Raw genomic sequence first — 72,089 nt, 5'->3', positions numbered from 1 at the left:
CCGTGCAGCTGCTGAAGATCCCGCCTCCGGATCTCTCTCAGAACTTTGTCTCTCGGAGCTGCGGCCGCCGTCGCTGCCGCAGGTCCGGGCTGGGCACCGTGTCTGCAGCGCAATGGACCTTTTGCGAGAGGTTTGCAGGTCCCTCTGTGGGTGGGGGGACCCGCGTGGCCGCTGGATCTCTTTCCCACGGTGTCGCTGCCGCGGCAGGGCTGCTCTCCTCTTCCCGCCCCGGCGCCCAGTCCCCGGCGCGAAGGTCCCCCCGCGAGAGGTTTGCAGGTCTCTCCGGAACTGAAATCTCCCTCGCTCCAATATTCCGTGGTCTCTGGGTGCAGAATTCGCCCTGGCTTAGTCCCCTCTGCCGTTCTGTGGTTTGTGGGTTCGGAGCTATGTGTATGTGCGTCTTTCTATTTCGCCATCTTGGCTCCGCCCTACAACTGAGATTTTCGAACAAAGTGAGAACATCATACTTGATACACCAGTGACACTTTTCATACCACATGCAGTTGAGGCTCTCCTAAATTAATGCTTTCATTTTCTTTGATGACAATTAGTTAGAATGTTTTTAAATAGTGAATGAAGAAATTGTCATTCTCAATTCATCAGCACCATTCTTGCCATGTTTTTCTTTGAATTGTTCTGGTCGTGAATTTATTTGCCTTTTATAAATTCACAGTTTATCAGGCTAACATTTTTGATTGTCATCTCTAATAGTCTTTGTCATTTATCAATTGAATTGTTTTCTTAAGTGAGATTGTCACACTTGCCCAATCTCATAGATAATTAGTGCCAATGTTACCTCAGAGTATCTCAGTTAAGGTCAGGGAAGACTTTAAACATTCATCAAATAAGACCATTCACCAAGTCATGTCTTCCTTCCATATCTTTTAAAATGCTTTGATACTATATCTTATTCTCTTTTCTTTATTTTCTATCAGTAGCTACCCCTTGTCAGCCAACCAATCCCAGTACACTGATATCCTTTCTTGCAAACTGCTCCCCGAATTTTACCTCCCTTCTTAATCTACGTTCTTTCCTCTTTGCTGTTTCCTTATCAACTCTTAGGATACACTTAGTTCTCTCCCTACCATATAATCAATATTGGCAGATTTAACACTTCTATGAGAATTTGTAATCGTGTATCTCTCCTCTCTTTCCTAATCCCTTGACTCAATGATCCAAGCTATAAGAACCTGGACCATGAGGAATACCATTTTGCATGGTTCTCTGATGGCTCTATTCACTACAACAGAGGCATATGTAATTGGACTGAAACACCCACTAATCTGATAAGAACAGACAACTAGGCAGCAGGGATGCTGCCAACTCCTTCCAGTTGGCTGAAGTCCCTGCTGCAGAGCTGGCATATGAAAAAACCTAAATGTTCTACCTAAACGAATGTAGAAAGGATGATCATCATCTACACCACTGACTTTGAATCAAGTCAAGAGGTCTGGGGCCTGGAGAGAAAAAGACTGAACAATCAAAGGCTCTCTCCCTTAGTATGAAGTTCAGTGGAGGAATTTTGCTGATGATACCTACTGAATATATTTACTGTGGGACACATCAGTGCTGAGTAGAATCATATCTTAAAAAACCAACCAGGCTGAAATTATTACAAGAGTAGCAGGTGTTGGGAAGTGGATCCAGTGCCAATGTAAACATTGAAATGCTAATATCTGCACTCTCATTAAGGAAATGGTAGCAAGTAACTAACCCAGGTACCCCCCAACCTAGGCCCAACAGGCAAAATGGAATCCTTTTCACCTTAACGTAAGATGGTTGCCGATGCTGGTGAACAGTTCTATCATTATCCATGTGACTACCCAAATTAGGAAGAAAATTCCTGGAAGCTATTTCTATGACAAGACCAAACCCTGGAAAGGAGAAAGGAAATACTTTGTCTTTCTTGGATCCAATCTCCAAGAAAATTAATCTGCTAATATTGGAGTCTTTGGGGATATTGTTCTGGCTGATCTTCTCCTGCCTTACTTTCTTCCTTTCCTGGAACAGAGTAACAAGGTTCTTGCCTCCTTAGAGGGCTCCATACTTTCTGGAAAAGTGGTACACATCCTTTGAGATGGGTTGGGAAACCCTCTCAGCAAAAAGGCTGGTATTTTTGTGAGTCCTTTTGCTTTCTAATAGTACAGAAGAGGTAATGTGGTCATCTAATATCTGAAAACATCTTTCTCCTGCGCATTCCAGAGTAGGTCTTTTCCAGAGCAACTCTGAAATCTTCTTTTCATATTTATTTCTCTGGTTCTACATCACTTATATACGTTCTTTCCAGTTTGAAAAATAGATCTTGATACAGTTTAGGACACCATTTTGAAGTTGCTTCACCAATATACCGGTTTAGGACACCATTTTGAAGTTGCTTCTCCAATAACTGCTTCACTTGGTGAAAGTTAGTTCAAATTTTGTAGATTCATGTGAGATATTATCAATAGAGGCATGAAAAGAACATCTAATTAGGAACCTATTCTTCATCTGAAACTTCAGAACACAGGCTGGTGGAGCTATGAACTTTAGACCATAACACTTTTGAAGAACTGAAAATTTAAAAACACCCAGGATTAACTGAAAGCATCAGTAAGAAATACTTGAAGCTTATGACAGATCACTATTCATCCCAGAAACAGACCCCAACTTTAAAATAATGTTAAAAGTCAAGGAATATACTGTGAAAATGAGCAAAAAAATGAAAAAAAGAATCTGACCATAGAAAGTTCCTATAATAACAGGACGGTCAAAGCACAAACTAAGAAGACAGAAAAATCAAAATGGCAAATGTGAATTGGTTTCCAGACCAAAGAGAATTCCTGAAAGAGTTCAAAAACATTTTTTTTAAATCAACTAACAGAAGTAAAGGGAAAAATGAGGAAGGAAGTGAGAGTGATGCAAGAAAATTTTGAAAAAAGAAGTAAGGGCTTGGTAAAAGAAATGGGGAGAAATACCGGAAAAAATAACATTAAAAGAAGAATAAAAAAAAGACGCAGAAAAATTCACTGAAGAGAACTCCTTAAAAATCACCTTAGACAATGGAATATATATTCACCCAAAGGGAGACTTTTAAAAAAAAATTATATATTTATTTGTTTTTGGTTCTCAACACTCAATTTCAGAAGATTTTGAGTTCCATATTTTCTCCCCATCTCTCCCCACACCCCACCCCGATGTGGCATCCATTCTCATTTCCCTTTCCCCCAGTCTGCTCTCCTTTCTATCATCTCCCTCTTCTCTCCTTCCCACTTTCTTGGAGAGTAATACAGATTTCAATAACCCGTTGCCTACATATCTTATTAACCAGTTGCATGTAAAAACAATTTTTTACATTGATTTTTTAAAACTTTGAGTTCCAAATTCTCTTCCTTCTTCCATTCACACCACCCTCTTTGAAAGACAAACAATCCAATATAGATTGTACATTCGTAGTTAAACATAACACTTTCACAATAGTCATGTTGTGAAAGACTAACTATATTACTCTCCATCCTATCCCATCCTTCCCACTTATTGTATTTTCTACTTTGACCCTGTTGCTTTTCAAAAGTGTTTGCTTCTGGCAGCCTCCTTCCCCAATCTGTCACTCCTTCTGTCATTGCCCACTCATCCCCTTCCCCTTTACTTTTCTTTATGGTAAACTACCGGAATTAATGTGTACGTTATTCCCTCCTTTAACCAAATCAGTTTAGAGAAAGGTTCACTCATTCCTCTCACCTCCCCCTTCTTCCTAGCCATTGTAAAAGCTTTTCCTTGCTTCTTTTATGTGAAATAATTTACCCTGTTCTATCTTTCCCCTTTCTTCTTTTCCCAATATATTCTTCTCTCAGACATTAATTTTATTTTTAGGGATCATATTCATATTCAGCTTTATTCAACCTTCATATTCAACTCATTCTGTGACCTCTATTTTTCTCTCTATCTGTCTCTCTATCTCCCTATCCAGCTATTTCTTTCAACTATCCTAATATTAAGCTAGATCTCATGAGTTACACATATGATCTTTCAGTGTAGGAATGTAAATAGCTCACTTTTAATAAGTCAATTATTATTTTTCTTTCTTGTTTACCTTTTCACGCTTCTCTTGATATTCATACCTAGACATCAAATTTTCTATTCAGCTCTTTCTTCTTTTCCCAATATATTCTTCCCTCACACCTTAATTTTATTCTTAGGTATCATATTCATATTCAATTTCATTCAACCTTCATATTCAACTCATTCTGTAACTCTATTTCTCTCTCTCTCTCTCTGCCTAACTACCTACGTACCTATCTATCTATCTATCCATCTATCTATCTATCTATCTATCTATCTATCTATCTATCTATCTATCTGTCTGTCTGTCTGTCTGTCTGTCTGTCTGTCTGTCTGTCTGTCTGTCTGTCTGTCTGTCCGTCCGTCCGTCCGTCCGTCCGTCCGTCCGTCCGCCGTCCGTCCGTCTCTCTCTCTCTCTCTCTCTCTCTCTCCCTCTCTCTCTCTCTCTCTCTCTCTCTCTCTCTCTCCCTCTCTCTCTCTCTCTCTCTCTCTCTCTCTCTCTCTCTCTCTCTCTCTCTCTCTCTCTCTCTCTCTCTCTCTCTCTCTCTCTCTCTCTCCAGCTATTTCCTTCAACTATCCTAATATTAAGCAAGGTCTCATGAGTTACACATATGATCTTTCAGAGTAAGAATTTAAATAGCTCAATTTGGATGAGTTCATTATTATTTTTCTTTCCTGTTTACCTTTTCCTGCTTCTCTTGTTTCTCATATCTAGACACCAAATTTTCTATTCAGCTCTTGTCTTTTGAGCAAGAACGTTGAAAGGCTCTATGATTTGAAATTGCATTATTCCCCTGAAGGGATATATTTAGTTTTTCTGGGTAAGTGTTCTTGCTTGTAATCCTTGCTCCTCTGATTTTCAGATATCATATTGCAAGTCCTCTGATCCTTTAAAGTAGAAACTGTTAAGTCTTGTGTTATCTTGATTGTATTTCCACAATGCTTGAATTGTTACTTCTGGCTGCTTGGAATATTGTCGCCATTACTTGGAAACTCTGGAATATGGCTACAATATTCCTAGAAGTTCTCCTTTGCGAATCTCTTTCAAGAGTGGTCAGTGGATTCTTTCCATTTATATTTTACCTCAGATTCTATATGACCAGGACAATTTTACTTCATAATTTCTTGAAAGTTAATGGCTAGGCCCTTTTTTGGTCATGACCTTCAGTTAGTCCAATTCTTTAAAATTATCTCTCCCTAGATGTGTTTCCCAGATTGGTCGTTATCCAAAGAGATAATTCAAATAGTTTTCTTTTTTTGTCATTCTTTTACTTCTCTCCTACAATTACTTGATTTCTCATAAAAACCATTAGCTTCCATTTACTCCATTCTAATTTTGAAGAAATTAATTTTTTTTAGTGAGCTTTTGGAGCTCATGTTTCATTTGCCATTCTTAATTTTAAGTCATTCTTCTCCTATTAGCTCTATGGACCTCTTTTGACATTTGGGTTAGCTTATTTTTAAGGTGTTATTTTCTTTTTGTTCACTCTGTACCTACTTTTATTATCAATTCATTTGCTGGATACACATAATATCTTCTTCATATGCAGTTAATATGGTATTTTTTGTTCCAATTCCTTTTTTAATATAATTTAATTTTTTTCTATTTTAATATCTTTATTTGTTTTCAAAATTCTTCTCCACAAAATTTTGAGTTCCAAATTTTCTCCTCACCTTTCCCCTCCCCTCAACCAAAATGCCGTCCATTCTGATTGCCCCTTCTACCAATTTACCCTCTCTACTAAAATTCCTCCCTTCCCTTATCCCCATCTTCTCTCTTGTCCTGTAGGGCAAGATAAATTTCTATATCCCATTACCAGCATTTCTCATTTCCCAGTTGTATGCAAAAACAGTTCTCAACATTTGCTTCTAAACTTTGAATTCCTTCCTCCCCCCCCAATCCCCTCTGAGAAGGCAAGCAATTTAATATAGGCTATATATGTGTAGTTTTGCAAACGACTTCCATAACAGTGATGTTGTGTAGGACTAATTATATTTCAATCCATCCTGTCTTGCCACCCATTCTTAAATTTTCTCTTTCGACCTTGTCCCTCTCCAAGAGTGTTTACTTCTAATTGCTCCATCCTCTCATTTGTCCTCCCCTCCATATCCTCCCACCCTGCTTATCCCCTTCTCCCCTACTTTCTGTAGTGTAAGATAGATTTCCATTTCAAATTGAGTGTGCATGCTATTCCTTCCATGAGACAAATGAAATTAGAGTAAGCTTCACTTTTTCCTCTCACCTCCCCTCCTTTCCTCTCCACTGGGAAAGCTTTTTCTTCTTCTTCTATGAGATATGATTTGTACCCATTCCATTTCTCCCCTTCTACTCTCAATGTATTCCTCTCTCACACTTTAATTTTATTGTTTTATATATGATCCCTTTCTATTCAACTCACCCTGTGCTCTCTCTCTCTCTCTCTCTCTCTCTCTCTCTCTCTCTCTCTCTCTCTCTCTCTCTCTCTGTGTGTGTGTGTGTGTGTGTGTGTGTGTGTGTGTATGTGTGAGTGTAATCCCTCCAGTGACCCAGATACTGAGAAAAGTCTCAAGAGTTACAAATATTATCTTTCCATGTAGGAATGCAAACAGTTTAACTTTAGAAAGTCCTTTACGATTTCTATTTCCAGTTTACCTTTTTATGTTTCTCTTGATTCTTATGTTTGAAAGTAAAATTTTCTTTCCTTTCTAATCCTTTCATCAAGAATGCTTCAAATCCTCCATTTCACTGAATGACCATTTTTCCCCTGAAATATTATACTCAGATTTTCTGGGTAGGTGACTCTAGTTTTAATCTCAGTTCCTTTGACTTATGAAAATCATATTCCAAGGCCTTCAGTCCCTTAATACTGGAATTGTTTCTTCCTGGATGTCTGGAATATTTTCTTCTTGACCTAGGAACTGTGTAATTTGGCTAAAATATTCCCAGGTGTTTCTCTTTTCGAGTCTCTTTCAAGAGGTGATGGGTGAATTTTTTCAATATTTATTTTGCTGACTGGTTCCAGAATATCAGGGCAGTTTTACTTCATAATTTCATGAAAGATGATGTCTAGGCTCTTGTTTTGATCATGACTGTCAGAAAGCCATATAATTTTTAAATTGTCTGTCCTGAATCTATTTTGCAGGTCAGTTGTATTTCCAACGAAATATTTCACATTGTCTTCCATTTTTTCGTTCTTTTGGTTTTGTTTTGCACTTTCTTGGTTTCTCATAAAATTATAACCTAGACCTGTTCCATTCTATGTTGTAAATAACCATTCCCCTCAGTGAGTTTTTGAATCTACTTTTCCATTTGACTAGTTCAGCTTTTTAAAGTATTCTTCTCATTGCTTTTTTGAAACTCTTTTTCCAATTGAGTTAGCCTATTTTCAAATGTTTTATTTTCTTCTGCATTTTTTGAGTCTCCTTTTTCGAGCTCTTGACTAGATTTTCATGATTTTTTGCATTACTCTCATTTCTCTTCCCAATTTTTCCTCCATCACTTTTACCTGATTTCCAAAGTCCTTTTGGATTTCTTCCATGGTCTGAGACCATTTCATATTTATTTTGGATGTTTGGGAACCACTGCTGCTGGGGATTCTGCCCTGGTTGGTCTGTGCTCTGTCCAGCATCCAGCACAACAAACTCCTCACCCTAGTCCTGCAGGTCACCGTGCTCTGAAAATCTCCACTCTATTTCTGTGCAGCATCTGCTGCTCCAGAATCCATTCAGAGTCTCTATTCACAGGTTTTTATGGGCTGTGAGGGAAGAGCTCGAACATGTGTGTCTTTCCATTCCAACATCATGGCTCCAACCCCTAGGTGTTATTTTCCACATTATTTTCTTGGGTCCCCCTTAGCAAGCTGTTGACTCATTTTTCCTGATTTTCTTCCATTACTCTCATTTCTCTTCCCAAATTTTCCTCTACTTCTCTTACTTTTTCAGTTCTTCCATAGTCTCAGAAAAATTCATGTTTGTCTTGGAGCTTTTAGATGTAGGAGCTTAAGCTATGTTTTCTTCTAGTTGTATGTTTTCATTTTTTTAGTCAAGTTCGAGTATTTTTTGTAAACTGTTTCCTCACGTTCCCAGCAAAATACTTGATTTTCTAATTCCTTGTCAAGGTATGACTCTGTTTCTAGAAGGTGTGTGTGTGTGTGTGTGTGTGTGTGTGTGTGTGTGTGTGTGCATGCTGTCCCAGGTTTCAGGGGTTTTCTGTCACCTGCTCAACCCCCACTCTCTGTCAGCACAGAGTTCTGTACACAGCCACCACCAGTGTTGCTGCTGTGGCTGCTGCTGCCAATGCCACCTCCTCCTTCTCTACCCCAGATCTGGGGCCAGACCAATGCCAGAGAAGATCTCACAGAATTTTCCCAGTAACCTTCTATGCTACCTTTGGTGCTTATGAGTTGAGAAGTCTGGAAACTGCCACAAGTGTTAGCAATTCAGTCCTCTGAGGGCTGTTCCCACCCTTTCTGTGTTGTGCTCAGTTCTCAGTGTGGTGCAATAGATGCTTCCTAGAAGGCGGTCTTGCACTGGTTTTTCTACATCATTTTGTGGATTCCGAAGCTGAAGAATTTTTCTAGTCATTTTTACAGGTAAGTGAAGGGGTTTATGGGGAGAGCTTCAGGAATTTCTGCTTTTACAAAAAACTAAAGTATTTTTTGGGAGAACTGGAAAAATAAAAAAAAATGCACAAAAATTTACACAAGAAAATAGGTCCTTTAAAAGTGGAACTGAGGAAATGAAAGAGGCAGTGCAAAAGTTCAGTGAAGAAAGTAATTCCAAGAAAATTAGATTTCTGTTAGTGCAAGTTTATGACTCCATGCAACATCAAGAAACAACAAAATTGACCAGCTGGACGAGCTCATACTAGACTGAAATTCTTGTCCCAGTGCTGAAGGTTTGAGCTGATTTTTATATGAAGGGTAGGGGAAAGTTTGCTTGTCCTCCTTCTTTCACTGTTGTTGATTATCCTTCATTCTCAAAGAGGGCCATGGCATCAGAAAGGTAATTCCATGACGTACATGTTAATTGGATTGAAGTGATGGAGGGCTGTCCAAAGTTATCAGATTCATTTTCTCCTCTGGAGCCATCTGGGTTCAGTGACAAGTTGTGTCTTATGATGACTGGAGGTATGTTCCCCCAACTCTACCTTCAACAAAAGGAAGAATACATGCCACCTCCTTGGGATTAGTCATTGTTCTCAGGTGCAAAGACATGAATCTTTCAGTATTGTTTCTAAACCCTTGGAGAACATTTCATGACACTAAGAATATGAAACATTGATAATGAAGAAGACAGTGTCTTTCCTTCCCATCTCTCCAACTTTTCAAAGAATTAAAAGAATGCATTTTCTCTATTCCTGATATTTTCTGAGTCAAACCCCTTCTATTTCTGATGAAGGAAGTACTCTATTTCTCCTTTATCCTTGATGTTGAAGTGAATCTGCTCATGGGTTATTTTTTTCCTCATTATCTCTGTCCATGTCTCTTGGCTCCTAAGTTTCCTTCTAGGGACTTTCCTTAATTTTAGAATTTGAATCCACCTCTTATTTCCCACCAGTACCAATCATTTTCACTCATGTCTCTCAGTTAGAGGAAATGAGGCATGAAATGAACTGAAAATGTGAAGAAAATTCCCATTGCATATCTAAGCATCATATACTGTTTCTAATATAGGCCCCTTTTATGTAGCAGGGCAGTGACACACTTCTCCTTGACGGGCATAAGTTTGTCTTCTCCATTGTCAGGGGTAGAACATATTGGAATGAACTTCCAAGTGGAGGCACCACTCCCCTTACTTAGAGCTCCCAGGTCTCACATCCCTATGTCCTTAAGAAAAAACAAAATCTTATCCCTGCCTTCATCTATTTTCTCTTTCTTTGCTACTGACCAAGAAATGAGTTAGGTCAGAGTTTTTATTCCATGAGGGAAGGGGAGAAGATGGGAAAGCGAGGGTGATGGTTTATGAAATCCTTTGGGCAGTTTCCAAAATACAAATTATTTTCTTAACAGCCATTAGGTTTGGGAACTGTTGTGTAATGCATAGAATATGAAACGTGTCGATTCTGTGTTTTTTTTTTCCTTTCCAGGCATGGAACTTGTATTTTTATTTTCTGTCATTGCTTCAAAATTTCTACAAATAAATAATTTACTATATTATATGGAATATAATTAAGTATTAATGCAAATTAAATTATAGAAATTATATTAATTAAAATAATTATATTTTTTCAATATAGAAAATTAATTATATTAATTAAATTTTCCCCCTTTAAATTTTCTTTGGAAGACAAATCTAGCAATGCTATTGCTTGATCAAAGGATATGCCTTTGTGGTGGCCAAGAACTGGAAACTGAGGGGATGCCCATCAATTGGAGTATTACCGAACAAACTATGATATATGATTGTGATGGAATTTTATTGTGCTATAAGAAATAACTAACTGGATTATTTCAGATAAGCCTGAATCAGTTGAACCAATGCAAAGTGAAGTGAGCAAAACCAGAAGAAAATTTTACACAGTAACAGCAATATTGTGTGACGATCTACTGCGATAGACAGCTTTTCTCAGCAATATCCTGATGCAGTACATTCACAAAGGACTAATACTGAAACATGGCATCCATCTATTGAGAAAGAACTATAGAATCTGAATGCAGATCAAAGCTCAATATTTTCATTTTTTTAAAAATTTTTCTTTCATTTGGCTTTTCTCTTATGTTCTGACTCTTCTTTCTCAACATGACTAATGTGAATATATATTTAACATGATACTACACGTATAACCTTTATGAGATTCTTTGCTGTCCTACTGAGGTGTAAAGGAAGAGAGGGAATGACAAAAAATTGTAACAAAAAGTCTTGGAAAATGAATTCGATAACTACATGTTATTGTAAAAAAATACAATTAAATGCAAAAAAATAATAAAAAATGGTTAAAGCTCATCAATATTTGTCACTAACAGAATACTTACATTCATGAACAAACATTTTTAGTAATGAATTAGTGAAAAGAAATGAAGTTTGGTAAGCATGAACATCAGTTCAATATTTTCATAGATTAGATAAATTGAATTCTGTCTTTAAAAGATATGGACTCTCACGACTACATTGAAAATCTTTTCTAAACATTCCTATTACGGTGCTAGTAGGATCAACATTAATGGGGAGGAAATACCTTATTGCTATTGAGTGCAAGAAACCCACGTACCAGGATGAGAGAGCACCAGAAAGGAATAACTAGAATTTCCTTACTTTTGAAAAGGCATTTAAATCCTTTTGAACGAGTCATTCCAACAATGATGACTCATTTACTTTTATAGTTTGGGAATGCTATTGGTCAGTCAGTCACTCCAAGTTCTTTAGGTAGTGACAGTTCCCTTCATACTTCATACTTCAAGGCTCAAAACTCCTCTCAGGTTGATTAATGAAATTTCTCACATCAATCAAACCAACAAAGATTTCTTTACACTTGCTTACAAGTTGTGAATGGGATACTCTTTTGACCATATGTAAAGACATGTTTAACCTCAGCATAATGAATGTGATGTTGCTGTGTCCACATAATACTGAGAAGATTAAAATGGGTCCTGTAACATATTCTTCTTGATCCTATTTACAATTAATTCATTATGTTCTGCAGCTGACTACTAAGTTATGGTTCTACATCTGTGAACTTAATTCGAAATTCAGCTCACCCGCAATGGGTTAAATTTTGAAATCCAGTTTACTTGCCAACCACTGCTCTGTACTTGTTTCATGCAATTCTGCTACTATTCAGTGAGTATGAATTGCCATAAAGGCATTAAACCTACTATCTTTACACCACCAAACTATTCTTCAAGAATATTTAGTTTGCTCTCCACAGAAGTGCAGGCCATTACCTGGGAACCTGCAAGAGGACTCAGTTAATAATCACTTCTTAATGAAACATGGAGTTTTCTTAGACCCCATTCCCAGCTTCCAGATTATGATGTTGTTCCTCATGACTCAACTACGTAATCAGTCCCGTTGACCTTAAACCCTTAGTGTCACCTATTTGTTCTGTTATTTTTTCTGTACTCGCCAAAATCTATAAAACGAGAGTTGTCTTTAGCTTCGGATCTTTGGCTGTAGAATGAATCAGTTATTGATGCTTTTTATTCTCAGGTTACCAGCCCTGATAATACAATACTTTCTTACTTAGAGAAATATGCCTAATTTACATTATTCTTAAATTTAACTTAAAAGAATGCATAATTTATATTCAAACAGATACTTTTGTGCTGAATATATTAAAATGTCAGATATTTTATATTGTTGCATATTACATTTAATGGAAATCACAAATAGAATACATCTCAGCAATATGAGAGTGCTTCATTCAGAAAGGAACAGAGGTCAAATCAGCAAGAAGTATTTATTTTTTAAGCACATACTTTGTACCAGTCACAGTATTATGCTAAATGCTGGGGATAAAAAGGAAGGTAAAAAATAGTACCTGTTTTTTAGGAGGTCAGATTCATTCACAGAGACAACATGAAAATAATAATTACAGTTTTCTGTATATGCAGTGCAAAGGTACTAGAATTAGAGAAGATGTGGAAAGTAGAAGGGGGGAAGGTTTTGGGTGAGATGCAAAGGAAGACAAATGGGCCATGAGGAAGGGGTGAGGAGGAGAAGAATTCCAACCATTACTGACACAAACAGTAGTGGGGTGGACTCTTTTGTTAAAATAACAGCAAGAAGGTCGGTGTCACTGGATTGCTGAGTATGTGGAAAGGAACAAGGTAGAATACGACTGGCAGAAACCACTATATGGAAGGATTTAAAATCCAAATGCAATTGTATATTTTTTTTCCTGGAGGTAATAGAGTATGTGTAATTTTGGGGAAATGCTCAGACCTGTGCTTTAGGAAATAGTCTTGATAACTGGGTTTAGTATGAAGTAGAGTGAAGAGAGTACTGAGGCTTGGAGAACAAAGAGTGGGCTAGCACAATAATTCATTTTGAACTGGTCAGAAGGGTTGGAGTACCTGAGGAGAGAAAAGAGAACATGCTAGACATGTAATGTAAGTAGAAGTGACATGATATAACAACTGATTGAATATGGGATGGTGGTGAGAGAGAGAGTGAGGCATTGAAAATGATAGGTAGCTACTGGAAAAGTTTCCTTCTCCTGGGACAGAAGGAAAAACAACACAGTCCATAAATAGCAATAGTTCAGATTCGCTCTACACCTGTTAGTGAATCTAGGCATCTTGTATTCTGTGCATCATGAGCTCAATCCCCTTCTAGACTCACTGGCACCTCACCTTCTGACAGGGGAAGTTTCTGTCTGGTCTCACAATACTTTTCCTCACTGTGTCTCTTGTAAAATAATACAGAGCTGTATCCCTGGTGTTAAGGGAATTCATCTGTAAGTATAACACGCTGTAGCATTATCTCTGGAGATGGTGAATCGACCTTTCACGGAATTTGCATGGTATGTACTACTTCCATCAGTGCTAATTTCTTCAACCCATTGCAGTCCCTTCCCCGGAGCCTGGTGGACCCAGCCCATGTAGTAATTGTTGAAGGTAAACCCAGAAGCTTTGTAGGAGAGACGCAGAGAACCTCCAGGCTGTCTCACATCTCCACCAGACTCCATCAGCTGCACATAGCATTGGACTCCTGAAACACAGAGACACTGCATTAAAGTCAATAATCACAATAAGTCAACATTTCGGTATTGCGCACCCTTCTCTGCAAAACCACCTTGGAAAATGCTCAGAAGTAAAATGCAGTTCAATCTAAATTTCATGGTAAGTTTCTAGGATAGTCCTCTAGGTCACAAAGAGCTTGAGCTTGTCTACCAGAGATACAGGTAGAGGTTTGGATCTGCTTTTCATCCCAGTAGGAAGGGACCTAATTTACATGTCTTCTTCTATTCAAAAAGAGGAAGAACTTCTTCTTCTTCCCAATTAGGAGTTTCTTTCCCTAACTTTAGCAGGAAAGTTTTCCTAGAGCTTGTTCCAAACACCTGAGAATGTTGGTGACACTGAGACTCCCTGAACTGATGGTTTTCACTCAGTATCAATCTTCCCACCTCACTTCAACAAGTCGACCACATGGAGTAGTTCTTTCTGGGTTCCTAATAAACTTCTGATCAATGTTATTCACATTTCTGATGGTCCAAGCTCTTCAGCCATCTTCCAATTCCAATGAGTAAATAATGTAATATTTTTTTGCCTATCACTTTCTTCTCAGAGTCTCTAGTCCTGATTGTTGCCACGCTACTGCTTCCTTAGTCAACTTTTTACCTCCCTTTACCTGGGATTACATTTTCCCTAAATTTTTTTCCCCATATTTCCACTTACGCTCACTCATTGACTTTCTAGGAATATCTCATACTCCTTGTGCTATTCTGCTAGGTAAAGAAACTGAGATATGAAAGTCACAGTTCAAAATAAGAAAACTGAAAATCTCTTCCAACAAATACCTTACTCTCACAAAGGCACATCCTGTTTGATGGGATAGAGAAATTATTATCCTCTGTGACGCTGACCTAAAAATCTGATTTATGGAGCAAATATGGCTAAGATTTCTATGAAAACATCCTCTTTTTTGAAATACCAGTCTCATCACCCAGACTATTTGCCTCTGCTGTCACCTACTGAACATTTAATTGTGTACTCAAGAACATGATTTTCTTCTATATTCTTTTAATAATTTCCTAATTTCAAGGCCCTTATGTTTTTAGAAATCTACATCTGGGGACAAAGTAAAGAGGGAGGAGTAGAAAGACAGACATAGTCAGGGTCTCCCCACCCAGCCCACAAAATACCTGTAGAGAGGGACTCTCAACCAATTTTGGAGCAGCAGAAGTGGAGAACAACAGAGTGGAGGAGATTTCCGGCCCAGGGTGACCTGAAAGGTCCACTGGAAATATTTGTTGCACTGGACGTGGAACAGAGCCCAGCCTAGCCCTGGTTGCTTGGCATGGCTCAAGAACAGCCCTTGGAGTCTGAATCTCCACTCACGGATTCCCCAGTCCCAGCAGCAGTGTTTTCCCAGATCCCTCAACCCACAGGTGCCAAAGGTCAGTGACGGTTTTTTTCCAGCTGCCCAGGAAGGGAGAACGACTTTCCATAGCTCTGGCAGGAGGCAGGGGCCACAGAGGCCACATCAGCAAGTGCAACAGCTGCATACATTGTTGCAGCATGAAACCCCTGGGGGTATTTAAGAATTAAGTTTTACCTCTGCCCTGTGTCGATGCCCTGGGCTAGTTGGTCTTTGTCTCACAATGAATGGTGGCCCTGCACATCCAGCTTACCTGAAAATCAGCCCCCAGTGCTGACTTGGTAGAACTGGAGGCCAGGTGGCTGTGGAGAGGTAACTGCTAAAATTCTGGGCACGAAAAATCGCTCTCTGCATCCAGAACAGTATACCCTTGATCGTGCCACCTTGGAGGAACTGAGATCTCACAGGTTCCGAGAATATATCCTACTCTTGATAATGGACCAAAAAGAAGGTAACTGGTTGGAAAAAAAATGCTCAAAAAAGGGAAAAAATAAGACTACAGAAGGTTACTTTCTTGGTGAACAGATATGTCCTCCCATCCTTTCAGATGAGGAAGAATAATGCTTACCATCAGGGAAAGACATAAAAGTCAAGGCTTCTGTATCCCAAACATCCAAAATAATACTCAGTGGATTCAGGCCATGGAATAGCTCAAAAAGGATTTTGAAAATCAAGTTAGAGAGGTGGGGGAAAAACTGGGAAGAGAAAGGAGAGAGATGCAAGAAAAGCATGAAAAGCAGGTAAACACCTTCCTAAAGGAGATCCAAAAACATGCTGAAGAAAATAACACCTTTAAAAATCGGCAAACTCAGTTGGCAGAAGAGGTCCAAAAAGCCAATGAGGAGAAGAATTCTTTAAAAAGTAGAATTAACCAAATGTAAAAGGAAGTTCAAAATCTCCCTAAAGAAAATAGTTTTTTCAAAATTAGAATGGAACAGATGGAGGCTAATGACTTTATGAGAAACCAAGAAATCACAAAACAAAACCAAAAGAATTAAAAAATGGAAGACAATGTGAAATATCTCATTGGAAAAACAACTGACCTGGAAAATAGATCAAGGAGAGACAATTTAACAATTATGGGACTACCTGACAGTCATGATCAAAATAGGAACCTAGACATCATCTTTCATGAAATTATCTAGGAAAACTGCCTTGAAATTCTAGAATCAGGGGGCAAAATAAATATTGAAAGAATTCCCTCATCACATCCTGAAAGAGATCCAAAAAGAGAAACTCCTAGGCACATTGTGGCCTAATTCCAGAATTCCCTGGTCAAGGATAAAATATTGCAAGCATCTAGAAAGAAACAATTCCAGTACTGTGGAAATGCAATCAGGATAACACAAGATCTAGCAGCTTCTACATCAAGGGATCAAAGGGCGTGGAATATGATATTCCAGAAGTCAAAGGAACTAGGACTAAAACCAAGAATCACCTACCCATCAAAACTAAGTATAATACTTCAGGGGGAAAAATGGCCCTATCAATGAAATGGAGGACTTTCAAGCATTATTGATGAAAAGACCAAAGCTGAAAAGAAAATTTGACTTTCAAACACAAGAATGAAGAGAAGCATGAAAAGGTAAACAGCAAAGAAAAGTCATAAAGGACTTACTAATCTGAACTGTTTACATTCCTACATGGAAAGACACTATTTGTTACTCTTGAAACTTTCTTCAGTATCTGGGTAGTTGTTGGGATTACACACACACACACACACACACACACACACATGTATGCACACACAAACACACACCCACACATAGAGAGAGACAGAGAGCACAGGGTGAATTGAATGGGATGGGATTATATCTTCAAATAATGAAATCAAGCATTGAGAGAAAAATATATTGGAAGGAGAAAGGGAGAAATGGAATGCGGCAAATTATCTTTCATAACAGAGGCAAGCAAAAGACTTTTCAGTGGAGGGCAAAAGGGGGAGATGAGAGAAAAACATGAAGCTTACTCTCATCACATTCTTCTAAAGGAAGGAATGAAAAGCACACACATTTTGGTATGAAAACTTATCTTACAATACAGGATAGTGGGGGAGAAGGGGACAAGCAGGGTGGGGGGATAATGGAAGGGAGGGCAGTGGGAGGAGGGAGCACTCTTGGGGAGAAATAAGATCAAAAGAGAGAATAGAAGAAATGGGGGGGCAAGATAAGATGGAGTGAAGTATAGTTAGTCTCACACAGCACAACTATTAGGGAAGTCATTTGCAAAACTACACAGATATGCCCTATATTGAATTGCTTGCCTTCACAATGGGAATGGGTGGGGAGGGAGGAATGAAGAGAAGCTGGAACTCCAAGTTTTATGAACAACTGTTGAGTATTGTTCTTGTAACTGAGAAATAAGGAATACAAGTAACGGGGTGTGGAAATTTATCTTGCCCTTCAGGACAAGAGAGAAGATGGGGGATACGGGAAGGAAGGGATGTTAGAAGGGAGGACAGATTGGTGATAGGGGTAATTAGAATGCTCCACGTTTTGGGGTAGGGTGAGTGGAGAAATGGGGAGAAAATTTGGAACCCAAAATTTTATGGAAATGAATGTTGAAAACTTAAATAAACAATTTTAAATACAAAAAAAAAAAGAAATCTGCTTCTAGAATTGTTTCTGAGATCATCATTTTCTTTGATGACTGAACCCAGTTGGAAAAAAAAGATAAAAAGCCAACATTCCGTCCCTTAATCACCATTATATCTATGGTGTCTTTATCGTAAAGTAGAAGGTATGATCCATGTCTATTTGCTTATCTCCCCTGTTATTGTTAATTAATTTTAGGTGGATCCTTGTTTCTCTATTATTTACCAAATTAAATATAACACAATAAAGCAGAGTTGTGAACAGAGTTCAATGACTATACAAGAGAAAAGCTAAAATTGGTACTTTAGGTGCTGAGTCCATAAACCATTGTTTCAGTTATGCTAGTAAAAATGTCTTAGGCTTTTAGACTTTTCCCACTTCAGACTTTAAATTTCTATGTTTCCTATTCATAGACAGCAAAAGTTACAAAACATGGGAGTGTCCCATTAACTATTTATAAAGCAAATTTAAAGAAATGTTTACATATTTAACATCCTTAGTTAAAATGAACCATTTCAATCATCCTGAGAGTATTTGACATCCTTTCTCATATGATTAAGGCAATTGATGCCCTGTAGGAAATATCCAGATTTGCTTTGTCCCTTGGATTGATATGAGGTAATCTAGAAAACTCTAAATTAAATAAAGGGAGACTTAGCTCTTCCATCAGTAGGTAAGGAGAAAAGCAGCTCCAGAGAATACAATTGTAAGAACTACCCAGCAAAGACATTGTTGCCATAAAAGGCTACATTTTCAGTGTTATGAATATATAAATTAAGTACAAAAGCCTATGAAGGAAGATATTATCTGCATAAAGAGAAAGAACTGATATACAGAAGCATGTATAAAAAGATTTTTCCTGTGTACACAATTGTCTAATAGCCATCTCTGGGGTGGATGGATAAGAATAAAGATGTCGACATGATAACTTTAAACATTTACTTGAACTAATTTAAAAAGAATAGCAAGCCATACATGACAGACTTGCAATTTTACATGCAATATTGTTGATTTGCTATATTATGGAAATATTTGTTTTATTCTAAAAATTAAAAAAAACTAAAATTTAATCATTTAAAAATGAGATGGAAATTTCACAATAAGAGAAAGGAAATCAATATCTTGAAGTGGCAAGAAATTCAGCTGGCTTGGTCATAAGTATTCCATGTACATACACACACACACACACACATATATATATATATATATATATATATATATTCCATGTTTATACACACATACACATACATAAACAAAAATATGTACATATTTACATACACACAAATACACACACACACACACACACATATATATATACATACATAAACACTGGCATACTCTGCATACATTCCACTGAATCTGGGTGTGCTTGTGGGAAAGTGTGCTTCATATTTTTATTTGAAACGTTCATGCTCTAACTGTTGTCTTTGCTTTGAAATAATTGTATCCAGTGGTTTGAGTCCACGAATTATTTAGCAGCTCCTACATTATAGGAGATGAGAGATTGGAATATGCTAATCTAGAGGACTAAGGAGTTAGGATTATATGGGATCTCAAATGGGGAAAACCTTAATGCTTGACTTATACTCTGTGAAAGGTGGAATCCCACACATGGTGACGTGTTAAATATCATTGCTTAGATACAGAATCATAAATTCTGTATCTAAGTCATAATTGAGATAATGTGTCAGGTAAAAGTCATAACAAGAATATGGTGACCTGTATATGACCATTTAGAGCAGTATAAAATCTTGTCTTTAGAGTTTTTTTGAATAACATTGGGTAAAAGGAAAGCTTGGAAATGTGCTCATTGCTAAGGAGAAACCCACCAATATCCACAAATTATTACTGATGCACTCTCCTCCCTTTTTCTGTTTTTTTATACTTACTCTGGAGATTTTCTTAAGAGAGTCACTGTTTAGTCTGGTTGCTGCCACAAACTGAAAGACTTAGCAGAAATTCATCATACTGCCTCAATATGAGTAACCCAATTTATCAAACTACCACACATAATTGATTTAAAGGAACTCCTTGGCCTTTTCCTTTGGTATCAAACTTACATAAGTATTTGGTGAAATGGGAGGAGATCTGGAATCCCTGTGCGGGGGAATTCCAAACTTTAGAGATTACAACCCAGATGTACCTACCCAGATAAACTGAATATAATCCCTTCTTGAATAAAACTGACATGCAATGAAATAGAGAACATTTCAAGCATTTTTTATGACAAGATTAGAGCTGAATAGAAAATTTCACTTCAAAATGCAAGACTCAAGAGAAGCATAAAAAGAGAAACAAAGAAAAATCACAATAAATTTAATGAGGTTAAACTCTTTACATTTTTCTAGAGGAAGATGATACTTGTAACTCATAAGAACTTTATCATTAGTAGAACAGTTGTGAGTATATATAGACAAAGGGTGCAGGTGTGAGTTGAACATTAAGGGATTATATCTAAAAAAATATGATTAAGTACAAGACAAGCATGTACTGGGATGCATAATTTGATTGATTTTGCGTTGTAGTTTCAAAGAGTTCTCCAGAACGGTTAGATAAGGTCAAAACCCCATCAATGATGCATTAGTGTCCCGATTTTCACTAATCTTGTCTAACATTTATTACTTTCAATTTCTTTCATGATAGCCAATCTGAAAAGCATGAGATGGTACATTGCAGTTGGTTTATTTGCATTTCCCAAACTAGTAATGATTTAGAGCTTTTCTCATATGACTATTGATAACTTTAATTTCCTTTTCTATTTCTTTAGCATTATCTTTTTCCCACTCACATGTATAAACACTTTACTTGGAGTTGCAAGTTCTCTGCTTTCCTCCATCCTTACCCCACTTATTGAGAAGGCAAACAAAGGTTATATATGTGTAGTCGTTCAAAAGATTTCCATGCTAGTCATGTTGTGAAAGAAAACATAGACAAAAGAAATGAAGAAAGAAAACCTCAAAAAAATAAAGTAAGTTAAAAATATGCTTCAGTCCGTGTTCAGACACCATCCATTCTTTCTCTGGGTATGGACGGCATTTTTCATCATAAGTCAGAGTTTTCTTGCATTTTTACATTGCTAAGTATGACTGTCCTTCTTAGCTGATCACTGCACAATGTTGCTGTTCCTTCGTACACAATGTATTTCACTTTGCATAAATTCATGTTAGTCTTTCCCAGATTTTCTGAAAGCATCCAACTTATCACCATTTATAGCATAATAGTCTTCCATTACCATCATCAAATAACAGAACTTAGATAGCAAAATGAATTGTAACATCGTGTGGTTTACAAGAGACTCTTGAAACAGAAAGACACAAACACAAAGCTAAAATAAGAAGCAGGAGTAAAACCTATTATAATTCACCTCAAATGCAAAAATGCAAGGGTAGAAATCATTATCTCAGATAAAGCAAAATAAAAACGTAGATATAATAAAAAGAGTGAACCACGGGAACTTCATTTTGAAAAATATGTACCATAGACAAAAACATAAATATAAAAATATAAAATAATAAACAAAATAAACAATAATAAAATATATAACAAATAAATAAAAATAAACCTTTTAAAATATATGCATCAAATGGCAGACAATCGAAATTTTTAAAGGAAAAGTCAAACGAGGTAGAGACTGAAACAGACAGTAAAATTATGCAAGTAGAATCTTACACTTTCAGAGGTAGATAGCTCTATCCACAAAAATAATTAGGAAAGAAGGAAAGGAGATGGATAGAATTTTCTTTCTTTCTAAAAGAATTATTGTATTTTCAGTTCATTGAACAGGTGATGACTTTCCATTACTCAGTACAATAAAAAAAAAATTATTGCACGTGAAACTTTCACCTGCCATATTCAAATTGCTATTCCCTCCAAATATACAGAAAAATAACCAGGTAAATTCGTATTTTACAAGAGCCAAGAGATATGTAAGGTACATACCAAAGCCTTATTACAAGGGATTCAATGAGGACAGAATATTTACTGTTTATATATGTAAAATGTATGTCTCAGATTGTTCTTAGTTACTGGGTAGTTAATTAGAGAGCTTGAGATAGATCTGGGTATGATATAATTTTAAAAAGTAAAATCATCTAAAAACAGCTGAAAAGTAATTATTTTATATAAATGAGGTTCAAGATGAAGAATCAATACAGAGAAATTAAAAGGAGGAGGAGGACTGATACTTCTGATAACCTACTGTAGCACCAATGTGACATTCACAGTGCCTATGATATCTATGACTATGTCACCATTATTCTGAATCACAAAACATAACAGACTCTTCACATGGAAAGCAGAAACAAAACATTTATCCAAACATCATAACGTCACATTCATCATAGCAACAAAGAAATCTACAAACAATAACAATGCACATGGCACCACCATCCCCAAGCCTTCTACCTGGCATGGTCTTCCCACAAATGAACACTCACAGCTCACTGCCTCTTTTCTGTCTCTCCCTCACTTGTAAATGCTATGACCAACTTCCTCTCAGCTCTACCTCAGACTTCCTGCTCCACCTCTTTCTGCTGCACCAGTTGAGGAAGCTCCTCCAACCACAGACTCATCTGATTCAGACTTCCATGTGACTGAAGAAGGTCTCCCTGAACAAGTAATTGTTGGGAAGGATCTTTACCTTGAGCTAAACTTCATTAGAACAAAATATGAAAACAAAAACAAAAAGTGTAAATTCACTACCAATGAAGAGAAAATTTTAAAACTTCAAGAGATATTTTGCCCAAATGAATGCCAATTAATCTGACAATATAATTGAAGTGAATGAATATTTACAAAAATATAAATTATCTGCATTAATTCAAGAAGCATTTAAAAATTCAACACAACTTACAAAAAGAAATTGAAAAAAAATCAATGAAATCCTTAAGGAGAAAAACATAGACGGATTGCAAGTGATTTCTTCAACATATTTATAGAACAATTAATTCCAATACTATATAAACTCTTTTCAAAAATAGTTTAAAAAAGGAGTTCTGCCAAATTACACATATGACATAAATATGGTGTCCAAATCAGGGAGGAACAAGACAGAGAAGGAAGATTATACACCAAATTCCCCTAGGAATACTGTTGCATAAATTTCGAATTAAATATTAACAATCAGTGTAGAGAAATTTATCACATGTAGAATATACTATGATCAGGTGGGATTTATAGCAGGAATGCAGAGCTATTTCAGTACTAGAAAAATTATCAGAATAATTGACCATATCAACAACAAAATTCACAGAAATCATATGATTAAGTTGATGCGGGAAAACCTTTTTGGAACATGCAGCACACATTCCTATTAAAAACCCTAGAGAGCATAAGAATAAACAGAGTTTTCTTTAAAATGACAAATACTAAATTACTAATGACAGGTATCTAAAGTCATTAGCAAGCACTGTATGTAATGGGGACAATCTAGAAGCTTCCCCAATAAAACAGGGGGTGAAACAAAGATATCCATTATCAACATTGTTATTCAAAATTGTATTAGAAGTGTTAGATTTAACAATAAAAAAAGGAAAAAATGAAGGAATAAGAATAGGCAATGAGGAAACATAACCAAAACTTTTTATTATGAGTATGGTGTTATACTTAGAGAGTTAACTAAAAAACTACTTAACAGCTTGATACTTAATAACTCTAGCAAATTTGCAGGATATAATACAAATCCACATACATTATTGGCATTTCAATATATTACAAACCAATGCAAGCAGTAAGACAGATTTTTTAAAAGTCCATTTAAAGTACCTGTAGGCAATGTAAAATATTTGGGAATCTATGTGCCAAAGCAAAAGCAGGAATTACATGAGCAAAATTACAAAACACTTTTCTAAGTCAGATCTAAACAACTGGAAAAGTATCAGTTGCTCATGGGTAAGTAAAATTAATAGAATAAAAATGACTATTCTGCTTAAATAAATTTATTTACCCAGTGCCATATCAAACTACCAAAAACTTATTTCACAAAGCGGGAAAAATAGTCATAAAATTAATCTGGAAAAACATGAGGTCAATAATTTTAAACATGCAAGGAATATGGCCTAGTTGTACCAAGTGTAAAACTATATTATTAAACAGCAGTCACCAGAACTATTTGCTACTGACTAAGATACAGAATGCTAGTTCTGTGGAATCAATGAACAATTGTGCAAGACACAGTAATCAATGACAAGAATAATCTACTGTTTGATAAACCCAAAGACTTCAGCTTCTTGGGTAAGAATGAACTTTTTGTCAAACACTGCTGGAAAGATAGGCAAATAGCATCCCAGAAACTAAGCATAGATCCACATTGCACACCATATACCAAGTTAAGGTTGAAATGTGTTCACAATTTAGACATAATGCAATATATGATAAGCAAATTAGGAGATCAAGAAATAGTTTACCTGTACAAGCTGTGGAGAGGGAAAAGTTTGTGACCAAAAGAAGAATAGGGAACATTATGAAATATTAAAAAGTTTTTGCACAAAGCCTATGCAATCAAGATTAGAAAACTGGGAAACAATCTTCATGGTAAATGACTGATAAAGACCTCATTTCTTTTTTTTAAGTTAATTTATTTACTGTTAGTTTTCAACGTTCAGTTACATAACTAAAATTTTTCCTCTCCATCCTCTGATCCCTCAACAAGTCAGGATGCAACCTGACATAGGCTCTATATATACATTCCTATTAAACATATTTTCACATTAGTCATGTTGTATAGAAGAACTAGAAGAAAAGGAGCAAGGAAAGAAGAAAGAACAAAACAAAATAAAATAGTATGCTTCATTCTGCATTCAGAATCCATAGTTCTTTCAGTGGTGGTAGATGGCATTTCTTGCCATCAGTCCTTTGAAACTGTTTTAGGTCCTTGCACTGCCAAAAAGGGTGAATTCTATCAAAATTATTCATCCCACACTGTGGCTGTCACTGTATATAATATTTACCTAGTTCTGCTCACTTCACTCAGCATAAGTTAATATAAGTCTTTTCAGGTTTTTCTGAAGTCAATCTATTCATCATTCCTTATAACACAAGAGTATACCATTACATTCACATACCACAACTTGTTCAGTCATTCCCCAATTCATGGGCATCCCCTCAATTTCCAGTTCTTGGCCATCATAAAAAGAGCTGCTATAAATAGTTTTGCACATTTGGATTCTTTTTCTACGTTTACAATCTCTTTGGAATAGAGCCCAACTGTAATGTCATATTGCTGGGTTAAGGGGTATGCACATTTATATAGCCATTTTTATATGCCTTTGAGCATAGTTTCAAATTGTTCTCAGGAACGATTGGAGCAGCTCACAATTACAACAGCTTAGTCTTCCAAATTTCCCTCATCTTCTCCAACCTTTGTCATTTTCCTGTTGGAGCATGCTAGACAAGCTGAGAGATGTGATATGGTACCTAAGACTTGTTTTGGGCTGCATGTCTCTAATTAATAGTGATTTAGAGCATGTTTTCGTATGGCTATAGAGAGATTTAATTTCTTCCTCTGAAACTTGCTTGTTTATATCTTTTGACAATTTATCAGTTGAGGAATGGAGGCAGAGAGGTGATGCAGTGGATAGAACACCAGTGAACGAGTCAGGAAAGCCTGAGTTCAAATCTCAACTTAGACACCTGACACTTACTACTTTGTGACCTTGTCACTTAACCCCAATTTTCTCATCCTGGGTTATCTCCAGACATCTTGATGAATATCTGGTCACTGGATTCAGATGGTTCTGGAAGAGAAGTGAGGCTGGTGACCTGCACAACCTTCTCTCACTCAGAACAAAAGAAAAACAAAACAAAAGTCAAATGCAAGTCACATCATTATTTCTCCGATGTCATAGTCTTCTTTGCCGATGAAGGACGAACACACAAAGTTGAGGAATGACTTGTATTCTTGAAAATTTGACTCAACTCCATGTATTTTAGAAATTATGAAGGTCTCGCTTTTAAAATATATGGAAAATGACTTAAATTTAAGATAATATAAGTCATTCTCAATTGATAAATAAAGGATATAAACAGGCACTTTTCAGAGGAAGAAATTAAAGGAGTCTATAGTCATAATAAAAAGCGCTCTAAATAACAATTGATTAGAAAGACACAAATCAAAGTGACTCTGAGGTACAAGTTCACACCTATCACACTCTCTAATATGACAAAATAGAAAAATGAAAACTACTGGAGAAGATGTGGGAAAATTAAACATTGATACATTGCTGGTGAAGTTGTGAACTAATCCAACCATTTCAGAGAATAATTTGGAACAATTCTCAAGGGACTATAAAACTATTCATAGTCTTTGATTAAGGAATAACACTACTAGTCCGTGATCCAAAGAGATCATCAAATAGGATCAAGGACCCACATGCACAAACTATTTATTTTCTGCTTTCCTTCTGATCTCTGCTATCTTTGTTTTATTTGTACTTGTACAAAAGCTTTTTAGTATGTAATCTACATTATCCATTTTATATCTAACTTTGCTCTCTGTCTTTTACTTATACAAAAGTTTTTCACTTATCAATAAAAATCTGAGAAGCGAAATATTTCACATTCCTGAAACTTTCACGTAATGTCTCTCTTCGTATCTAAGTCATATATCCATTTTGACCTTATCTTGGTCAATTAAAATTAGTCTGTGGCAAATTACTACAATATTTTTTCTAGTTTTTCCAATACTTTTTTAAACAAATGTTTGGTTCTTACACAAAAATCTTAAGTCTTTACGCTTGTCAAGTACATGGTTATCGTATTTATTTGCTGCTGTAAATTGTATGTCTACTCTGTTCTATCGATCTATCTTTCTATTCCTTATACAGTACCAGACAGTTTTGATCATTACTGCCTTACAATATATTTCAATACTGCCTTACAATATATTTCAACATCTGGTGCTGCTGTACCTCTTTGGTAGAATTTTTTTTTTCATTAATTACTTTTATATTCTTCATTCTCTTTCTTCCAAATGAATTTTACTATTTTTTCTAATTCAGCCAAATAAATTTTGATAATTTAATTGGCATTAAATACGTGAATTATTTTAAGTAAAATTGTCATTCAATGAATATTTCTCCATTTTAATAAATCTGAACTTATTTGCATGTTTTTTTTTATAATTTTGTTTATATAGATCCTAGTTTTATTTTGGTTGATATGCTTACAGGTATTTTGTACTACGTAGAATAATTTTAAATTGCATAGATTTTGGTATCTAATCTTGCAAGATTTTAGTTTTGATATGAAGAAATGCTGATGATTTTTGTGGATTTTTCCTGCTAGTTTGCTAAAATAATTGTTTCAACTCACTTTTTATTTGGATCTCTGAGCTGTTCCAGGTATATTATCATGCTGTCCACCAAAAAAGAGATTCCTTATTTTTGCAAATTCTATTTTTTTCTTATGTAATTACTATTGCTACGATTTCCAATATAATATTGAATAATATTGTTGATGTTGAGCATCTTTGTTTCACACATGATCCTTCTGGAAAGACTTCTAGTTCACCCCTATTGCAAGTAATGCTTGCTGATTGTTTCTGGTAAATGCTTTTTATCAATTTAATGAAAAATCATTTTATAGTAATACTTTCAATTGTTTCAGTAGACTTTGTGGTCTACTTTAGCAAAAACTTTTTTTTCTGCATCTACTGATACAATCATATGATTTTTGAAACTTTTCATATTTATATAATCAGTCACATTAATTCCCTTATGTTACAATATTCCTGCATTTCAGTATAAATCCCACGTGAGCATATGTATGATATTTTAGTATATTGTTGTAATCTTTCTCAAGTATTTTATTGAGGATTTTTCACCCACATTTATTAATGAAATAGGTCTATATTTTGATTTTCCTGTTTTTATTCTTCCTAATTTAGGTATCAGTGTCATATTTGATTCTAAGTAGTTTTATTCTTTTTTCACAATTATTTCAAATAATTTCTTTAATGTTGGAATTGGATGATCTTATTTTTAATATAGAATTTATTTACTTTCAGTTCTTAACATTAACTTCACCAAGAACTTGAATTCAAAATTTTCTACTCATTTTTCCCTATCCCACCCAGCAGGATAGCAGGAATCACATCCGCCCCTTCCTCCAGTCTCTCCTCCCTTCTATAACACACACTTCTTCCACCACCCTTCCCCTCTACTTTTTTTGTAAGACAAATAGATTTCTATACTGCATTGCTTAATTTCCACTTGCATGGTCTTTTCAACAAGAATGCTTGGAAATCCTCCATTTCATTGAAGTTTCATTTTCCTTCTGAAATATCATACACAGTTTTGCTGGATAGGTGGTTTTAATGCTATCTCCTTCAGCCTCTGGAATATTATATTCCAAGCCCTTCGATCGCTTAGTGTAGAAGCTACTAAACTCTGTATTATCTTGATTGTATTTTCAAAATACATGAAATGTTTTTTTCTGTCTGCTTTTAATATTTTCTCCTTGGCCTGGGAACTCTGGAATTTGGCTACAATAATCCTAGGAGCTTTCCTTTTTGGATCTCTTTTGGGAGGTAATCAATGAATTCTTTCTAATTCTATTTTACCCTCTGATCCAAGAATATAGAGGCAGTTTTCCTTGATAATTTCTTTCAAGATGAAGTCTAGGCTCTTTTTTATCGTAGTTTTCAGGAACAACTATAATTTTTAAATCATCCATCCTGTATCTCTTTTCCAGGCCAATTGTTTTTCCAATGAGATATTTCAAATTGTCTTCTATTTTTTCATTCTTTTGGTTTGGTTTTGTAATTTCTTTATTTCTCATAAAGTCATTAGCTTCCATCTGCTTCATTATAATTTTGAAAGAACTATTTTCTTCAGTAATATTTTGAACTTCCTTTCCCATGTGGCCAATTCTGCTATTTAAAGCATTCTTCCTCTCATTGCCCTTTAGGACCTCTTTTGTCGTTTGGCTTAGTCTATTTTTATAGAAGTTATTTTCCTCAGTATTTCTTTGGATCTCCTTTAGCAAACTATAGACTTGCTTTTCATGATTTTTTTGCATCTCTCTCATTTCTTTTCCCAATTTCTCTTCCACCTCTCTTACTTGATTTTCAAAATCCTTTTTAAGCTCTTCCATAGCATGAGACTATTGCACATTTTTTCAGACTTTTTTGGACGTAGAAGTATTGAGTTTGATATCTTCCTCTGATGCTATGTTTTGTTTTTCCTAATTTGAAAGGATGGAAGATAATACCAGAAAATGAAAAAAGTGAGCTTTTATGGTCTTAGTTTTCCCTTTTTTGGACATATTCCCAGCAAGTTACTTGACTTTTGAGTCCTTTGTCAAGTGGAGGGTATACTTTAGAGACCTGTAAGTTCTCTGTTCCTCCAAAGTGGCAGGCAGAATCAAGGGAGAGGAGTGTGCTCCTCTGCTATCCTGTGCTCTGGTCTGTGACCAACCACAAGTACTATTTTCTGCCCTAAATCTGTGAATAGGATTCCCTCTCCACCGTCAACAACAGCTCCACCAAGCCAGTGCCAGCCCTCTTCCTCACCCCAGGTCCACCACTCAGAACTGAGACTCAGAGGAGTTGCAAGATTCCCCCAAGGTCTTTAGGGGGAGGGGTTTAAAAGTGGACACTGCTGCAACAGTGGCTGCTTCCACCCTGGGACCAGGCATGGGGGGAGACGACACTCCACTCTCACCCGGGTGAAAGAGCTTTCTTACTGTTTTTTGAAGCTATCCTTGGCGTTTGTGGGTTGAGAAATCTGGGAACTCCTGGTGTTCCCCGTGATTTCACACCCTACAGCCTGTTCTAGTCCTTTCTGTGCCACATGACCAAGGCTGGGCTGTGCTCTCCTCTGAGCCCTGTGTGATAGACATTTCCTGTTGGTCTTCCAGGGTGTCTTGGGCTGGAAATATCTTTCATTCTTTCATTTTGTGGCTTCTACTCACGTAGAATTTCTTTGGAGTCATTTTTTACAGATGTTTTATGGACTATGGGGGAAGAGATAGAGCAGTTCCATCCTTCTCCTCCATGGTTTTGGCTCCACACCACAGAACTGGGTGATTTTTAAATGAATGTTAGAATTCATTTGTAAATTCATTTATTCTTGCTGCTTTATTTTCTTAAGAAGCTCATTTGTGCACTGTTAAATTTCTTTTTCTAAAATAGGTCCATTTATATATCTTATTTCATCTTCTGCTAATCTGGCTAACTTATATTTTTGTAAATATGCTATTTCATTGCAATTGTTAACTTTCTTGACATATAGTTGGGCAAAATAATTACTTACAATTACTCTAATTTCATCTTTGTTAGTGGTTTATGCACCCTTTTCTCTTTGATACTAATAATTTGGTTTCCTTCTCTCTTTTTTGAATCAAAGTAAAAATATTTTTATTTTATTTTCATTTCTAAAACCAACTCTTACTTTTTCTTGACTAATTCAATGGTTTTGTGCATGTTGAATTTAACTCACTTTTAATTTTTATAATAGCCAATAGTATGTTTAATGGGAGACAATTATCTCATTGTTTTTCTAGCTAATTTTACTGACATACCCAATTTTACCCACGTCTACTTTTTCCTCTATTTATTGGCGTAAGCATTTTGAGATGTGAATTTTCCTCTGATCACAATTTTTCCTGTATCTTCTAATTTTTATTATAAGTCAATAGTTTGCAGATCTTTGAAATAAGCCATTGATGATATATTACTACTAAAATTATTATTCCATTGTTGACATTATATTAATAGTTATTTTCCTTTGACTTTTCACATAAATACTGAGAATTTTTTTAGTTATTTAGAAGCACACATGTTATTCACCAAATCTTATGACATGTGTGACTGTTAAAGATAAAAAACAATTAAGGAACTTATTCAATCACAACATAGTTGCATAAAACAAAAGTTAATTAGATATGCTAAACTAACATTATTTTCACCACAAAAACCACCAGCTCTTAGATAAAAAGAAGCCCTAAGTTTCAGATTGGAAGGCAAGAAATCTCCATATTCTTGGTATGAAATCCCACATTGAGTGAAGGTGACAATATTTTAGATAGCGTGGCAGCGTTAAAGAGATCTCAGTATACACAGAAAAGATTCCAATCCTAATCTGTGCTTATGATATTTCATTTTTTCTAGTTCCCACGATTACAAAGGTAATGATTGATTAATGGGATAGGAAGCAGATGATGAGAATGCCTTCAGTACATCAGAATTTGTCATTTGAACATCCTAGAACCAACTGCTAAAAAAAATTCAACTCAAATAAAATAAAAAAAAAACTCCATTTCTTTTACGTTTATCATAATTGTGCATAAGGTTAATTGTTGTGGCAATGTTTAGAGTACTGGACCTGGAATAAGGAAAATCTTTGTTTGAATCCTTCCTTTTGGTGTTTATTTAGTTAGTGGGACAATCATTCTCCCTTAGTCAATTTTGTAATGTGTAAAATGAAGATACTAAAAGTGACTACAGTGTGACTCCATGGGTTTGCTGGAAGGATTAAAGAAAGTGCTTTTCAAATCTTCATATCTTCTTTATTGCTTGTTATTAATGCTATCATTTCTGCTTGTAATTACTGTTTTGTTGTTGTGGTGGTTATTTTGAAAGCTACAGGAATCCTTAACAGTATAGGGAGAGAAGGCAAACTAAAGACAGGAACAAAATCACCTGGGACAGAATCGGAGCTTACACAAAACACCAACGTATTCGAAGGAGTTGCCTTTATCTTTTAATTTATATTTTATCTTTCCAAAGAAAATGGCTTTAAGGAACAACGCTAATGACAGAATAACAGTGCCTTTTCTCAACAAAGTTTACAACTTTCTCTTGAGATTCCAAATTTGAATGGTAACCTAGATAAGGTAGTCTAGAGAAATTTTACGGGCAGCACAGTGAATGGAGCATCTGGTCTGAAGTCAGGAAGTCTCATTTTCCTGAGTTCAAATCCGACATCAAAAACTCCCTCGTTGTGTGAACCTGTTTGCCTCAGTTTCTTCATCGCTAAAATGAAGGAGAATAGCAAACCACTCCAATATCTTTGCCGAGAAAACCCCACATGGAGTCAACAATATTTAACAACAATTCAAGCAAATGAATAATGAAGACCTAGATGGTTGGGGGCCATTTGCATCTTTCAAGTGACATATAAAAATTTTGAAAGACATAATATGTGGGTAGTTAGTCATTTTAGTAATCATGCTAGCAGATAATTAATGAAAAAGATCAGTGGAACTCTCAAATGCCAAAGAACCATCAGGGAACCCACTCCACATTTAACTACCTTTGCAAGAGTGGGTGTTGCTCAGTGTGGCAATCACCTTCAATTCGTTAATAATTGATGACAGGAAAGAATACTATAATCTCTGCATTATTCTAATGAGGGATTGGCAGGACATGGCTATGATCACTCAGTGCAGGACAAAGAGATTCGTCTTTCATCCAAACTATCCCCAGTAGAGCAATCTAGACAAAACCGGATACACCTCTACTCAAGCTCAGCTTAGTGGAACACAATGGGCTGGAATTCATCTTATATTAAATTCTTTGTGAAGTTCTCTATTTGAGTGGGGTAGCAGTTCCAAGATTTCCTCTCATCATCCACATTCGCCTTCAGAGAATTAAAGTGTATCCTAATCTCCTAATGAAGAAGAGAAAAAATCCAAGATCACACCAAATAATTTCTTATTTAACGATAATTTCTGTCAAGTTTGGGAAAATAAGTATAATTAGTGTAAATGCGTGTATACATTCTCCAATAACCATCAAAAGAAAAATAACACTTTTAATTGTGAAAATTATTAGAAATAAGCCCATTCTTAAGTTATAAAAGTTAATGAAAGAAACAACAAAGTACGCATTATGGTATGCATCGGGTCCCTCTCATGGACACTTTTTGCAAGATTCAAAGGAAACAGATTTATCGGTTTTCCTTCTGCTGTCCATGCAAAGAACACCCTCCTTCCTTTAGTCTTCTTTTTTTACTATTAGGAGAAACCCTGATTTCCAGATCTATGATAAATCAAGAAAGCTGCATCTCAGACTTTTGATAACAATAATCCTTTGTGTTCGCCTTCTTGAAGAACTCTCCTAATTGCCAGAACGGATTGTCCCTAAGTTCAGACAAGCACCAACAGACCCAGGCACTAAGCACTACTCTGAATGCATTTGCCTCATTTTTGCTGTTATACCTCACCACTGTTGCTCCACCACATTGTTTGATTCTTTATCTAGCCAGAACTACATGTGGGTGTGTATATATATGTATGTATGTATATATATATACATATATATATATGTATATATATATATGTGTGTGTGTGTGTGTGTGTGTGTGTGTGTGTGTGTATCAAGGTTTGTCACCACTTCCTTGAGTCTCCTATTAGAGGAGATCCTAGCTCATGTATGTAGTTTTCATATTCCAATGGAATATAGATAGCTTTTTGCTCAAGAACACTATTACCTCTTTGATTTTATTTCATTTTATTTTTCAGAATTAACTGTGGATGTGATAATCTGTGCAAGCTCTTTAGTATTTTTAGTATTAATAGCAGTTGCAAAACCTATGTGATGCTTTGGTCATTTGTTTACAGAGCTGACACTTCATACTAGTATAAAGATACAGATAATAATAGCAATAATAATAACTGATTTTTATATAAAACATATTGTGTACAGGCACTACGGTAAGGAGTTTACAAGTATTATTTCATTTATTCTTCAGGACAAGCCTAGAAGGTAGGTGCTACTATCTCTATTACACAGATAAGACACCAAAGTAAACAGAAGTTAATTCAAGTATCACACTGGTAGTAAGTGATTGAGCCCACATTTGAATTCAGGTCTTCTTAACTCCAGGCTGAGCACTCTATCTACTGTGCACCTAGGTGAGCCCAAATTCTTATTGAAACTATGAGGTTCTGAACACAGACTGCGAAAATTAAGGATAAATGATATCCTGGTAAATGTTTTAACAATCTTCTGTGTGCCTTCCCTAAAATATATGCCCTCAAGACACTGTTTTCTGTTTAATCAGCATTATTAATATTTTTCTTATCACTTTCTTGTGTCTTAAAATTCAACAACAAACCAAACAAAAATTGAGGACATTTTCTGTTAACTCTCTCTTTTCCTCTCTTGTTCATTTAATAATATTAATATGCCATTGAAAACTATCTCCTTTACTGCAGTCTCACATGATGAGAGTACTCATCTCAGTACTCATTCTCTCAGTACTCATTCTCCTTGACTTCTCTGTTGCTTTGACACTACTGACCACTCTTTTTTCCTCGTTACTTTCTTCTTTCTAGGTTTATAGGACACCACACTCTTTGATCTTATCCTACATATCTGAATTTTCTTTTTCTTCCTCCTTTGCTGGATCATTATCCAGATCATACTCTCTTATCAGATGAATTGCACGGATTTCTTTCCTAGGTCCTTTTCTCTTCTTTCTATATAATATATTATTTTTGATGAAAATTTATTTGGTATAAATGAAATTTGTATTTAATTATAATATTTTATTTATTCCTGTTTCTTGTATCCCTTTATACACCTGAGGGTGTTCCCTTCCCACTTTGAAATTTTTTTGTATTAAAGGGACCATCGATTGAGCAACTACTTAAAGAAGTCTATTCATTGAATGGGTATATCTCACTCAAAGTGAGAATGTGAAAAGACCTTACCCTGAAAGGGCCAGGGTATCACATCGTATCCTGTGCCATCTCCAGTTGTCCTGATGAATATCAAGCACCTGGACCCAGATGGATCAGGAGATGAAAGTGATGTTGTTGACCTTGCACCCTCCCTCAGTCAAATCAAAGTCAACTGTAAGTCATGTCATCATCTTGATGTCATGATCCTCTTTGAGAACAAAGGACAAACACAACAACAACACAAAAATCAACTCTCACTAATTCAACTACTGTTCAGCTGTTTAGTCATGTCCAACACTTCACAACGTCATGGACGTAGAACAGATTGTCATCTGCTGTCTTTCAAAGTCTCTCCCAGCCTATAATCACAGTTTACATGAGATTATATTCACCTCATCTTCTTCAACCCCTTACTGAATTTCCCTTCAATATATTTTTTTTTTAAATCTGGGTCTTTTCTGATGAGTCCCATCTTTTCATCATGTGGCCCAACCATTTAAGCATTAGCTTTTTTGTTAGATCCAACTGGAAATATTCTAAATATATATCGTTAAATATTGATTGATTTGACTTCCTTGCTATTCAAGGGGCTCTCAAAAGTCCATGAGATTCCATGAGAGATGTAGCATCAATAAAACAAAATCAAACAGTGAAAAAATAGAATAAAATGTGAAGTATTTCATCAGAAAAGCAACTGCCCTGGATAGTAGATCAAGGAAAAATAATTTAAGAAATACTGGATTTCCTGAATTTTATAACAACATGTTAACAAGAAAGACTTTTGAAGAACACACACACACACACACACACAAACACACAAACAGAGAGAGAGAGAGAGAGAGAGAGAGAGAGAGAGAGAGAGAGAGAGAGAGAGAGGAAAGCAGAGAGAAAAAGACAGAGATTGGAGGGATTGAAGGACAAATTATTGCATACTTCAGCTGAAGTAAAAAAAGAAAGCAAGAGATGGAGGCAAGATAGCAGAGTAACAACATACACTCTCTAGAGTACTGCCCCAAATCCCATGCAAATGACTGAAAAAAAATAGCTCTAAACAAATTTTGGAGCTGCAGAACCCAAAGGATGACAGGAAAACAAACCTTCAGCCTAAGACAGCCTGGAAAGTTGCTAGGAAGTGTCTATTGCACGATACAGGGAGCAGAGCACAGTACACAGTGGACCTTGCCTGGTAAAGAGGAGACCTGAGCAGACATTAGGGAGACTGAATCTCTCACATCTGTGCCACTTTCCAGATTTCAGGACCCCAAAACACTGGGGACAAATTGGAAGGTCAGTGGAAAAAGCCTGTAGAATCAGTGTGAAAGAGTGGAGTGATCTAGCCTCAGAAAGGAGACAGAAAGGAAAGTGTAAGGCAACAGAAACGAAAGAGGGCAAAGGAATGCGCAACAGCCACAGAAACAGAAGAGGGAGCTGCAGCCACAGCTTCTGGATCTCTAGGTCCCCAGACTGTGCGGGAATCAAGTGGCTAGCAGGACATTACGCATCCCCACAGGAAGCAGAGATCTACCATTACAAAGAGCTCAAAAGTCAAGTAAATGTCTGGGGAAATGAACAAAAACCAGAAAAAGAATCAGCCTATTGAATTTTGCTTTGGTGATAAGGAAGACCAATACATGCAAACAGAAGAAAACAAAGTCAAAGCTTTTCTATCCAAAGTCTCAAAGAAGTATACGAATTGGTCTCAGGCCATGGAAGAGCTCAAAAAGGTTCTGAAAATCAAGTAAGAGAGTAGAGCAAAAATTGAGAAGAGAAATGAGAGTGATGCAAGAAAACTATGACAAAACTGGTCAACTGTTTGCTATAGGAGACCCAAAAGCTCACTGAAGAAAATAACACGTTAAAGGTTAGAATGGAGTAGATGGAAACTAATAACTTTGTGGTAAATCCAGAAATTGTAAAACAAAACCAAAGGAATGGAAAAATAGCAAACAATTTGCAATATCTCATTGGAAAAACAATTGCGGTGTAAAATAGATCCCGAAGAGACAATTTGAAAATTGTGGGATGACCAAAAATCATGATCAAAAACAGACCTACACATCTTCTTTCATAAAATTATCAAGGAAAACTACCTCGATATTCTAGAAAGAGAGGGTAAAAGAAACATTGAAAGAATCTACCAGTCTCTTCCTGAAAGCAATCTCAAAAAAAAAAAAAATCCTAGGGATATTTTAGTCAAATTTCCTTGTTCCCAGTGAAGGAGAAAATATTGCAAGCAGACAGAAAGAAACAATATGAACATTGTGGAAACACAATCAGGATAAGACAAGATCTAGCAGCTTCTAGAGGATCAGAGGGATCAGAGGGCTTGGAATATGATATTCCTAAAGTCAAAGGAACTAGGATTAAAACCAAAAATCCCCTATGCAGTAAAACTCAGTATAATACTTCAGTGGAAAAATGGTGAATTGAATATGAAGAGATGATATCTAAAAACAAATTAAAGGGTAAGAGAGGAATATATTGGGAGGAGAAAGGGAGAAATGGAATGGGGCAAATTATCTCTCATAAAAGAGGCAAGAAAAATGTTTTTCAATGGGAGGGAAAAGGGGGAAGGGGTGAGGGAAAAGTGAAGCTTACTCTCATATTTGACTCAAGGAAGGAACAACATGCACACTCAGTTTTATAAACTTAGATATGGTAAAACTCTGGGGAAAATTAAATTGAAATAGAAAGGGATATACCTTTTTTTCAGCATGTATAAAAAAAGCAGACCATATATTAGAGCACAAAAACTTCTTAAAGAATGTAGAAAAGAATATACACTAAATACATTCCTTTCAGATCATAACGAAAGAAAAACTACATTCAATGAGGGACAATAGAAAGATTAACAATAAGAAACTACCTTACCTAATGTTAAAAGTTGGTTGGTTGGTTGTTGTCCTTCATCTTCAGAGGACCAAAATGACACCATCATGATAAAATAAAATTTCAGTGTGTCTGACTGTGGCTGATGAGACCAATACGAGCTTGGAATGCTTTATTACAGGTTGGGCACAGATATCCTGTGCGAATATTTGGGGTGGAAAAACACAATTTGGGCATCCTGTGTTTACTTTGTCCTGTCTCAGTTCTGCTTTGCTCAAAGAGTGCAGCCCCAATTCAGATATGCGTAGGCCATACTGAACAGTCCTGTGCCATAGTCACCCATGTGGCACAGAGGAATCCAAAATTCTTGAGAGAGATTTTCAGAGTGTCCTTTTATTGCTTCTTCTGGCCACCATGTAATCGCCTGCCCAATGCGGGCTCTGCATAAAATAGTCTTTTTGGCAATCGTACATTTCGTATTTGAACAACGTGGCAAGTCCATCACAGTTGCCCTCTCTGAAGCACAGTTTGAACACTTGGCAGTTCAGTTCCAGCAAAGACTGCAGTGTCTGATACCTTATCCTGACAGGTGATCTTCAGAATCTTCCTAAGACAGTTCAAATGAAAGCGTTTCAGTTTCCTGGCAACGTGCTGGTCGACTGCCCACGTTTCACAAGCATAGAACAATGAAATCAGCACAACCTCTCTGTAGACATTCAATTTGTTAGTAAGTATAATGCCTCTTCTCTGCAAACTTTTCTTTGGAGCCTCACAAACACTGAGCTAGCTCTGGCAATGCATGCCTCAACCTCACTGTCAATGTCTACATCCTTGAAAAGTACACTACCAATGTAAGTGAAGTTATCCACAGTATCCAAAACTCCATTTCCTGTAACCAATGGTTTCATAAATGGGTGGTGTGGTGGTAGCTGATGGAGTACCTGTGTTTTCTTGGTGCTGATTATTAGGCCAAAATTAGCACAAGCAGCAGAGAAAATCATCTGTAAACAGAAAATCATGCACCATCACTCGCTATCCTTTGGTCTTGGTTGGCAGCCTTTTCAAATTGAAGAACTTACCATCAGTATGGCAGTTGACCTTGATGCTGTGTTCATCTTCATTGAAAGCACTTGTCACAAGGGTTCAAAATGTCATGCTAAAAAGCATGAGAGGAAGTACACAGCCCTGTTTCATTCCACTGCTGACTGGGAAGGCACGAGAGCATTGTCCATTACATAGAACCCAGGGAAACATGCTATCATGAAAGTGACGTAAAATATTGATGAAATTCTCCAGGCAACCAAATTTTGACATAATTTCCATGAGCCCTCAAGACTAACAGTATCAAAGGTATTGGTCAGATCTACAAGAATTGCGTACAGACCTCTCTTCTGCTCCTGGAATTTTTCGTGCAGTTGTCAGGCAGCAAATACCACACTGCCTCTCAGTTATAAGTCCTTCTTCCAAGTGGAGGATCACAGTGTTTGGCAGGACTCTAGCAAGAATTTTTACAGCACTGACTAAGAGAGCGATCCCCCTGTGATTATCTCAGGATACTCTATTCCGTTTACCTTTCTGAGATGGAGAATGGAGGCATTCTTGAACTCATGGGGGCTAATCTCCTCTTGCCATATAACATGGAAAACTTCAGTCAAATTTTGTATGAGTAATGGTTCCCCTACGTTGTAAATCTCATCTGGAATATAATCAACACCAGATGCTTTGCTACATGAAATGAGCCTAATGGCCCTCAAAATCTTTCTTCAATTGGAAGTTCAGCTAAGAAGGGATGGACTTCAATCTGAGGTCAATGATGAATGGCCTGAGCATTGATTGATGATAGTCTGTTAAGAAAACTTTGGAAGTGTTCAGCCCATCTCACCTGGACCATGTCCTTATCGATGATCAATGTGGCTCCATCAGGAATAAGTAGTTGTGATGGACCATAGGACTTTGGTCCATAAATAGCTTTCAGAGAATCATAAAAGCACTTCGGATTGTTACTATCAGCATAACACTGATTTTCGTCTGCCTTCTTACTCAGCCAGTAATTCTGTGTCTCTCTAAGCTGTACTTCTACTTTGCTTTTGAAGGAAATAAATGTTCCCACCTTAGAGGAGGATGAACTATCCTGCTGGTAAATCCTGTGGAGTGCTCCTTTTTCACTAAGCAGAGTGTGACCTTCTCCATCATTTTCATCAAACCACTCTTGGAGCTTGCGAGTGTTCTGACACAGAGGAGCAAATGCAGTGCTGTACATCAAATCTCAGAGTTGCCCACACCTTTTCTGCTCCACTGTTGCCAACTGTGTGTTGGCTCAACTTTCCCTCCAAGTCAGTTGCAAACTGTTCACTCTCAGAAAAGTGCTCTAATTTGTTGATATTAATTCTTCTGGTAGTCATCTTGCCTTGGGGGTGGCGCTTTTGAGGAATGCAAATATTTAGCCTGGAAAGGATAAGTCTATGATCAGTCCAGTACTCTGCATCACACATTCTCTTTGTACCAGTCACATCTGGTCTGTCTCTTGTCCTTACACTCACATAGTTTGTTAGATGCCAATGGTTGCTTCAAGGGTACATCCATGAAGATTGATTGCATTTAGGTAAGCGAAAAACAGTATTGGTGATGAGAAGATCATGTGATGCTCAAGTCTTCAGCAATAAATGACCACTCAGGTTGCTGTTTCCAACTCCATTCCTCCCTAGGAATTCCTGCCACGTCTAGTAGTTCGAGTCTACTCTAACATTAATGTCACCCAGAATTATAATCTTGTCCTCTTTTGGGACATTGACAATAAGTGTCTCTAGGTCTTCACAAAATTTTTCTTTGATATAGTTGGGGTTTCTCATGGTGGAAGTATAGGCACTGGTGATGGTGGCATGATGTTTTCCTGCAAGTGGCCATCACATTCTCATGAGTCTGTCATTCACTACATTTGACAAGCATACCAGTTTTCTGATTATATTAGTTTTGATTACAAAACCCATGCCAGCCTCACTGCATTGCCTTCCACTTCACCCACTCTAGAAAAAGGTGTATCCCGCTCCAAATTCAGTAACCTGACCTTTATTTGCCAACTTTGTTTCACTCAGCACTACAATATGGATGTGATACATGTTGAGTTCACTTGCAACAAGAGCAGTTGTTTGTGTGTTTTTGTGTTGTCTGTTAGTGTGAGTATACTTCATGTGCTGATGGTGAAGGGAATGATCTTTGCAGATGGTTTCTTATGTTTTTGGGATTTCTTACTGCATTTTGGGATTCCCTGTCTGCTGCAGTGGGATAAGAACGCAGCGCTTAGGGCATCTTTTTTAGTCCCTTTCCTCACACCAGGAGGTGAGTAGTGCAATCCTTAAAAGGTTGCTCAGATACTCAGGGGGCTGCCGAGTCTTGCTGCTGCTTCCAGTGAGAAATGACCTTATGACCTAGGCCACCTGTGTGCAGGGTTCTGACTCCCAGTGTATCAGGACTTTCAGGCTTAATAGTCAAGTGGTATGGATGATCTCTTTCGATTCGTGTGTAAATTGGATTTAAGTGAGGCAGAGTTGCACAAAGTTTTCAGGCTTATTCTATTCTCCAGAGTCATGATAGTCAAGTGGCAGGACAGAGTCAAGATGGCTGGCAATGGCTCAGGACACAAGCCAGAGAAATGCTGGAAGATCAAAACATACACTGAGAATACAACCAAGTTAAAACTCTTACATTTAAACCTCTATGAAAAATATGAATGGATTACAGATTATGGAAGAGTTCAAAAAGGATTTTGAAAATCAAATAAGAGAAGCAGAGGAAAAATTGGGGAAAGGAATGCAAGTGATGTAAGAATATTACAAAAAACAAGTCAACAGCTTGTTAAAGAGGACCCAAGAAAATCTTGGGAGAAAAGCATCTTCAAAAGTGTAGTAACCCCAAAGTCAAAAGAGATCCAAAAAAACAATGAGGAGATGAATGCTTTAAAAAAGTGGCCAAATGGAAAAGGAGCTACAAAAGCTCACTGAAGAAAATAATTCTTTAAAAATTAGAATGGAGGAAATTGAAACTAATGGATCTATGAAATACAGAAATCTATGAAATTACTGTAGAAATCCAGAAAATATTAAACAAAACCCAGAGAATGAAAAAAAAAATAGAAAAAATGTGAATTATCTCGCTTGAAAAAACTTGACCTAGAAAACAGACACAGGAGAGATAATTTTAAAATAATTGAACTACCTGATAGCCGGGATAAAAAAAAAAAGACCTTAGATATTACAATTAAAGAAATTTATATGGACAACTACCTTGATATTCTAGAACCTGAGGGCAAAATAGAAACTGAAATGATCCACCTATCACCTCCTGAAACAGATCCCAAAAGGAAAATTCCTTGGAATTTTATAGCCAAATTCCAGAGTTCCCAGATCAAAAAAAAATTTGGAAACAGCGATGAAGGAAAAATTTAAGTATTATAGAAACATAATCAGGATAACACAAGAAATGGCAGCTTCTATTTTCCAGGAATGGAGTGCTTGAGATATGACATTTCACAGTTAAAAGAAGCTAGGTTTATAAACACGAACCAACTACCCAGGAAAACACAATATAATTCTTCTAGGAAATAAATGGATATTCAATGAAATAAAGGACTTTCAAGCATTTTGAAGAAAAGACCAGAGCTGAGTACCAAATTTGACTTTCAGATACAAGACTCAAGAGAAGAATGAAAAGCTAAACAGGAAAGAGAAATCCAAAGGTCTTCTTAAGGTTGAAGTGCTTACATTCCTCTCCGGAAAGATATTCGTAATTCATGAGACCTTTCTCAGTATTGAGGTAGTTGGAGGACACAGGGTGAATTGAATATGAAGAGATGACATCTAAAAAGGAAATTTGAGGAGTGAGAGAGGAATTTGCTGGGAGAGGGAGAAAGAGAGAGGTAGAATAGTGTAAATTATCTCACATAGAAAAGGCAAGAAAAAGCATTTAAAGTTGAGTGGAAGAAGGTGGAGGTTAGAGTAAACTAGTGGACTTGACTCTTATCAGATTTGGAGGGAATAACATACATACTCAATAAGGTATGAAAATCTGTCCTAACCTACAGGAAAGCAGGGGCTAAGGGGAGAAGACAGGATGTAATGTTAGAAAGGAGGACATATTTGTGGAGAAAGAAGCATAGATTTTTGAGGAGAAATAGTGTCGAAAAGGAAAATGGAATAAATGGAAGGTTGGATAGTATAGAGGGAAATATACTTAGTAGTTCACAACATGACAATTATGAAAGGGTTTTACATGACTATACGTGTATTACGTATATTGAATTGCTTGCCTTTACAGTGAAGGTTGAAGGGGAGGGAGGAAGAGAGAAAATTAGGAATTCCAAGTCTTAAAAATGAATGTTAAATACTTTACATACAAGTGGCAAATAAGTTATAGGGGTAATAGGGTATACAAATTTATCTTGCCCTACAGAAAAATGTAAGGGAAGGAAATGAAATAAGGGGAGGGTGGCGATAGAAAGGAGAGCTTATTGGGGGCAGAGTTAATCATAATGCATGCACTCTTGGGGTGAGGGGAAAGGAAAGACGGGAAGAAAATTTGGAATACATTTCATGGAAGTGACTGTTAAAACTAAAATTAAAAACAAACTTCATGTTCCCTCCTATAATAGTATCACAATACTCCAATATATGTATAACGATACATATATAAACATATAAGTTATATATGAACATATAAAAATATATCAGTATAAACATATGGCAAGATCAGATAGATGGATAGATAGATGATGAAAGAAAGAAATACAGAAAGAAAGATAGAAAGAAATAAGGAAAGAAGGAAGAAGGAAAGAAGGAAGGAAGGAAGGAAGGAAGGAAGGAAGGAAGGAAGGAAGGAAGGAAGGAAGGAAGGAAGGAAGGAAGGAAGGAAGGAAGGAAGAAAGGGAGGAAGGGAGGGAGGGAGGGAGGAAAGAAAGAAAGAAAGAAAGAAAGAAAGAAAGAAAGAAAGAAAGAAAGAAAGAAAGAAAGAAAAAGAAAGAAAGAGAAAGAAAGAAAGAAAGAAAGAAAGAAAGAAAGAAAGAAAGAAAGAAAGAAAGAAAGAAAGAAAGAAAGAAAGAAAGAAAGAAAGAAAGAAAGAAAGAAAAAAGTAGTAGGCTAGGGTAAGTGTTATTTGGGAAGGAACTACACACCTTGCAAATTTTGTCTGTTTATTTCTTTTCTTCTTATTGCAAGTGGTGTCCTTGTGGTCAGTGTTCTTGAGTTTCCTATCTAATTCATTCTCCACATACCCTCTCTGTGTGAGGAGGTTTATGTCTGATCTCATATTCCTTTTTATCACTGTGTCTCTTGGACAGTAATATGAGGTTTTGTCCTCTGCCTTACGGAAATTAATTTGCAGATGTGGTGTGCTCTTCTTTTTTGTCCCTAGAAGCCATGAATTGACCTTTCTCAGATTCTGCATAGTATGTATCACCTTCATACCAAATAACTAAGATAAATCCCAGCCCTGTCCCTGGAGTCTGGTGAACCCAGTTCATGCTATAGTCACTGTAGGTGAACTGAGAAGGTGAATTGACTGCTGAGCCATTTTCAGGACTCTTTCCACCTTTGATGTCCTCCAAACTCTCACCTGTGGCTACAAGTAGCTGCAGCATGCCCAGTGGCCACACCCTGGTAAACTATTTCAGCAGACAGACCAAACCAGGTTGAGGGTAACCAAGGTTTCTCAAATCCATTGGTGAGTTAGGGAGTGTCTATCCTAGACACATGAAGACTTTATCTGGTGGAATAGGCAGATGAGAGCAATTTGTTCCAATGGTCATGAAGGCAGATGAACCAGGCAATGTGGAGTGCTAAGAGCTTGGTTGAATCTTGAAGATGTCAATGTCATCCACTGCATCCTGAGCTATCGCCAGTCATCTTGACTCTGTCCTGCCACTGGCCTATCATGACTCTGAAGGAGAGAGTGAGGCTGAAGCCTTTGTACATCTTCACCTTACTTCAATCGAATTTATGCACGAATTAAAACACATCACTTATACCATTTCACTAGTATGCCTCAAAGTCCTGGGGTGCCAGGCAACTGATGAAACAGCAAGAGCAGATACACAGAGAGCTGTAATCACAACCCTGCATACAGGTGGCCTAGACCATAGGGTCGTTTCTCACTGGAAGCAGCAATGGGACTCAGCAGTCCCCTGGGTGTCTCAACAGCCTTTTAAGGGTGTCACTGCTCACCTCTTGGTGTGAAGAAAGGGGCTGCAAAAGGTGCCCTAAACATTGTGTGCTTATCCAACCCTGGCCTGGTTACTGCAGCAGGCAGGGAATCGCACAAAAAATGTACAAAAACATCTGCAAAGATGGTTCCACTCATCATTGTCACATGGAACGTGCTCACACTAACAGGCAACACAAAATCCAGTAGACCTGATAGAGGAACTGCTCTTCTTGCAAGAGAACTCAATAGGTATCACATCCAAATCACAGCCCTGAGTGAAATAAGGTTGGCAAATGAAGGCCAGGTTACTGAAGTTGGAGCTGTATCACCTTTTTGAGGAGTGGGCACAATGAAGGGCAATGCCGTGAGGCTGGCATGGGTTTTTCAATCAAAACTTATCTCATCAGCAAGTTGGTATGTGTGCCAAAAGGAGTGAATGACATGTTAATGACAACGTGATTGTCACTAGCAGGAACACGCCATGCCACCATCCTCAGTCTCTATGCTTCCACCGTGACAATCCCTGGTGGAATCAAAGAAAAATTTTGTGAAGACCTAGAGACCCTTATTGTCAGTGTCCCAAAAGAGGACAAGCTTATACTTTTCGTTGACTTTAATGCTAGAGTAGGCTCAACCTACCAGATATGGTAGGGAATCCTACGGAGGAATGGAGTTGGAAACAGTAACAGCAATGGTCATTTACTGCTGAAGACTTGACCATCGCATGACCTTTTCATCACCAACGCTATCTTCAATTTACCTAAGCAGAATAAAACTTAATGGATGGAGCCTCACAGCAAACACTGGCATCTAATAGATTATGTAATTGTAAGGAGAAAAGACAGACAAAATGTGATAGTGACAGAGGCAGTGTGTGATGCAGAGTGCTACACTGATCATAGACTTATCCTTTCCGCTAAAAAATCACATTCATAAAAAGTGCCACCTCCAAGGCAAAATGACCGCCAGAAAAAATAACGTCAACAAATTGGACCTCTCACCTCAGAGTGAACACTTTGCAGCTGACTTGGAGGGAAAGTTGAACCAACACATAGTTGGCAACAGTGGAGCAGAAAAGGAGTAGGCAACTCTCAGAAATTTGGTGTAGAGCACTGCATTTGCTCATCTGTGTCAGAACACTGGCAAACAACAAGGCTGGTTTGATTAAAATGGTGGGGAAATTCAGAAGCTGCTAAGTGAAAAAGGAGCACTCCACAGGATTTACCAGCAGGATAGTCCATCCACCTCTAAGAAGGCAGCATTTAATTCCATCAAAAACAAAGTGCAAACAAAGCTTCCAAAGATGCAGGATTCCTAGCTCAGTAAGAAGGCACATGAAATTCAGTTTTATGCTGCTAGTAACAGTCCAAAGAGCTTTGATGATTCCCTGAAAGCTATTTATTGACTAAAAACCTACGGTGCATCAAAACTACTCAGTGTTGATGGAGCCATATTGATTACTGATAAGGACATGATCCTAGAGAGACGGGTTGAACACTTTCATAGTGTTCTCAACAGATCATCGTCAATCAATGGTGAGTATACCGACCATTTACCTCAGGTTGAAGTCAATCCCTCCTTAGCTGAAATTCCAACTGAAAAAGAGGTTTTCAGGGCCATTAGACTCCTTTCATGTGGCAAAAACCTGGTGCTGATTCCATTCCAGGTAAGATTTACAAGGTAGAGGGATCATTACTCATACAAAACCTGACAGAAACTTTCCAGGTTATATAGCAAGAGGAGGTTATCCCCCATGAGTTCAAGAATGCCTGCATTGTCCATCTCTGTATGTGTAAAGGAACAGATTGTCCTGCGATAATCACAGGGCGATCTCTCTCTTAGTCATTGCTGACAAAATTCTTGCTGGAGTCCTCCTTACCAGGCTGATCCTTCACTCAGAAGGTGGGCATATACCTGAGAGCCAGTGTGGCTTCAGAATGGGCTGAGGAACTGTTGATATGGTGTTTCCTGCACTACTCCAGGAGAAATGCCAGGAGCAGAACAGAAGTTTGTATACAACGTTTGTAGATCTTACCAAGGCCTTTGACACTATTAGTCATGAGGGCTTATGGAAAATTAAGTCAAAATTTGGTTGCTCGGAGAAGTTCATCAATATTTTATGTCAATTTCATGATGACATGTTTGCCCAAGTTCTGGATAATGAACAAAGCTCTCGTACCTTCTCAGTCACCAGTGGAGTGAAACAGGGCTGTGTGTTTGTTCTCATGCTTTTTATCATGATGTTTTCAACCATGTTGACAAATGCTTTCAACAAGTTTAAACACAGCATCAAGATCAACTACCATAATGATGGTAAGTTCTTCAATTTGAAAAAGTTACAAGCCAAGACCAAAGTAAAGGGAGTGTTGGTGCATGATTTTCTATTTGCAGGTGATTGTGCACTCAATGCAGCCTCTGAAACTGAGATGCAACAAAGTATGCATCAATCCTCTGCTGCCTGTGCTAATTTTGGCCTAATAATTAACACCAAAAAACCACAAATGCTCCATCAGCCACCACCACACTATCCATAAGTGGAATCATCTGATACAACAAATGGAGAAGTTTTGATTTCTGTGAATAAGTTCACTTACCTTGGTAGTTTACTTTCCAGGGATGTGCACATTGACAATGAGTATGACGCACGCATTGCCACAGCTAACTCAGTGCTTGGGAGGCTCCGAAAAAATGTTTGGGAGAGAAGAGGTATTAGACTGATTACCAAATAGAAGGTCTACAGAGCGGTTGTGCTGACCTCATTGTCACATGCTTGTGAAACATGGACAGTCTACCAGCACCATGCCAGGAAACTGAATGGCTTCCATTTGAACTGTCTCAGGAAGGTTCTACGGATCACCTGGCCAGATAAGCTACCAGACACTGAAGTCCTTGCTCAAGCTGAACCAAACTGAACTTCAGAGAAAGCGCCTCTAATTGGGTGGTCACGGTGTTCGAATGCAAAATGTATGCTTGCCAAAAGGACTCTTTCGTGGAGAAATTGCATGGGGCAAGCGATCACATGGTGGCCAGAAGGAACAATCCAAGTACGGTTTCAAGATCTTTCTCAAGAACTTTAGATTTAACTGTGCAACATGGGAGACATCTGCACAGGACCACTCAACGTGACATGACCACATAAGGTGCTGTCCTCTGAGCAAAGTGAAATTGAAATAGCACCAAGTAAACACAGGATGCGCAAATTTGGAATATCCACCCCAAATATTCATATAGCCTACCTGTGCCCAACCTGTGATAGAGCATTCTAATCTCGTATTGCTCTGATCTGCCACAGTTGGACACACTGATATTTCACTTTACAATGGTGATGTCATTTTGGTCCTCTTCGAAGACGAAGACAACAACCAACCTATTATAGTCACTCAAGGTGAATTGAGAAGCTTTGCAGGAAAGGCAAAGAGATCCTCCAGACTATTTCACATCCTCACCAGACTCTACCAGTTGAACATCACAGTGGACACCTGCAAACAGAGTCATTAAAGACAAGAGTCCGACAAATACATCACTTAAACGAATGTTTGCTTAGTCAGAAAACAAATCTACCTTGTAAAATAATCAGAATGAAAATTCCATTCTGTTCAAAACCCATTTTTCATGCTCCACAATGCCAGTCGTATGGAGAGAAAGGACACAAAAAGGAAAAGCTCCTTTCCCAGAGCTGCAGACACAAGTTTTGCTGGTTTTCTTCTCTAGATGGAGGAGCCCAAATTGCATGTTTTTCTCTGTTCAGTATTACTAATAACAACTGTCTCCCACTAGAATGAGTACCCTCCCTGAGCTTCATAGAAGGTTCCCCAGAATTGGTTCTCAATGCCTGAGGAACGTTAGTGACACTGAAAATCCAGTCTACTTTCACTTCCAAGGGAATGTTCGTAAGACTTTTCTGTTGGTCTGATATTTCCCAGTGCTTTTTCTAATTAGTAAGGTACCCCAAGTCTTTGCATTCTTGATCTTCACCAGACATAGAATCTGCTTTAGGAATACATTTTTCTTTTATTTTATTGGCAGGGAAAGAGGATAGGGATGATTTCTCAGCATACTCCTAAGTACTTTGGCTTGCTTCTAAAGCTGGTTTTTTGCTCATTCTCTTTGGAATCAGATTTCATGTGGATTAGATGCCCCAACTTCCATTCATTGTCCCTTATATACAGGGTATTCTCTATTGGCATGAGAGAGGTGATTGTTAAGTTTTCAGTGTGAGCAGTACACTTCAGAAATCAATGGACACTGAAAATTATGGTCATATATACAGGGCTTTTTAGTTCTTTAGACTTTAACAAAGGGAGAGAAGAACTATTAGTAAAACAGTTCAAAGTAAAAAGTGTATTTTCCCCTTCAGATCTGGTTGCTTAAAACTGACAATAACATCCAAGATCATATCCCTGTTTAGCTGCAGGAATTGAGGCACAAAATGTACAGGACATAATAAAATCTGCTGAATCTCCTGAAATCTCCTCTAAAATGTCCTATGTTTTGTTTCTCAGTAGAACTCATTGTATGTAGTTGAACAGTGATACAATGTCCTCTGAAGAATGTGGATATCTTCTGGAGTATCTGGAAAAAAAGCACACTCTGAGCCTCCATGTGTAGGTAACCTCCTTTCCAGAGCAACGAAGCCTGCTGCCATATACTGTACACAGTGGCATTAAGAGAGAGAGGCAATATTTTTCTGGTTTATGTCTACATTATAAGGTAGTTCTCATCAGGGACCAATAGAATGCTAGCAAAGACACTAATTATTCTCCCATCAGCCTTTGGAACTGTGAATTTTTTATACTGTAAAGCCTAAACTGGGTCAGTTTGTCTCTCTGTTTTTCCTTTGTCTGGTTCAGGTCTTACATTTCCATTGTTCTGTCATTGTTACACAATCTATAGGCAAAAAGAACATTTCAAAGTAGTTTATGACATACAGCTAAATTTCTGGTCCTACAAAAAAAAATTAGCCTCCCAGGCATAAAAAGTCTCATTGACTTTATTTTATCTTTTAAGTTATCTTTCTACATTATTTCCCTTTCAATAACTCCTGGGAAAAGTATATACTTTATATGCATATTTAGAGACATCTATACTCCTAATGTTCATATGGACTATTTTTAGCACACCTGTGGTAGAGCCTTCCAAGCTCATATTGGTTTGATCAGTCACAGTCAGACACACTGTACCTTTAACACAGTGATGTCATTTTGGTGCTCTTTGAAACCTAACAAAAACACAGCACAATAGCATTCTGTCATATTCATATACCACAACTTATTCACCTCAATTGTTGAACATTTTCAGTTTTTTGTTTTTACCACCATAAAAAGAACTGCTATCAATATTTTTATATAAAAGCCCCTTTCCCTCTTTATTTAATCTCTTTTGGGTATAGGCCTAAAACGAGCACAGTTGGGTCAAAAGGCTCCCTTTTAGAAACTTTTAGTGGTGTAATTCTAAACTGTTTCCACAATAGTTGCCCCCATTCAGAGATTCACCAAGAGTGCAACAATGTGTCCATTAGACCATAGCACCTTCAACATTTATCATTTTCCTTTTTTGTCCCTCTGGTATGAGGCACAATCTCAAAAGTGCTTTATTTTCTTCTCTCTAATTGTTAGTGATATGACATTAGCATATTTTCATGCACATATATGTATATATATACATATATATTTATATACACACACATACATACGTACATACACATATTACCAGAAAATACATACAAATAAAGATAGTTTGAATCTTTTCCCTTGTGAACTATCTATTCATACTTATGGAGATTTTTTCACATTGGAGAATTACTCATTAATTTGAATTACTTCATGTATCTGTGAACCAAGAGCTTCATCATAGAAACTTGTTGTAAAGATTCTTTTCCTCATTGTTTCCCTTTTAATCTTACCGCTCTTTGATTTGTTTTTGCAAAACTTTAAAAATTTTACAAATGCAAAATTATCGATTTATAAGCTGTAAGAGAATTCTTCCAACTGAGGCCTGATGTGTTTCAATTTCATTCCTAAAGGGAGGCTCTGAGGTTTTTTATTTTTATTTTTCCATCAGATTATTTAACAGAGTTGAACTATACCATTTCTTTCCAGGCAGTGTGTTTCCCTGATATATCCAGTGATTTTTTTTCCATGTTACCTTCCAATTCTAAAACAGCTTGTCAATTTTCATTATGGTTTCCTAAAACTTTTTTTCTGATCATACATTGTACAATCTGAGGATTCTTGGAATTCTCCATATAATCTTTGGTTTTGATATTATTTCTCAGATTTTCTTTTTCTTTTTTTTCTATTTCTTCCTTTATAACTGAGTCATTTTTTTCTCTCTGGTTCATTCTAATATTTAAGGCATTCAGTTATTTAATTTGGTTTACTGTTTTCTATTTCAAGATAACAATTTTCCTTGACATTTTTTCGTGAATATTGTTTCCATTTTGTGTCCCTTGTTTCATTTGCAACAGATCCATGCACAGTTTCTGAAGAACAGAAAATTATTTTTGTACATGACTTTGCATGAACTTGTATTTTTGCTTTTATGGATGTCCCCCACATCAAGGGATTGCTTCGTGTTGTTCACAATTTTCGTTGTTCATTCAGTGAGGTAAGGGTTGGGGTTATAAAAAGTACTGAGGGTACCTGTATATTGGTGAAACTCTACAACAGATTAGTATGACCTAGGCCTCCATGATACTGAGTGTTTTGGACCAGACTGGTCTTTCTCTTACTAGGATCTACTTGAGGCTATCTCTTGTCACGGGACTTTGGGACCTCTTTCTGCTGTAAGAACTGCCTTAAGATCTCACCTGGAGCTATATTGGAGCTAGGCTATGTTAGGTTAACTAATTCCTCCCCTATAGTTAAGATTTTACTGTACATGAGAGTTGAGGGAGGGGGAAATAAAAAGTGGAAACATAGAGAAAGAAGAGATACCTAACAGCCCATCCTCCTATATCATATAACATAGAACAATAGAATCAGACTCATTTTCATCAAAGAGGAATCAAACTATTGAGTATCTTCCTACTTAAACTGATTATATTTGATAAGTAGATGCTATGATCAGTTGTTGCTTCACACAGTATTCAAGAAGCCTTGAGGAAGGTGATTTGGAGCAAAAATCATTACAGTAAACAATAATGCTACAAGGAAACGAAGTTAAAAAGGGCTTAAAGGCAATACTATTTTGTGAAATCTTGATTTCGGAAATAAGAAAACTGAGGTCCTGGAGATCTAATATTACTTTTTCCTGGACTACAGCAGTCTCAGTTAATTCTTACTGACACTGACTGTAAGCTTCAGTGAGCACATTCTATGGCTCCCTGAATTCATAGTCAAGTCAACAAACATTTCCTAATCTTTGGTTATGAGGCAGGACTAGATACAAAAATGGAATGAATGAAATAACTCCCGCTTACAAGGAGGAGGGGAGGAAGTGAAGAAAAGCACATAAGGAAATATAGAATGTAAAGTAGTTCAAAATAAGGTGGTTTGAGAGGAAGGGAACTAGCATTTGAGAGGCTCAGCAAAGGAATCATGTAGAAGGTGGTGTCAGACACACATTTTGAAAGAAGAGAGATTTTATGCATTAGAAATAAGGATAAAGTGCATTTAAGGCATAATTAATACGAGAGAAAAGTTGCCTCTGTTGTTTTCCACTGGCATCTGTCCCTTTTCCTTGGCTGACATCTCTGTGTGGTGGTGTCATTCTTTAGAAGTGGTTTTCTCCTCTTTTTCTCATCACACCTAAACAATTTCAGTTATCATTTTCAGAATATACACAATCTTCAGTAACATGGAAAGAATTTTCAAGTAGTTAAGTAGAAAAACCTCACCTAAACTTTAGTTTGATTTGATTTATTATTCACCCAGAATAAGAATTAACAGTAAGATGACAATAGGTGATATAGAAGAACAAGTGGAAACAAGGCTTCATGTTATAATCAAAATTTCACTTTAATTAGATATAGTGGACTTTGCCCAGGACCTGCCACGACCTCCATTAAATCCAAGTTCTGAGCATGGAATGAGAGCAAGGAAGTACTGGAAGGAAGTGTGTGTAAGAGAAATGTGGTACTACGTTTTACCAATGTGTGTTATACTTCCCATGCATCTACGTAAGTGTGACCAATAGAGAGGCAAAATTAGATATCTCTGGAGTGTTTTGCCTGTACCCTTCTCTATGAGAGACTTTAATTCCTATCTAGAAAGGAACATAAGGGAGAATCCAGGCTCTGGGGTAATCAAACAGGGATTAGCAAGCTCAAATTTTATCTATCCTACCTCCCAAATATTATTAGTCTAAGGTAAATGAACTTTAGGTACTAGCTGAACTTAAAAAGATATTTTTCTGTAAAATTTGGATTCAGAGAAGAGGTCACAGGGAAGGGCCTGGAAGACCACACGTCACCTTGAAGTCACAGGTTCCCTACCTCTGGCCCAAGATATATAACAAGGGCTCAATTCCTTTTTCACAATACTGGAGTTTTACACTCAGCCAAAATGTTATTGCAAGGTCGTTTCACTTGTTTCTGACTTTTTCTGACAAGTCTTGGATTTTTTTTCACAAAACTGCTGGAATGGTTTGCACTAATATTCGTCAATTTATTGTACAGATGAATAAACTAAGGCAAAAAGGATTGAATATCTTGACCACAATCACAGAGGTAGTGAATTCACGATGATGTGTTTTCCAGGCCCATCAACTCATTCACTTTCTTCACATAGCTGCCCTATGTACACAACATAGAGTAGTAAATTCCCATAATAATCTAGTGTGTGATAAACCAAAGACACATGTTTTGGGGACAAAAATGTAGTATTTCACCAAAACTATTGAGATAACTGAAAAACAGTTTGGCAGAAAAAATAAAGATGTAAATCAACAGCTCACACAGTGTACCAAGATAAGATCAAAATGAATATGTCATTTAGATGTTGAAGGTGATACCATGGGTAAATTAGGAAAGCATGGAATAGCTTAACTGTCATTTCTATGAATAACACATAAATGTATGACCACACAAGGGAAAGACAAGATTACAGGATACAAAATGGATAATTTTCACTATATTAACTTAAACTTATATACCACTGAAACCAATACAGCCAAGGTCAGAAGGAGAACAGAGAGCTGTTAGAATATTTTTATATGAAGTGTCACTGATAAAGGCCTCATTTCTCAAATTTATGAGAACAGATTCAAATTTATGAGTATACAAATTACTGCTCAGTTGATAAATGGTCAGAAGATATGAATGGGCAATTTACAGATGAAGAAATCAAAACAATCTATAATCAAAAGTAAAAATGTTCAAAATAGCTATGAATTAGGAAAAAATTTAAAATAACTCTGAGGTACAACATCACACCTATCAGATTAGCAAATATGACAAAAGAAGAAACATGAAAAATATTGAAGGAATGTGGGGAAGTTGAGAAAGAATGTACTGTTGGTGAAACTGTGTAGTAATCCAAACACTTTGGAGAATAATTTGGAAATATGACCCAATAGCTATAAAATTATGCATAACCTTTGATTTACTTCCAGATCTGTGTCCCAAACAGAGTTCGTTTTTTTTTTTTTAATTTGGATAAAGACTTATATGTACAAAAATATTCATAGCTGGTATTTTTGTGGTGCCAAAGAATATGAAATTCAGAAGATTCCATCAATTGGGCAATAACTGAAGAATATATGGCATATGATTATAGTGGGATACTATTGTATACCTCTAAGAAATGATCTGTAGAATTGTTTCAGAACAAACCTGAAAAGACTTAGGTGAATTGTTGGAAAATGAAGTGAAAGAATCAGGAGAATATTGTATAAGACAATATGAATAACATATGATGAAAAACTGTGTATAACTTAGATATTCTTAACAATTCAATTATCCAAAAAAATTCCCAAGGATAACAGACGAGAAAAAGCGCTAAGTAGCCACCAGACAAAGAAATAATGGAGTCTGAAGGTAGATCAAATCATATCATGTTTCACTTTTTTTTCTTTTCTTTTGGGTAGAAGGTGTCTACCCCAAGCAGAAGACTGTTCATAGTCAAAGGGGCAGATGTGAACAGTTTGTTCTAATAGACCATGAAGGCAATGAAAGCAAGTGCTGTACAGCACTCAGAGCTTGGGTAGACAGTGAGGGTGCCAAGGTCATCAACTACATCGTCAGACATCACCAGTCATCTTGACTTTGGACTTGCCATTGGAATTCGATGACTGAAAAGGAGAGTGAAGATAATGAGTTCTTGCAACTGTACCTCACTTAAATCCAGTTTGTGCACAAGTCAAAAGAAAACACCCATACCATTATTGCCTGCCTCAAAATCGTATGGTGATAGGAAAGTGGTGATAGATACAGGGAGTCGTAGTCATCAAAGTGAGCACTGACTATAAAGTTTACTTTTCACTGAACTGAAGCAGCAGTGGGATTCAGAAGGCCTCTAGGTGTCTACAGAAGTTTTGTGTTTTTTTCTTGTTTGTTTTTTTTGTTTGTTTTTAAGAAATTCACTTCTCATCTACTGGCATGAGAAAGAGGCTAAAACAGGTACCCTAAAAATTGTCATCTTCAACTAGCCTCATCCTGGTCTGCTTACTAAAGTACGTAAGGATCCTACCTTCTAGTCAAAACATAAACAGAAAAAATACAAAAACTTTTGCCAAGAGGAGTCACGTGAATGTTTTCCCTGTTATGAACAACACGAAATTCAGCAGATTTCAAAAATCTTCTGTTTTGAAAGAAATCAGCAATTATCGTGTAGAAATAGCAGCCTTGAGCGAGAGAAGGCTTGATATGATAAATGATAAAATAAACACTTTCCAAATATTGAGATGTGTTTTTCTGGAGAGGTCACTGTGACAAGGAGTGTTATGAACCTTATACAGGTTTTTCAATCAAATCTAATCTAGTCTGCAAATTTATTCCCCTCCAAAAAGGAGTCAACAACAGGTTGATGACAAGATGATTGTCATTTGAAGAAAAGTTCCCTGCCATCATCACCACTTGCATGCTCCCACCATAACGGCACTGGTCAAGCCAAAGAAGAATTTTATGAAAACTGAACATCCCCATCATCAATGTGCCAAAAGAGGACAAGAGTATAAATCTGTCCCAAGCTTCCTATGAGGCGTAGCATAGAGTCATTGGAAATAATAGAGAAGAAACAGCAAGAGGCACTTACAACTGAAGACTTCTGCATTTCATAACCTTCTCATCACCAATACTGTTTTCCATTTATCTAAGTGCAACAAAATTTTGTGGGTGCATCCTCAGAGCAAACATTGTCATTTAATAAACTATTATCTCTTACAAAGAATGATCGTGACAAAAGTGATGTGTGGCACAATGTGTTGGAACAATTCTATGATTATCCTCTCCAAGCTAAACACTTTTGGTAACAACAGTGGGAGCCCAAAACAAGATGACTAATGGAAGCCTTAATATCAACAGAATGCAGCACTTCTCCATTCATAGACAAACTGAGCTAACATACAACTGGCAACAAGGGAGCAGAAAAAGAGTGAACAGCTTTGAGAGATTTGGTGTACATAATTGCCTTTACTCATTGGGGACAGAACACTTTCAAAAATCAGAACTATTTGATGAAAAGGAAGGGGAAATTCAGAAAGTGCTAAATGAAAAATGAGAATTCCATAGGGCTTACCAGCAGGAGTTCATCTTTCCTCAAGAAGGTGGCATTTAACTCCACCAAAAGTAAAATGAAAACAAAGCTTAGAGAGAAGTAAAATTCATGGCACAGCAGGAACACAGATGAAATTCAGTTTTACACTGATAGTAACAATCCGAGTAGCTTTTATGATTCTCTGAAGACTATGTATGGGGAAAAGACCTATGGGGCAACTCAACTACTAAGCATTGATAGAGTCACATTGATTAGGGTAAGGGCATGTTCCTGGAGAGGTAAGTTAAATCTTTCCATAGCATTCTCAATAGACGTTCATCACTGCTGAAGCCATTGATCATATACCGCAAACTGAAGTCAATCCCTGTTCTAGTTGATTTTCCAACTAAAGAAAATTTATTGAATGCCATTAGGCTCCTCTCCTGTGACAAAGTGCCTAATACTGATTCCATTTCAGCAGAAATTTACAAGGCAGGAATCACTGAAAGAAATCTTCTGGTTTACATGTACAGAAGAGGCTAGCCTCCAGAAGTTCAAATACTCCGCCTTGTCCATTTTTATAAAGGTAAAGACAATGAATTGTCCTGTGAAAATTATGGAGGAAGAAGAAGTCTCTCTCTTAGTCCCTGCTGACAAGATTCTTGCCAGAGATCCCCTTAATAGACTAATCCTTTACCTGGAGCCCGGTCATCTACCCAAGATTCAGTGTGACTTCAAAAGGGCCTGAGAAATGATCTATAGACCATATAGTGCTTGCTGTCAGCCAAAACCATAAGCAATGACAAGAGCAGAACAGAAATCTGTACGTATTTTTTTTTTTCATTCTGACCAAGGCCTTTGACCAAGGTGAGACATGAGAGTCTGTGACAAAATTTAGTTGTCCAGAGAAATTCTTCAATATTACAGGTCACTTTCATGACAGCATACTTGCGCAGGAACTGGAAAACGTACAATGTAGTTGCACTTTTCTAGTCATAATGGAGTAAAGCAGAGCTTCTTGGCATGCAGCTTTCAGCAATTTGGTCAGACTACTCAATAAGGACAAAAATAGCACCAAGGACAACTGAAGGTAAATAATTAAATTTATAAAGGACTTTGTCATGATGAACATTATTGGTTCTTCCAACCAGTGTTATGGAGATGGTAAGTTTTGAGAAGGGAGGCACACCAAAGATGGCAGAGCAGAAGAAGAGATCTGCCCTAGCTCTACTCCCAGAACCCATAAAATACCTGCAAAAATGTCTTTTAACAAATACTAGAGCAATGAGAATCACAAAACTACAACGTGAAAAACATTTTTAGTCCAAGACAACCTGTAATGCTGAAAGGAAAGGTCTCTTGCAAAAGGCTCGGAGTAGAGCACAGCCCAGGGAGCTCAACCCAGCCTTGGCCTTACTGTGCAGCATGACGGGGATCAGAGCAGTTTTCAGGGCACGGAATCATTGGCAACAGCTGCAGTTCTCAGATTCCTCAACACACCAACGCCAAAGACAACCTTCAAAGTCAGTGAGAAAACTGTTTCACCTGAGGGACAACGGAGAAGGGTCCTCCCTAGACCCTGCCTGAGTAAGTAGAATCAGCAGAGTCTTTTTTGGAGCCTTTGGCTAAAGTGCCTGAGGGAATTGAGCTAATGATCTAGATGTCAACTCTGAGAGGTGGCCCTTGGATGAGGAGGAGCACTGTCTGATGGAGGCTCAAAAGATGGAATTCTGCTCTGAATAGAAAAACATGTGGTTGTTTCCAGACCAGAGCACAGGCCAGACAAGAAGTAAACTCCTCCCCCTTGATTGTGTCATCTTGGAGCAACTCAGAATTTATAGGCCCCTAAAATATAACCTCCACATGACAAAGGACACAAAATGAACTAAAAGAAAAATGTCTAAAAAAGAGAAAAACAGTAAGATAAAAAAAGCTTACTTTCCTGGAAAACAGGTAATTTCTTTCATTCTTTCAGATGAGGAAGAATAATGCATAACATCAGAGGAAGACATCAAAGTCAAGGATTCTACATACAACCCCCCCCCCCCAAATATGGAATGGTCTCAGGGCATGAAAAAAATAAGAAAAAATTGAAAATCAAATAAGACAGGTGGAGGAAAAATTGGGAAGAGAAATGCAGGAATGCAAGAAAATAACGGAAAGTGAGTCAACACGGTGCTAAAGGAGACCCAAAAAGTGCTTAAGAAATTAACACCTTTACAAATAGAGTAATTGAAATGGCAAAAGAGATCCAAAAAACCAGTAAGGAGAAAAATGCTTTAAAAGAAGAATTAACAAAAAGAAAAAGAAGTTCACAAGTTCACTGAAGAAAATAGTTCTTTAAAAATTAGAATGGAGGGCGGAGCCAAGATGGCGGAGTAGAAAGATGCACATACACATAGCTCCAAACTCACAACCCATAGAACAGCTACAGGGAAGTAACTCACGGCGAATTCTGCACCCAGAGGTCACGAAACATTGGAGCGAGGGAGATTTCTGTTCTGGAGAGACCTGCAAACCCCTCGGGGGGGTCCTTCAGGGACTGGGAGCTGAATGCAGCCCTCCCGTGGTCACAGCACCAAGAGGAAAAGATCCGAGCGTGCTTCAGGTACGGGATCTCCAGTGGCCACCCGGGTCCCTCCACCCACAGAGGTACCTGCAAACCTCTCGCAAAAGGTCCGTCGCTCTGAAGATGTGGAGCCCAGCCCAGACCTGCCGCAGCCCCTGCCACAGCACCGAGAGAAACAGATCATAGCAGGTTTCAAGGATGGGATCTCCAGCGGCCACACAAGTCGCTCCACCCACAGGTGACAGGGGCAAGTGAGAGAGTCTCTTTGGCAGGTCGAGAGGGGCGTGGGGTGCCCCGATAACTCAGGCCCCCCCCGGGAGGTAGAAGCTGAGAGGCGGCTGCAGACCAGGGCTCCCCAAGCAGGCGGGAGACTGAATCCATTGTGGAAGGTCTGTGCATAAACCCCCTGAGGGAACTGAGCCTGAGAGGCGGCCCTGCCCCAACCTCAGCACCTGAACATAATCTCATACTGAATAGCAGCCCTGCCCCTGCCAAAAGCCCTAAGGCTGGAAGCAGCATTTGAATCTCAGACCCCAAACGCTGGCTGGGAGGATCAGGAGGCAAGGTGGGTGTGAGGAGAATACTCAGAGCTCAAGTCACAGGCTGGAAAATGCCCAGAAAATGGAAAAGAAATAAGACTATAGAAGGTTACTTTCTTCGTGAACAGGCATTTCCTCCCCTCCTTTCTGATGAGGAAGAACAATGCTTACCATCAGACAAAGACACGGAAATCAAGGCTTCTGTGTCCCAGCCCACCCAATGGGCTCATGCCATGCAAGAGCTCAAAAAGAATTTTGAAAATCAAGTTAGAGAGGTAGAGGAAAAGCTGGGAAGAGAAATGAGAGACTTGAAGTCAAAGCATGAACAGCAGATCAGCTCCCTGCTAAAGGAGATCCAAAAAAATGTTGAAGAAAATAACACCTTGAAAACTAGCCTAACTCCATTGGCAAAAGAGGTTCAAAAAGCCAATGAGGAGAAGAATGCTTTCAGAAGCAGAATTAGCCAAATGGAAAAGAAGATTCAAAAGCTCACTGAAGAAAATAGTTCTTTCAAAATTAGTATGGCACAGATGGAGGCTAAGGACTTTGTGAGAAAGCAAGATATCACAGTACAAGCCAAAAAAAATGGAAAAATGGAAGATAATGTGAAATATCTCATGGGAAAAACAACTGACCTGGAAAATAGATCCAGGAGAGACAATTTAAAAATTATGGGACTACCTGAAAGCCATGATCAAAAAAAGAGCCTAGACATCATCTTTCATGAAATTATCAAGGAAAACTGCCCTGAGATTCTAGAACCAGAGGGCAAAATATATATTCAAGGAATCCACAGAACACCACCTGAAAGAGACCCAAAAAGAGAAACTCCTAAGAACATTGTGGCCAAATTCCAGAGTTCCCAGATCAAGGAAAAATATTGCAAGCAGCTAGAAAGAAACAATTCAAGTATTGTGGAAATACAATCAGGATAACACAAGATCTAGCAGCCTCTACATTAAGGGATTGAAGGGCATGGAATAGGATATTCCAGAAGTCAAAGGAACTAGGACTAAAACAAAGAATCACCTACCCAGCAAAACTGAGTATAATACTTCAGGTGAAAAAATGGTCTTTCAATGAAATAGAGGATTTTCAAGCATTCTTGATGAAAAGACCAGAGCTGAAAAGAAAATTTGGCTTTCAAGCAAAAGAATGAAGAGAACCATGAAAAGGTGAACAGCAAAGAGAAGTCACAAGGGACTTCCTAAAGTTGAACTGTTTACACTCCTACATGGAAAGACAATATTTGCAACTCTTGAAACATTTCAGTATCTCGGTACTGGGTGGGATTACACACACACACACATGCACACACACACACTTACAGAGAGATAGAGTGCACAGAGTGAATTGAAGAGTATGGGATCATATCTTCAAACAAAAATGAAATCAAGCAGTGAGAGAGAAATATATTGGGAGGAGAAAGGGAGAAATTGAATGTGGCAAATTATCTCTCATAAAAGAGGCAAGCAAAAGACTCATTAGTGGAGGGATAAAGCGGAGAAGTGAGAGAAAAACATGAAGTCTACTCTCATCACATTCCACTAAAGAAAGAATAAAATGCACACTCATTTTGGTAGGAAACCTATCTCACAATACAGGAAAGTGGGGAATAAGGGGACAAGCAGGGTGGGGGGGGGGCTGATAGAAGGGAGAGCATGGGGAGGAGAGTGCAATTCAAAATCGACACTCATGGGGAGGGTAAGCATCAAAAGAGAATAGAAGTAATGGGGGACAGGATAGGATGGAGGGAAATATAGTTAGTGCTGTACAACACAACTATTATGGAAGTCATTTGAAAAACTACACAGATTTGGCCTATATTGAATTGCTTGCCTTCCAAAGGGAAGGGGTGGAGAGGGAGGGAGGTAAAGAAGTTGGAACTCAAAGTGTTAGGATCAACTGTAATGTTCTTGCCACTAGGAAATAAGAAATACAGGTAAAGGGGTATAGAAAGCTATCTAGCCCTACAGGACAAAAGAGAAGATGGAGACAAGGGCAGAGAGGGATGATAGAAGAGAGAGCAGATTGGTCATAGGGGAAATTAGAATGCTTGGTGTTAGGGGGTGGGAGGGGATAAAAGGGGAGAAAATTTGAAACCCTAAAATTTGTGAAAATGAATGTTAAAATTAAATAAATAAATTAAAAAAAATTAGAATGGAGCAGATGCAAGTTAAGGACTTTAAGAGAAACCAAGAAATTACAAAACAATACCAAAAGAATGAAGAAACAGTAAACAATGTTAAAAATCTCATTGGAAAAACAAGAGACCTGGAAAGTAGATCCAGGAGAGACAATTTTAAAATTACTGGACTACCTGATAGCCATAATAAAAAAAAAAGCCTAGACATCATCTTTTATGAAATTATCAAGGAAAACTGCCCTGATATTCTAGAACCAAAAGGTAAATACAATAGTGAAAGAATCTGCAGATCACATCCTGAAAGAGACCCTAAAAGGAAAATTCCTAGGAATATTGTAGCCAAATTCCAGAGTTTCCAGGTCAAGGAGAAAATACATTGCAAGTAGCCAGAAAGAAACAATTTGATTATTGAGGAAATATAATCAGGATAACATAAGATCTAGCGGCTTCTACACTGTTGGATCTGAGGTCTTGGAATATGATATTCCAGAAGTATAATGAACTAGGATTAAAAAGAAGACTCTCCTATGTAGCAAAACTGAAATGGAGAAATGTTCAATGAAATAGATAATTTTCAAGCATTCTTGATGAGAAGACCAAAGTTGCACAGAAAATTGCACTTGCAAACACAAGAATCAAGGGAAACACAAAAAGGGAAAAAGGAAAGAGAATTCATAAAGGACTTACTAAAGTTGAACTGTTTACATTCCTACATGGAAATTCTTGAAGCTTTTCTCAGTATTTGGGTAGTTGGAGGGATTATGTACATATACTTAGAGACAGAGGCTCAGGGTAAGTTGAACAGGAAGGGATGATATCTAAAAATACAATTAAGGGGTGAGAGAGGTATACATTGGGAAGAGAAAGGGAGAAAATGAATGTGGTAAATTTTGTCTCATAAAAGAGGCAAGAAAAAACTTTCTCAGTGGAGGAAAAATGAGAGGAGGTGAGAGGACAAAAAGTGAAGCTTACTCTTATCACCTTTCTCTTAAGAAGAGAAAAACAGGCACACTCACTTTCATGTGAAAATCTATCTTACACTGCAGGAAACCTGGGGAGAAGGGAATAAGTGTGTAGGGGGCCATAGAAGGGAGGGAAAATAAGAGGAGGGAGTCATTAGAAATAAACACTTTTGGGGAGGGACAAAGTCAAAAAACAAAATAGAATAAATGGGGACAGCACCTTGGAGGGAAATATAGTTTGTCTTTCACAACATAACTATTATGGAAGATTTTACATGACTACTCATGTATGGCCTATATTGGAATGCTTGCCTTCTCAGTTGGGATAGGAGGGAGAAAGAGAAAATAGTTGGAATTCAAAGTTTTAGGAAGGAATGGTGAGAATTGTTTTTGCATGCAACTGAGAAATAAGAAATACAGGTGATTGGGTATAGAAATCTATTTTGCTCTACAAGAATGTGGAGGAGATGGGGAAAAGGGAAGGGAGGGGTTTGATAAAAGGGAGGGCAGATTGAGGGAAGGGATAATCAAAATGTATGGTGTCTTGTGGTGGGGGAAGGGGAGAGATGAGGAGAAAATTTGGAACTCAAAATCTTATGAAAATGAATGTTGAAAACTAAAAATAAATCAATACATTTAAAAAATAATTTTGGAACTGTGTAGTTCAGTCAGTCACTAGATGTTTCTCACGTAGGGCCAATTACTTTCATACTTCAAGGCCCAAAAAACCTGTCAAATTGACTAATGAAATTCCTTACATCAGTTAAAGATATAAACATTTCTTTACACTTGCTGACAATTTGTGAAGGGACACGCTTTGGCCCTATTTAAAGGTATGTTTAATCTGGGCATAATGCATGTGTGTAGACCAATATGATATTCACCACCCCTACAGTGACCATGAATGTCCTGGAACAATTCTGAATCATGACGTTCAACAAACTCTCCATATGGAAGACAGAATCCAGTATTTATTCAGACACCAGAAAGCCAAATCCATCATAGTAACGAAAATCTGAACACAGTAACAATGTAGAGAATAACACCTTCCCCAAGTTTTCCCCTGCTAGGCTTCCCACAAACCAGCTCCATTAAACAAAATGACAAACAAACTCTTTCATTCATGGTAGCCAGCTGCTTGCATCCTGGACTCTGACTGGACTCTGACCAATTTCCTCTCAGGTCTACTTTAACTGTGCCTCCTCATATTCTACCTATTCAGTAAATTAGTTCCACTACAGACTCTATGTGACTCAGTCTCATGTGACTCAGGCTTCCATGTCACCAACGTGGTCACATAGGCCTAATAATGAATGGGAACTATCCCCCAATTTTAATTACATTGCAATGTAACATTGCTGTATGCATATAACACTGAAAACATTAAAACAAAAAAAAATTAAAATCCTGTATCCTTTTCTTACAATTAATTGATACTATGTCTAACTGACTACTTAGTTTTGGTTTTAGGTCTCTGAACTTAGTTCAGAATTCAGCTGACTGTAATGGATGAAGTTTTGAAATTTCTTTCTCTTGTTAAGCACTACTCTATTTCTGTCTCAGCGATATTGCAAACCTTGAGGAAATATGGCTTGCCATAAGGGAATTGGGCCTAATAACTTTACACCACCAAACTATCCCTCAGAAATATCTGGTTTGCTTTCCCAAGAAGTCTAAGCCATTTATTTCAGAACTTGCAAGTGGATTCAATTTATAACCACTTCTTAGTCACAAATGCTAATGCTCTTAGGCCACATTACCAACTTCTAAATAATCATGTTGTTCCACCTGCTGCAGAAGTATAATCACTCTTGTTAACCTCACGTCCTTGATATTACTTATCTTGTTCAATTCTTTGTTCTATGGTCTTCAAAATCTATGAAAGGCGTGCTGCCTTTTGCTTGGGGTGTTCGACTGGAGAATGAGGCAGTCACTCACCCATCTTATTCTCAGATTACCAGACCTAATAATGGAGTGCTATCTTACTTAGAGGAATGTGCCTTAATTTACATTTTAACTTGCAGCAATAGACAATACTTTGTTATACTTCAAATGGATACTTTTGTGCTTAATATGTTAAAGTGTCAGCAAATTTACTCCTTACATACATAACAATGGAAATCATGAATAGAACACATTTCAGCAATATGGGAGAGTCTCAATCAGAAAGGAACAGACAGTCCAATAAGCTACAAGTATTCATTTATTCAGTACTTACTTTGTGCCAGGTACATTGCTATGCTAAGTAATGCGATACAAAGGAAAGCAAAATATAGTAACTATTTTAAAGGAGGACACTCTCATTCAGAGACAAAATGAAAATAAAAATTATATATGTATGTATAAATATATACATAAATCTTAATTTATCTATATAAATAACCATATATATATACATACATATAAATATATATATTTATGCAGTGCAATGATGGTAGAATTAGAAATTATTTTTTTTAAAAATGCAACATGGAAATTCCATTACAAGAAAAACAGAATCAGGGTCTTGAAGTGGCACAAATTTGAATTGTTTTGGCCACGTGTATTGCTTATATGTATCTTCTCACTAGCATACTTTGCATACGCCCACTCTTCCCATTGACTGTGTGCATTTATGTGAAAGTGTGCCTCATATTTATAGATGAAGGGTTCATTCTCTGATTTTTGTCTTTAGTTTTACTTCACTTTGAACTAACCGTGTCAACTGGTTTGGGCTCATGAGTTGTTTATCAGCTTCCACATTAAAGCACCAGAAGACTTGGAATATGATAATCCAGAGGGCAAAGGAGGTAGGGGTATGTGGGATCCCAAATGAGGAAAATCCATAATATTTGAATAAAATGAAAAGCCATTAGCTTAAACTCCCTGAAATGTGGAACCCCAGACAGTGACCAATTAAATATCATAGGTGAGATACAGAAATATAAAGTCATAATCCAGATGAGTAATGTTAAAGTCATAAGAAGAATATGGGAACCTCTTTAGGATCATTTGGACCAGTATTAATTCTTATATTTAGACTTTGATCGCATAACATTGGGTTAAAGCCCAAATTTAGAAACCAACTCACAACTAAGCAAAAGAACACCAACATCCAGCAGTCAGTAGTGACACACTCTCTAGGTCCTCCTCCAATTGCCTGTTTTTTGGGTTTTTTAGAATCAGTATGAAGATTTGGTTTTTGTTTGTTTCTTTTTGTTTTGTTTTGTTGTGTGAGAATTCACCAACTCATCTGGCTGCTACCCCAGATTGAAACTCTTAGCAGGTATTCATCATACATCCCCAATATAAGTAATCAAGCTAATCAAATTGCGAGCCCTATATTCAATCCATATCTCGAAGGTTTTGGTTCCTTTGGTTTACATAACTGTATGGGGGAAGTAAAAGAGATTCAGGACTCCCTACGTGGAGAAACTACAGACCTTACAGATTACAAACAAGAATCACCTACGCAGAATATTTAAATATAACCTTTTTGGGGGAATATTCAATAAAATCGAGGGTTTTCAAGCATTTCTTATAAGACCACAGGTGAAGAGAAAATATACTTCCAGGTACAAGACTTGGGAGAAATCTAAAAAGGTGAACAAGAAGGAGAAATATAAGAGATTTAATAAGATTTAAATGTGTACATACCTCCATGCAATGATCATGCTTCTAATTCATAACAACGTTATGACTTAGGGTAGTTAGGAGCATATTTAGACAGAAGGTGCAGGTGTGAGCTGAAGATAAAGGGATGACAACTAAAACAATAAAATTAAGGTTAAGAGAGGCATGTACTGGGAGAAAGGGAAAGGGAGAGATAGAATGGAGTAAATTATCTCACATAAATGAGGCTGAAAAGAGCTACAATCGATGAGAGGATTGGGGAAATGGAGAGACATGAGTGAACCTTACTTCCATCAGAAGTGACTCAAAGAGGGAATAAAATACATATTCAATTTGCTATAGAAATCTCTCTAGCCCAACAGGAAAGTAGGAGAAGAAAGGTTTAAAAGAAGGAAGGGCAGAATGGGGGAGAAGACAGTCAGAAGTTAAGCATATCTGAGCACAGACAGAGTGAAAGGAGAAAGAAAAGGGCATGAATGGGGGGCTAGGATAAAGGGGGAAAGACTTAGCAATGGTAACTGTGAAAAAAATTAACACAGTTTCTCTGACAAGACTTCATTTCTCAAATATATAGAGAACTGAGTCAAATTTATTAAAATGAGAGTCATTTCCCAAAGTATTCAAAGCTACCTATACTCATATGAAAAAATGATTTAACTTACTATTGATTGGATAAATGCAAATTACAACATTTATGAGTTCTATGTCATACCTATGAGGTTGATCAATAGAATAGAAAAGCAAAATCACAAATGGTAGAGAGGATGTGGGGAAAGTGAAACACTGTTTTCAGAGTTGTAAACGATTCTGTAGAGTAATTTGGAACTATCTCCCAAGGGTTATAAAGTCAAGCATACTCTTTGACCTAGCAATGCCACTATTGAGTCTGTATTACTAAAAGATATATATATATATGTGTGTGTGTGTGTGTGTGTGTGTGTGTGTGTGTGTGTGTGTGTGTGTATGTATATATGTATGCATGTATATATATACACAAACACACATACACACACACACACACATATATATGTATATATATATATATATACATATATATGTGTATATAGATGAACACAACGAAAAAAATAAATATATGTGCAAAACTATTTGCAGCAACTCTTTCCTGGGGGCAAAGAATAGGAAATTGAAGGGATGCCTATCAACTGGGGAATTGATTAACTTATAAAGGAATAGTATTGTGATAAATGAATGATGAGCAAGATAATCTCAAAAAAAAAATAACGTAGAAGGACTTATATGAGCTAATGCAAAGTGAAATGAACGATGTACACAGTAAGAATAATATTGCAAAATGATCGGCTATGAATGACTTAGTTATTCTCAGGAATAAAATTATCTAAGACAACCCTGGAAGACTTATAATGAAATATACTCTCCATCCACAGGGAGGAAGTGATGGTGTCTGAAAGTGTATTGAACCTTGCCTTTTTTCACTTTCTTTATTTTTTCTTGAGAGTTTTTTATCTCTTTCTTTATCCTTTCAGGTCATTATTGTTACGGAAATGTTTTGCATGACTAGTCATGTATAACCTACATCAAATGGTTTACCTTCTTAATCAGGGGAGGTGAGAAATGAGAAAGGAAGAGAGTTTGGAACTCAAAGTTTTTAAAATGATTGCAGCAATTATTTTTACATGTAATTGGGGAAAAATAAAACACTAGATGAATTTGTAAAGATGAACTTCAAAAATCAAGAAATAAATAGGAAGACAACTCTAAGCAATGAAACAAATTTCCCGGGATGGTTTAAGTGAAGAGCAAAAGTTGTTTTGTTTTGTTTTGTTTTGTTTTGTTTTGTTTTGTAATTGTTTCTTGGTTTCTTCTTTTCTTTCTAAAGGTGATACATGAATGTGTTAAATTGGCAGCATTTCCTTGGTTCAGAAGCTCTGTGCAGTTTTCTTCTATTATTGCTTCCTTTGCTTAAAATTTCTCCATGCCATGGCTTATGTATTCATGAATAAAAACAAACATGGGAATTCACGCATAAACACCCAATAATACTGGTATAGATTTGAAGTGAACAGAAAAACAACATTGTACACAATAACAGCCACAGTGTTATGATGACTGATTTTCATAGACTTCGCCTTTCTTAGCAATGCAAGTATATAAAAAATTCTAAAGGAATCATGATGGAAAATGAGATCCACATCCAGAGAAAGAACTATAGAATGAGAATGCAGAGCAAAGCAGATATTTGTTTTTCTTTCTCATGGTCTCTCCCATTCATTACAAATCTTCTTCAAAATATGACTAATGTGTAAATGTGTTTGGTAAGAAAGTATGTGTAGAAGCCATACAAAATTGCATGCCATTTTAAGGAGGGAGGGCAATTGTAAATTAAAAAAAAAAAAGTGCCTTGCATTTCCTGAATGTGTGAGCAAAATGGGAAAACTGGTTTTCTCTTTTAACTGTGCTTGTGTATATATAAAACATTGCACTGGAAATTAATCTGGGCAAAATTTTTCTTATCTTTGTGTAATCATCCTAAATTAAAAAAAAAAACAAAACCTCTTTGCCTAGTTGTTCCGAAGTATTTTGTAAAAATATACTATTTTAAGTAGAGGCAGTTTTTGGAGTGAAAGACTTAGTTAAACTGTATTGCATATTTTCACATTATCTCTTTGAAAGCTCAATTTTAGGAGATATTGATCTCCTTTTATCCTGAATTTGGTCATTTAGAATAATAAAAAGTGAAAAACAGAAGTGCATTGTATATGTGTCTCGGGGTGGTATTACTGATTTTCTTACTTTGATTAGGTGTGTCCACATGGTTAGGTGTGTCTACATGGTATGTCTAGATATCACTCACAGAAAAGCTTCGTTTCTTTGGTACACGTCCTTGGGGGGAGGTTTTATGTTTTATTGAAGTGTATTCAGATTCTTAAAATATACTTGCAAGTGTAGGATATTTAAGAATCTTGGAAAGCCAATATTAACATACACTCAAGTAATTTAAAAGTGACACTGGATTCTTCATGTGATCAAAGTCTTCTGGAATTCTTAAATTTTTATCAGTTGTAAAATAACAGAAAAAATAATAGGTCTATTGACACAGAATATTTATGAAAAATATGCAATTATTTATAAGCATTTTGGGTTTTTAAAAGGCAATGAAGGCAATATTTTCCAAATAAACAAACTAAATATAAAAGTTGCTATATAAAAAAACTACTCCTACCCTCATAACCCCCACTTCATCCATCCTTCCAAGAGTTTCTCTCCTCCACTTCCCCACTCCTCGAATCTCATTTCATATATAACTTTAACCACCTCCCCATTTTCTCCCCAACCCTCCAAAATCGCAATTCACACACTCCTCTAAATGTCCCTCCCCTACTCTGTCATCCTAGCTTTTTCACCACTCTACGTGTTCAGAAGATTCATTCTAGATGTTTACTTTCTAGGTTATCACCATTTCATGCAATGCTTCTTTTCAGTTTGAGATAAACACTATGTATTGTTTTGAGAAAGGTTCCATTTATTCTTATGCTTTCTAGCATTTTAATAAATAATGGATTTGCTATTATATCTAAAAATTTGTGAATTTATTGATGTAATTATACTGTTGTGATTATTTTTCTTCTTGGTGTGGTCAATTACGATTATATATTTCATAATATTGAATTATTTCTACATAAATCCGTGAAACATGATATTATTATATAATACTGTAATGCCCAAGGTGAAATTTTAAGAGAAATGTAGGGCTGGATCAATATCACGAAAACCATCAGCATAAATAATTGTAACAATAACAAAATGAGCAGATATTATATGATTATCTCAATAAACACACACACAAAAAGCTTTTTGACAGAATACAAACCTATACCTATTAAAAGCACTAGTGAGCATGGGAGAAAGTGGATCTTTCCTTAGAGTGATAAGTAGTAGCTGCTTAAAAGCTTCAGCAATTATGTGTAATGGCGACAAACTAGAAGCATTGCCAATAAGATTGGGGTTAACCAATTGTATCCATTGTATTATTATTATTGTGGGGAGCCTTTTTTTGTACTAGAAGACCTAGATATAGACATGAGTAAAGGAAAATATACTGAACAAGTTAGAATAGGAAATAAGAAAAAAAAATTGCCACTCTTTACAGAGTATATGATAATATGCTTAGAAAATCAGAGACTATTAAACAAAACTTATTTTAACTCCTTAGCAACTGCAGTAAATTTGCAGGGCATAAAATAAACTCCCATATATCTTCAGCATTTCTATATATTATTAACTAAACCCAACAGTAAGAGATAGAGAAATTCCACTTAAGATAACTGTAGACAATACAAATTACTTGGGAGTTTACCTGCTAAGAAAAACCCAGGAACTGTATTAACCCAACTATACAACATTTTCACACAAATCTAGTGAGATTAGAATAACTGGGAAAAGATCAACTGCTCATGAGTAGACCAAAACAATGTAATGAAAACATTTCTACCTACATAAATTTCCTTATTTAGTTCCATATCAACAAAACTGCTAAGAATTATTTTATAGAGTTAGAAAAATTGTAATTCATCTTGAAGGATGAAATGCCAATAAAAAGAGTGTGAAGAAAGGATGCCTAATAGTACTGGAATTGAAAGTATAACACAAAGCAGTAATCAGGACAACAATCTTGTACTGGCTAAGAAAGAAAATGGTAACCCAATGGCATGGGTTAAGCATGCAATACTTGACAGCAAATGACCATATTAATCTAGTATTTGAAAAATCCAAACATTCAAATTGGGGTTGACACAATAAAGACCAAAAAAACAAAAACAAAAAGAATTAATGAGAAAAATTACCAAAAAAAGAGAACTTCACTATAGAAAGTTACAATAGTGACAGGAAAGATCAAGGCATAAACTTAAAAGAGAACAGCAGTGTGAAAATGGCTATTTGCAAAGCCTTAAAGGAAAGAAACTCCCGGAAAAGCTTTCAAAGGACTTTTAAAATCAAATAAGAGAAGTTGAGGGAAAAAATGGGAAAACAAATAAGAATAATGTAATAGAATCATAAAAGAGAGTTAACGGAAAGGTAAAAAGAACAAAAATTGGAAAAGGATACAAAAAATTTGCCAGAAATGATTCCTCAAAAAATAGAAATAGTCGAAGTGACAAAGACCTCAAAAACCTAACAGAAGAAAATAATTCTTTGCAAATTAGAATTGGCTATATGAAATTTAATGATTTCCCAAGACTTCAAGAAATGGTAAAACAAAATCAAAAGAAGGTAATGTGATATTTCTCATAGAAAAACAACTGACTGGAAAAGAGATGCAAGAGAGATAAGAATTATTGGGCTACCTAAAAGCCACGATCAAAAAAAATTACCTGGATATCATACTTCAAAAAATTATCAAAGTAAGTATATATCTAATATCCTAGAAACAGAGGGTAAAGTATACTTTGAAAGAATGGTACTATCACGTCTGGAAAGAGATTTCAAAATGAAAACACCAAAGAATATTATAGACAAACTCCATAACTCTAGGTCACAGAGAAAAATATTGCAAACATCTAGAAAGAAACAATTCAAACATCACGAAATCATAATCAGAAATACTCAGATTTAGAAACTTATACATTAAAAAACAAGACCATTTCGAATATGATGTTCTGCAAGGGAAAGGAATTAGAATTACAACCAAGGATTACATACCCAGGAAAACTGAGTATAATCCTTGAGGGGGAGGAATAGGCATTTAGTGAAATACAGAATTTCAATTAACCCTAAGTACAAGACTAGAGAAGAATAAAAGATTCTTCTTCAAATAGAAGACTAAAGAGGATGTAAGAGGGTAAAAAAGAAATAAAAAAGAAGAAATGAAAGAAATTCAATAAGTTTGGACTTTATATTCCTTAGGGACTCTAAAAAAGTTTTTCACTATAAGAGAAATTTGAACATATACACATAAAGAGACATGGAGGTTAGAGATGACTATGATGACATGATATGCCCCACCCAAAAAATCACCTAAAATTAAGAAGTGAGCAAGAAGACTGTACTGAGTGAAGAGAGAAGGAGGAGACAGAATGAGGCAAACAATATCACATAAAAAAGCATGAAACAGCTATTACCATGAATGGGGAGAAAGGGAGGTAGCAGGCAATACTTTAACTTTAAGCTCATAAACATTGGCTAACAAAGGGAATAACATACACATTGAAGTGGATATAGAAACCAATCTTGTCCATAAGGGAACTAAAAGTGAGAGGGAGAAGAGAAGTGGGTGTGATTGATAGAAAGGAGATCAGATTGAAGGAATCATTGATCAGAAATAAAATACTCATAGGGAGGAACACCTTGAAAG

Source organism: Notamacropus eugenii, chromosome 1, assembly GCF_028372415.1.
Source record: "Notamacropus eugenii isolate mMacEug1 chromosome 1, mMacEug1.pri_v2, whole genome shotgun sequence".
Taxonomy (NCBI): domain Eukaryota; kingdom Metazoa; phylum Chordata; class Mammalia; order Diprotodontia; family Macropodidae; genus Notamacropus; species Notamacropus eugenii.
The sequence above is the reverse complement of the archived record's forward strand: the minus strand, read 5'-3'. Positions refer to the sequence as shown.